The following is a 71,191-nucleotide window of genomic DNA, read 5'->3' as shown; positions in this document are numbered from 1 at the left end:
CAAGAAGAGCCAACGGTTGAATTGTTCTGAGACTTCTTTCATTTGAACTGGCGTATTGAATTCGTAGACGGTCCCAATACTGAACTTGGCAGCGTCTCCATTCAGAAAAGGAAAGAAGTTGAATTTCCTCATGCTAAGCTGCACAGTCACCCCAAAGAATGGAACCAAACTTGCTTCTATTGTAAAGACACCTCCCCTGAAGATGAGAACCCTCTGCCGGGCTACCGTGCTCACCAGCTCGCCAATACTCATCCACTGCCGCAACGTCTAAGTGCCCAGGAATAGGCCTCATATGCCCCTCAACTTGCCAAGCTCCGAGCCTTTATGGCCAACAGTTTATCAGGTGTAGACTTTGCCCGCTGCTGGATATCCTGGAGCATCCTGCCATTAAGTCGCCGAACCGGTTTAATGTGCGAATATACTAGCAACGTAGAAGACTCCCAACTCCATATCAACATTTAGCTAACAGACGAAGAAGTCATAGAGTTTGTCAAAAAGATATTAAATGAATCAGAAGCTGTCTGTCGCCAAACCGGATTAAACCCCTTTTATACGAAAAACAAACCGCCTGCTGTAAGTATTGTCTTCCGCTTTACACTTGATATCTTTGTATTGTACAAGCTTTGAATTTCCTCTGTCCCTCTTTAAACATGGTGATGATCCGTTCTGGAAAAGGAAGCCTCAGGAGAAAGCGGCAAAGCCTTCCCGTCCTAAAACAAAAGCCGTCAAGAAAACCACAAAGCGGAAGGCAGCTGAACGCATCAGTATGGAACTAGATAACGACCCGGATGAACCGGAAGTTGAGGTAGAACTTGATTCACTTGGTTCACACTTCATGTATCTCATTGACAATGATACTTATCAGGAGGACGTTGAGGGCAGCCAAGCGGACGATGCAGAGGTAATTATCCTTTCCTCCGGTTCAGACTCTTTGCCAACACAAAAAATCCATCAAGCGGTCCGCAAAGTAAACTTTTCTCATCCTCTTCCTCACTTGGATCTAACATTTATTTTGAAGAAGCAGGAGCACAAGGCTCGCCGCACAACCCGGCACAGCGGCCAAAAGGTCACTTCGACCGGTTTACCAGACACCCCGGTTCGAAAACGCCGATCTGAGGTTTCACCCACTTCTGACACTTCTTATCCTAAGGTAGGCTATTTCCGACAACCTCTTAATCCATCCAATTCGAATTATCAGGTGACACCCCCTTCATCTTCTGGCGAGTCAACCGCAACATAACTCCCTGCTCTCATAACCGTGGCTGGGTAAGTATTTCAATCCAATCCTTTGATGTTTCACACTCTTTATGCTAAATTAACCTTTGTACCTTGTTCTGTTTAGAGCCAAAGCTAGACCCAGTAAGAAGGTTCGGGTGAATAATCCGCCCGAAGACCAGGTGGTTATTGAACCGGAGCAAACTGCTGAATTGGAGGGTCCAAACCCTGAAGCTACCTTTGATGAACCACCCCCTCCAGATCACAATACTGATGACCAAGCAAAAGTTGATACTGCTATGCCTGATGATGAACCGGCAAATCTAATCCAGACTGGTGATAGATCCTCTAGTCCGATGAGAGCTACTGACACTCCATCAACTCCGGAAAAGGCTGCTGGAGACAAAGAAGACGAGGTTATCATTACTGGTACTGGTCACACCTCTCCTGGCCATCCTATAATTTTGGCCAAACGTAGTGCCAAGGAAGAGCGTGCTGCCATGGAAAAAGGCAAATGGAGCACCGATTTGTCAAGCTACGCCCATCTCAGCGCTCAAGAACTCCACTCTGATTTTCTAAACCGCATGCACTCAAACCGTGATTATGAAGCCGGTTTGGTGAACCTGGTGAAGGAGAGCTATGAGGTATTTTCATCACTTCCCCTTTCATAAATCCAATTTTAAATATCAACTCAAGTAGCCCCCAAGGGCCGGTTTATGATAAAAATCATAAATCGAGACTTTGTAATATCTTAATCCTTGCATGTTGGTCCTCCATATGTCAAGTGATCTTTGGAAACAAACCGGTACTTTATCATTGTATTCCTGTAGTTTTCGGCTGTGTAGTCCCCAAGGACCGGTTTATCTTTCCAAGGTGAACCGGGTCTTTCATCCATACATTCATTTGAACAGATGTACATTAGCCCCCAAGTGTCAAGGATAATGCTTGCATTGTACTTGAGACTTGAAAAATAAATTTTTGATGATAGAGCAAATAGGCATTAGCCCCCAAGTGCAAAGTGCAGAGCTTGTTATACGCTTGGTACTTCAAATATACATATCTCATTGTTGATATATCTTGCCTTTGCAGGCCGAGCTGATTAAAACGGATGCTCAAACCGCTGACCTTCAGGAGAACGTCAAATCTCAGCAAGCAGAGGCTTCCAAGGCCAAGGAAGAGTTGACAAATGCCTTAGCAGCCATGGAAAGGCTGAAAGAGACCTTTAACAAAGAGCGTGCAGACTGGGAGACAGAAAAGGCCGGTTTAACCAAGAAGGCCGAAGATGCAGAAGCAGCCCTAAAACCGGTGGTTGAAGAACTGACCGGGTTGAAACGACAGATTAACGCCATGACATCTGTTGTCTTTGGTAAGTATTTGCACATGAAGTTTGTCCAATCCATAACATCGTATCAAAAGCCGGTTTACGGATGCTTTACCATGACGGGGACCCGCATTACTCACCTGGGCTCCGATATGCGGATGAAGCTTAAAGCGACCTATACTTTGATTGAACAGTTGTATTCTGGATCCTAGCGAGCCATTTGCACGACAAATTATAACAAGCCTCCACCAACGCTGATCAAAGAGACCATCGAAAAGCTGGCTATGCTACCTGCCCGGTTGGACGAACTGAAGAGATCAGCCGCACGGTCAGATGCGCTGACCGCACTAATCCGGGCTAAAGCGTGGATTCCAGATCTTGAACCGTCAGACATCGGCCAAGGGTACCCCAGCATGAAGGAAGATGGCACCAACTTAAACAACGATGATCTTCGAAGGCTGACAAAGGAGATGTGGCCTATAGCGAGCAAATTGGCGGATGACACAGATCTATCTCATTTTCAACCGGTTTACGATGCTGAAGGGAAAAGACAACCTGCGTTGATTCATAATGTAGAAGATCTTGTGCCGCCAATCCGTAAGCATACTTATGCTCCTGACATTGACCCTTCCACCCTTATTCATGAAGAAGCCGTTTTTCAAGCCTTAACTAGAATCGATTGGTCAACGATTGATTTCCAGCAACTGGGTAGAGATGAAGAGAATGTGACCGCTCAGGATGACCCTCAATCGACAAGCCGCCCAGATGAAGAGTCATAAACCGGAGGCCGCTTTATCGGTTGCAGTCTGCCACTCTTGAAAACAATTCTTCAATTTGGGCTGTTTGAAGCGCCTTGTAATAGGATATCGTGAATAACTTATCGGCCATGCCATCGAGCATGTTTGTTTTGCTTGTTACTGTAAAACTTGTCATGCCCTTGGGGGTTATGATATGCATAGTCCATTATGGTTTTTGCTCCTCCATATAAAAACTTTGAAAGTGTCCGAGTGGTTTATCACTGGACGGGTCATAATGCCCAAAAATATATACATAACTTGGATGGATAACCAAAATTGTAATAACCAAATATAAAATAGATGATACCTGTGATATACCTCGTTGGCTGACCAAGTGTATGTATAGTAAGGGTGAAAAACACCAATCTGGAGTGTTGATGACTCCTTACCCTCTTGTCGGTTCAAAAACCATACTGGGCTATAATAGCCATCAATTTTTTCGTATAATGCTGGTGACATCTAGTCAAAACCAGATCGGAGCAACTTACTGCCGGTTTAAAACTGATCATGTACTGACAACTAAGCGTTGAAAGCCACGCCAGGTTGTAGAAAACACCGGTTTATCAAAAAATATTCATAAATCCCTTGTAAAAAGATTTAAAACAGCAAACACAAAAGAAATATGCAAGGCTTTTCATGGGCTGCCAGGCCCTAAATCGAGGCTTTTCATGGGCTGCCAGGCCGCTGAGTTAAACCATTTTGCAAAGCCTTTTTAAGATGGACCTCAATCTTTAACCAATCACCGTTTTAACTTTGACAAGTTCAGGGTCTATGAGATTGACTTGTCAAACGTTCGATGGGTCATACCAGGTTTACCTGGACAGAGTGGCTTACTTAAAAAAGGCAGGATAACCCGGGGTTTTAGGTGTATACACCTGGCTTCCAAGCCTAACTTGATAGCCTATCACAAGGGTACAAACTCGCTGTTCTTTGAGAAGCAAGGAGCCCCCAAGTAACATTTGAGCTATACTCAGTGGTTACCTATGTTTGAGTTGTGCTTGATGCAATAGACTCTCTTTGGTTCCACATAATTCCCTTTTGGCTTTAAGCCTATCAAGAGGTGTAGCTATGGCGTGAATACAACCAAGCCCCCTAGTGATTTCCCTTTTTGGTTTAAAACCGATCAAGTGGTGTAGCTATGGTTCGGATACGACCAAGCCCCCTAGTGATTTCCTTCATATCTGTGTGGCTTTATAGGCCGGGTTAATAGAACTCCGCTTTGTAAGTAGAAGCCCCCATGGAACCACACATGATGTAAAAAAGAACAGAGACCCTGCTTTAACCGAGGCTTCGGTTTATTATATAATATATACATTGTCATAAGTATGTACATAAGAAGAGCCTGTGGCTCAAGTGTAGTAAGGCCAGAGAAGAGCTATATTCCACGGCCGCTTGGTCTCCTCCTCCGATTTACGTGAGTCTTTGTGCTCTCGAACATTGATAAGGTAGTATGACCCGTTGTGTAGGTTTTTGCTGACCACAAAAGGTCCTTCTGAAGGTGGGGATAACTTGTGCATATTAGTTTGATCCTGGATGAGCCGGAGCACCAGGTCACCCTCTTGAAAAGTTCTGGTTTTAACCCGGCGGCTGTGATAAGGCCAGAGATCTTGTTGATAAATCGCCGAGCATGCCACTGCGAGATCACGCTCCTCATCTAACAGGTCTAGTGAGTCCTGATGTGTCTTCTCATTGTGAGCTTCAACGTAAGCCGCCACACAGGGCGAGTCATGACGGATGTCACTAGGGAGAACCGCCTCTGCTCCATAAACCATGAAAAAAGGTGTGTAACCCGTCAATCTGTTTGGTGTGGTGTTGATACTCCATAACACAGAAGGTAATTCCTCCACCCAACAACCCGGTGTCCGCTTTAAGGAACCATGAGCCGGGGTTTGATACCTCTCAAAATTTCTTGATTTGCCCTCTCTGCTTGACCATTAGACTAGGGGTGAGCCACTGATGCTATATCAAGCCGGATGTGCTCACGTTGACAAAATTCCTCCATCTCACCCTTAGATAGATTAGTACCATTATCAGTGATAATGCTGTGTGGAAAACCAAACCGGAAGATCACCTTCTTGATGAATTGAACCGTCGTGGCTGCATCACACTTACTGACTGGCTCTGCCTCTACCCACTTGGTAAACTTGTCAGTCGTCACCAAGAGGTGGGTCTTTTTGTCCTTGGATCTCTTAAAGGGTCCAACCATATCGAGCCCCCAAGTTGCAAATGGCCAAGTGATTGGAATCATTCTCAACTCCTGGGCCGGAACATGGGCACGGCGTGCAAACTTCTGACAACCGTCACACCTCTTTACTAAATCCTCTGCATCAACATGAGCCGTCAACCAATAGAAGCCGTGACGAAAAGCCTTAGCCACCAAGGATTTTGAACCGGCGCGGTGACCACAATCTCCTTCGTGAATTTCTCGCAAAATCTCACAACCCTCTTGAGGAGACACACAACGCTGAATTGCCCCTATGACGCTGTAACGATGTAACTCCCCACTGATAATGGTCATTGACTTGGATCGCCGGATTATCTGTCGGGCCAAGGTTTCATCCTCCGGTAACTCGCCCCGGTTCATGTAAGCCAAGTACGAGACTGTCCAATCCGGTATAACATGCAAAGCTGCCACCAATTGGGCCTCCGGGTCAGGAATAGCCAACTCCTCCTTTGTGGGTACCTTGACCGACGGATTATGCAGTACGTCGAGGAAGACATTAGGTGGCACTGATTAACACTGAGAGCCTAGACGACTTCCTATTTGGGATCCAGGTTAGCGCTGATGCTGAATTGCTTGTATGAATCGCCAGGAACAAAATCAACCATTTTAGTATCTATGGCCGATTTAAACTTCAACGCCAGATCGTGCTCCGTAGTTGGCTTTTTCAAAGAAGTCATGTCTGTTGGATCAACCTTGTCTTTATAAAACTTCAGCTCTTCTGTGGCACAAACCGACTCAGCGTAAGCCGCATCACCTTCCTCACATTCCAAAGCAATCTTCCTGCTCCCATGTACTATGATGGTCCCCTTATGACCTGGCATCTTAAGCTGCAGATAAATATAACATGGCCTCGCCATGAACTTGGCATAAGCCGGTCGTCCAAACAGGGCATGATACAGACTCTTGATTTTCACCACCTCAAAAGTCAACGTTTCTGACCTTGAGTCATGATCATCTCCAAAATCCACCTCTAGGGCTATCTTGCCCACTGAATACGTAGACTTACCAGGCACCACACCGTGAAAAAGGGTGTTCGATGGTTTAAGATTCTTATCTGTCAATCCCATACGGCAGAAGGTATCATAGTAAAGGATGTTGATACTACTTCCACCATCCATGAGTACCTTGGTGAATTTATACCCCCCCCCCAACTTGAGGTGCCACTACTAAGGCCAGATGACCCGGATTATCAACCCGGGGTGGGTGATCCTCTCGACTCCATAAAATTGGTTGCTCAGACCAGCGCAAATACTGAGGCACTGTCGGTTCAACAGAGTTCACGACCCTCTTGTGAAGCTTCTAGTCACGCTTGCACAAGCTAGTGGTGAAGACATGATACTGCCCACTATTCAACTGCTTCAGATTGCTCTGATAACCCGACTGCTGCTGCTGCTGTTGATTCCCCCGATGGTTATAACCTCCCTGATTGCCCTGGTTCCCTTGATTGCTATGTCCGCTTTGATTGCCTTGAAATCCTGAACCGGAGCTGCTGCCTTCATAACCCGGCCCATGAAAACCACCTCCTGAACCACCGGGCAGGCCATTGTCGTATTGAAACATATTGGAGTTCTTGAACTCTTGCATGATGTTACAATCCTTCTAGAGATGTGAAGCTGGCCTCTCCTTCGATCCATGCTTTGGACAAGGTTGATTTAACAGGCGCTCCATATTGGGGCCTAACCCTCCGCCCCTCTAGGGCTGTTTGCCCTTACGACGATGTCCGTTATCTTAAGCATTGGTGTTAGCCACAAAGTCTAAACTATTGTTTGCTTTGCGCTTACCATTGTTTCCATGACCTGCCGGGTTATGCTGCTGTCCCTTGGTGTTGCCGTTCTTCTTCCCTTTCCCCGGTTTGTCCTCCTTTGAGTCAGGGTCTTTGGTATTATCTGAATCGGCATATTTAACCAAAGCGGCCATAAGCGTTGACATGTCATTGCAGTGACGTTTGATCCTTCCTAACTTTAATTTTAACGGTAAAAACCGGCAATTTCCCTCCAACGTTAACACTGCTATATCCGCGTTGATGCGATTCGACGAATGCAGAATAGCTGAGACCCGCTTCACCCAATGGGTTGTAGACTCCCCCTCGTCTTGAACACAAGCGGCCAGGTCCGCTTTAGCCTGAGTTATCTGATCCTTCACCTTTGCAATCTCCGCATTGTGCTGATCTCGGGCTATGGCGTCCACTTCTATTGCCATCAATGTTGCGAAAGCGTCGAACAAATCAGACAAAACTTGAGCCGGAGGCGGCGTAGAGCCCCCTGCTCCTGCTGGCGTTGCTGTTGCTGAACCGGAGAGCATTGCGGCGGCGATAGAAGAGTGTTGCGCTGGTTGTGTACCGGCCATGAAGACAGCGACCCGGTTTGGCAGATCGAGGGGGTCCGAAATACTATTGCCATCGGAACCTCCGCTAATCCGGCCGTCTTGCAACTTATACAACGACTCGATCTCTCCGGTTGAAGACTCGTCATCAGAACAGACAACGGTTTCTCCATCAGATGCCGGTCCATCCTCATATTCCGCTCCATGGATGACACCTACGAAAACATGCCTTGCTGCGAGCTGAACCGGGGAAGGGCTTGCACGCTGAGCCGTCTCGATGATGTCGGTGCAGGTGTCCGGCTCAGGGCCCGGTTCACCGATCTTGCTGATGAAGACGTGAATCCCACCAAAGGGGACCCGGTACCCGTATCCGATTGAACCGGCCTCGGGACCCCATCCTGCGTCGTCGATGTAGAGCTTACCGCGACGACTTTTCGTCATCCGGCCCACATCGTATCCCTTGAGCCCTTCGAAGCTGCCCTTGAAGAACTCGAAACGATCGTGCGATAGCCCCACGGTGGGCACCAACTGTCGTGGGTTTGTCACGGCAGATGTCCTCGTGAAAGGACTTAGTCGTGGCGCCATCTCTACGGGTTATCTTAAAGGGGTTAAACCGGACAAGGGACACGAGGGTTTTTATACTAGTTCAGCCCCTTCGATGAAGGTAAAAGCCTACGTCTAGTTGTGTTTGGTATTGCTGGGGATTCGATGACCATGGAGCGAATCCGCTTTGCCTGGCTCTCGAGTTGTTATCTGTCCTCCTTAAACCGCTGCCGGGTCATCCCTTTATATACATAGGTTGACGCCCGCCGGTCTACAGAGTCCCGAGGCCGGATCATAAACGTGTCCTGCTCGGTCTCTATCCTTCCTATCTTACAATGCAAGTTACATATAAGGTCGGTTTACATCTACAAGCCTTAACTCGCCTTTGGGCATTGGGCCTTCATAAAGCGCCATCACTCTTACGTCTTCATGGGCTTCTAATCTTCATAAAGTTAATCCGGCTACTCCTGGCCGGTTTACGTCCAGTAATAATATCCCCAACAGTATCCATAAAAGATTTAACACAATCAAACTTAGGTGTCATACCTGACTCCTTAACTTCGTCGAGATCCCAATCTTCAGAGTTGCGTTTAATTCTTTTCAATAAATCCCATTTGAATTCAATAGTCTTCATCATAAAAGAGCCAACACAAGAAGTATCGAGCATGGTGCGATTGTTATCAGAAAGTCGAGCATAAATCTTTTGAATAATCATTTCTCTCGAGAGCTCATGATTGGGGCATGAATATAACATTGATTTAAGTCTCCCCCAAGCTTGAGTGATGCTTTCTCCTTTGCGAGGCCAAAAATTATATATATAATTACGATCACGATGAACAAGATGCATAGGATAAAACTTCTGATAAAATTCCAATTTCAATCATTTGTAGTTCCATGATCCCATATCATCACATAGCCTATACCATGTCAATGCATCTCCCTTAAAAGATAAAGGGAAGACCATCTTCTTGATAACATCATCAGGCATACCTGCAAGCTTAAATAATCCACAAACTTCATCCACATATATTAGGTGCTCATCAGGATGTAATGTTCCATCTCCTGCAAAAGGATTAGCTAGAAATTTTTCTATCATACCCGAAGGAATTTCAAAGTACACATTTTCATTTTCAGTAGGTTCAGTAGGTTGAGGAGCAACTCTTTGCTCTACTGGTCAAGGCAAAGATACCCCGAACAAGCCCCTCAAAGGATTACTTTCCATAGTAACAAGTGACAGTAAATTTCAGCACACTATATAAAATTTTCCTTACCAAATTCCACCTACCAAAGGCGCTTCACTCCCCGGCAACGGCGCCAGAAAAGAGACTTGATGACCCACAAGTATAGGGGATCTATCGTAGTCCTTTCGATAAGTAAGAGTGTCGAACCCAATGAGGAGCAAAAGGAAATGATAGGCGGTTTTCAGCAAGGTATTCTTTGCAAGCACTGAAATTATAGGTAATAGATAGTTTTGTGATAAGATAATTTGTAACGAGCAACAAGTAACAAAAGTAAATAAAGTGCAGCAAGGTGGCCCAATCCTTTTTATAGCAAAGGACAAGCCTGGACAAACTCTTATGTAGAGAAAAGCACTCCCGAGGACACATGGGAATTATCATCAAGCTAGTTTTCATCACGTTCATATGATTCGCGTTCGGTACTTTGATAATTTGGTATGTGGGTGGACCGGTGCTTGGGTACTGTCCTTACTTGGACAAGCATCCCACTTATGATTAACCTCTATTGCAAGCATCCGCAACTACAACAAAAGTATTAAGGTAAACCTAACCATAGCATGAAACATATGGATCCAAATCAGCCCCTTACGAAGCAACGCATAAACTAGGGTTTAAGCTTCTGTCACTCTAGCAAGCCATAATCTACTTATTACTTCCCAATGCCTTCCTCTAGGCCCAAATAATGGTGAAGTGTCATGTAGTCTACGTTCACATAAAACCACTAGAGGGGAGACAACATACATCTCATCAAAATATCGAACGAATACCAAATTCACATGACTACTAATAGCAAGACTTCTCCCATGTCCTCAGGAACAAACGTAACTACTCACAAAGCATATTCATGTTCATAATCAGAGGGGTATTAATATGCACATAGGATCCGAATATATGATCTTCCACCAAATAAACCAACTAGCATCAACTACTAGGAGTAATCAACACTACTAGAAACCCACAGGTACCAATCCCAGACTTAGAGACAAGAATTGTATACAAGATATGAACTAGGGTTTGAGAGGAGATGGTGCTGGTGAAGATGTTGATGGAGATTGTGAAGGAAATATGCCCTAGAGGCAATAATAAAGTTATTATTTATTTCCTTATATCATGATAAATGTTTATTATTCATGCTAGAATTGTATTAACCAAAAACATAATACATGTGTGAATACATAGACAAACAGAGTGTCACTAGTATGCCTCTACTTGACTAGCTCGTTGATCAAAGATGGTTAAGTTTCCTAACCATTGACATGGGTTGTCATTTGATTAATGGGATCACACCATTAGGAGAATGATGTGATTGACTTGACCCATTCTGTTAGCTTAGCACCCGATCGTTTAGTATGTTGCTATTACTTTCTTCTTGACTTATACATGTTCCTATGACTATGAGATTATGCAACTCCCGTTTACCGGAGGAACACCCTTTGTGCTACCAAACGTCACAACGTAACTGGGTGATTATAAAGGTGCTCTATAGGTGTCTCCGAAGGTACTTGTTGGGTTGACGTATTTCGAGATTAGGATTTGTCACTCCGATTGTCGGAGAGGTATCTTTGGGCCCTCTCGGTAATGCACATCACTTAAGCCTTGCAAGAATTGCAACTAATGAGTTAGTTACGGGATGATGTATTATGGAACGAGTAAAGAGACTTGCCGGTAAGGATATTGAACTAGGTATTGAGATACCGACGATCGAATCTCGGGCAAGTAACATACCGATGACAAAGGGAACAACGTATGTTGTTATGCGGTCTGACCGATAAAGATCTTCGTAGAATATGTGGGAGCCAATATGAACATCCAGGTTCCGCTATTGGTTATTGACTGGAGACGTGTCTCGGTCATGTCTACATAGTTCTCGAACCCGTAGGGTCCGCACGCTTAACGTTTCGATGACAGTTATATTATGAGTTTATATGTTTTGATGTACCGAAGGTTGTTTGGAGTCCCGGATGTGATCACGGACATGACGAGGAGTCTCGAAATGGTCGAGACATGAAGATTGATTTATTGGAAGCCTATGTTTGGATATCGGAAGTGTTCCGATTTTACCGGAGTACCGGGAGGTTACCGGAACCCCTCGGGGACTTAGTGGGCCTTAATGGGCCTTGGTGGAAAGAGAGGAGACGCGACCAGGGCATGGGCCGCGCCCCCTCGCCCTAGTCCGAATAGGACAAGGAGAAGGGGGTGGCGCGCCCCTCTCTAGGTCGGCCGCACCCCCCTTGCTCCTTTATATACAGGGGCAGGGGGCACCCCATAGACACAACAATTGATCGTTTGATCTTTTAGCCATGTGCGGTGCCCCCCTCCACCATAGTCCACCTCAATAATACTGTACCGATGCTTAGGCGAAGCCCTGCGTCGGTAGAACATCATCATCGTCACCACACCGTCGTGCTGACGAAACTCTCCCTCAACACTCGGCTGGATCGGAGTTCGAGGGACGTCATCGGGCTGAACGTGTGCTGAACTCGGAGGTGCCGTACGTTCGGTACTTGATCGGTCGGATCGGGAAGACATACGACTACATCAACTGCGTTGTGCTAATGCTTCCGCTTTTGGTCTACAAGGGTACATGGACAACACTCTCCCCTCTCGTTGCTATGCATCACCATGATCTTGTGTGTGCATCGGAATTTTTTTGAAATTACTACGTTGCCCAATAGTGGCATCCGAGCCAGGTTTTATGCGTAGATGTCATATGCACGAGTAGAACACAAGTGAGTTGTGGGCAATATAAGTCATACTACTTACCAGCATGTCATACTTTGGTTCGGCAGTATTGTTGGATGAAGCGGCCCGGACCGACATTACGTGTACGCTTACGCGAGACTGGTTCTACCGACGTGCTTTGCACACAGGTGGCTGGCGGGTGTCAGTTTCTCCAACTTTAGTTGAACCGAGTGTGGCTACGCCCGGTCCTTGTGTAGGTTAAAACAACACCAACTTGACAAACTATCGTTGTGGTTTTGATGCGTAGGTAAGAACGGTTCTTGCTAAGCCCATAGCAGCCACGTAAAATTTGCAACAACAAAGTAGAGGACGTCTAACTTGTTTTTGCAGGGCATGTTGTGATGTGATATGGTCAAGACATGATGCTAAATTTTATTGTATGAGATGATCATGTTTGTAACCGACTTATCGGCAACTGGCAGGATCCATATGGTTGTCGCTTTATTGTATGCAGTGCAATCGCCCTGTAATGCTTTACTTTATCACTAAGCGGTAGCGATAGTCGTGGAAGCATAAGATTGGCGAGACGACAACGATGCTACGATGGAGATCAAGGTGTCACGCCGGTGACGATGGTGATCATGACGGTGCTTCGGAGATGGAGATCACAAGCACAAGATGATGATGGCCATATCATATCACTTATATTGATTGCATGTGATGTTTATCTTTTATGCATCTTATCTTGCTTTGATTGACGGTAGCATTATAAGATGATCCCTCACTAAATTATCAAAGTATAAGTGTTCTCCCTGAGTATGCACCATTGCAAAAGTTCTTCGTGCCGAGACACCACGTGATGATCGGGTGTGATAGGCTATACGTTCAAATACAACCGGTGCAAAACAGTTGCACACGCGGAATACTCAGGTTAAACTTGACGAGCCTAGCATATAACAGATATGGCCTCGGAACACGGAGACCGAAAGGTCGAGCGTGAATCATATAGTAGATATGATCAACATAGTGATGTTCACCGTTGATACTACTCCATCTCACGTGATGATCGGACATGGTTTAGTTGATATGGATCACGTGATCACTTAGAGGATTAGAGGGATGTCTATCTAAGTGGGAGTTCTTAAATAATATGGTTAATTGAACTTAAATTTATCATGAACTTAGTACCTGATAGTATCTTGCTTGTTGATTGTAGATAGATGGCCCGTGCTGTTGTTCCGTTGAATTTTAATGCGTTCCTTGAGAAAGCAAAGTTGAAAGATGATGGTAGCAATTACACGGACTGGGTCCGTAACTTGAGGATTATCCTCATTGCTGCTCAGAAGAATTACGTCCTGGAAGCACCGCTAGGTGTACCACCTGCACCAGCAAGTGCAGACATTGTCAATGCCTGGCAAACACGTGTTGATGACTACTCGATAGTTCAGAGTGCCATGCTTTACAGCTTAGAACCGGGACTTCAACGACGTTTTAAACATCATGGAGCATATGAGATGTTCCAGGAGTTGAAGTTAATATTTCAAAAGAATGCCCGGATTGACAGATATGAAGTCTCCAATAAGTTCTACAGCTGCAAGATGGAGGAGAATAGTTCTGTCAGTGAGCATATACTCAAGATGTCTGGGTACTGCAATCACTTGATTCAACTGGGAATTAATCTTCCGGATGATAGCGTCATTGACAGAATTCTTCAATCACCGTCACCAAGCTACAAGAGCTTCGTGATGAACTATAATATGCAAGGGATGGATAAGTCAATTCCCGAGCTCTTCGCAATGCTAAAGGCAGCGGAGGTAGAAATCAAGAAGGAGCATCAAGTGTTGATGGTCAATAAGACCATCAGTTTCAAGAAAAAGGACAAAGGGAAGAAGAAGGGGAACTTCAAGAAGAACAACAAGCAAGTTGCTGCTCAGGAGAAGAAACCCAAGTCTGGACCTAAGCTTGAGACTGAGTGCTTCTACTGCAAGCAGATTGGTCACTGGAAGCGGAACTGCCCCAAGTATTTGGCGGATAAGAAGGATGGCAAGGTGGACAAAGGTATATGTGATATACATGTTATTGATGTGTACCTTACTAATGCTCGCAGTAACACCTGGGTATTTGATACTGGTTCTGTTGCTAATATTTGCAACTCGAAACAGGGGCTATGGATTAAGCGAAGATTGGCTAAGGATGAGGTGACGATGCACGTGGGAAATGGTTCCAAAGTCGATGTGATCGCGGTCGGCACGCTACCTCTACATCTACCTTCGGGATTAGTATTAGACCTAAATAATTGTTATTTGGTGCCAGCATTGAGCATGAACATTATATCTGGATCTTGTTTGATGCGAGACGGTTATTCATTTAAATCAGAGAATAATGGTTGTTCTATTTATATGAGTAATATCTCTTATGGTCATGCACCCTTGAAGAGTGGTCTATTTTTGCTAAATCTCGATAGTGGTGATACACATATTCATAATATTGAAACCAAAAGATGCAGAGTTAATAATGATAGTGCAACTTATTTGTGGCACTGCTGTTTAGGTCATATCGGAGTAAAGCGCATGAAGAAACTCCATACTGATGGACTTTTGGAACCACTTGATTATGAATCACTTGGTACTTGCGAACCGTGCCTCATGGGCAAGATGACTAAAACGCCGTTCTCCGGAACTATGAAGAGAGCAACAAATTTGTTGGATATCATACATACAGATGTATGTGGTCCGATGAATGTTGAGGCTCGTGGCGGATATCATTATTTTCTCACCTTCACATATGATTTAAGCAGATATGGGTATATCTACTTAATGAAACATAAGTCTGAAACATTTGAAAAGTTCAAAGAATTTCAGAGTGATGTTGAAAATCATCGTAACAAGAAAATAAAGTTTCTACGATCTGATCATGGAGGAGAATATTTTAGTTATGAGTTTGGTCTTCATTTGAAACAATACAGAATAGTTTCGCAACTCACGCCACCCAGAACACCACAGTATAATGGTGTATCCGAACGTCGTAATCGTACTTTACTAGATATGGTGCGATCTATGATGTCTCTTACTGATATACCGCTATCGTTTTGGAGTTATGCTTTAGAGACGACCGCATTCACCTTAAATAGGGCACCATCGAAATCCATTGAGACGAAGCCTTATGAACTGTGGTTTGGTAAGAAACCAAAGTTGTCGTTTTTGAAAGTTTGGGGCTGCGATGCTTATGTGAAAAAGCTTCAACCTGATAAGCTCGAACCCAAATCGGAGAAATGTGTCTTCATAGGATACCCAAAGGAGACTGTTGGGTACACCTTCTATCACAGATCCGAAGGCAAGACTTTTGTTGCTAAATTCGAAGTTTTTCTAGAGAAGGAGTTTCTCTCGAAAGAAGTGAGTGGGAGGAAAGTAGAACTTGATGAGGTAACTGTACCTGCTCCCTTATTGGAAAGTAGTTCATCACAGAAACCGGTTTCTGCGACACCTACACCAATTAGTGAGGAAGTTAATGATGATGATCATGAAACTTTAGATCAAGTTGTTACTGAACCTCGAAGGTCAACCAGAGTAAGATCCGCACCAGAGTGGTACGGTAATCCTGTTCTGGAAGTTATGTTACTAGACCATGACGAACCTACGAACTATGAAGAAGCGATGGTGAGCCCAGATTCCGCAAAATGGCTTGAAGCCATGAAATCTGAGATGGGATCCATGTATGAGAACAAAGTGTGGACTTTGGTTGACTTGCCCGTTGATCGGCAAGCAATTGAGAATAAATGGATCTTCAAGAAGAAGACTGACGCTGACGGTAATGTTACTGTCTATAAAGCTCGACTTGTTGCAAAAGGTTTTCGACAAGTTCAAGGGATTGACTATGATGAGACCTTCTCACCCGTAGCGATGCTTAAGTCTGTCCGAATCATGTTAGCAATTGGCGCATTTTATGATTATGAAATTTGGGAAATGGATGTAAAAACTGCATTCCTGAATGGATTTCTGGAAGAAGAGTTGTATATGATGCAACCAGAAGGTTTTGTCGATCCAAAGGGAGCTAACAAAGTGTGCAAGCTCCAGCGATCCATTTATGGACTGGTGCAAGCCTCTCGGAGTTGGAATAAACGCTTTGATAGTGTGATCAAAGCATTTGGTTTTATACAGACTTTTGGAGAAGCCTGTATTTACAAGAAAGTGAGTGGGAGCTCTGTAGCATTTCTAATATTATATGTGGATGACATATTGTTGATTGGAAATGATATAGAATTTCTGGATAGCATAAAGGGATACTTGAATAAGAGTTTTTCAATGAAAGACCACGGTGAAGCTGCTTACATATTGGGCATGAATATCTATAGAGATAGATCAAGACGCTTAATTGGACTTTCACAAAGCACATTCCTTGACAAAGTTTTGAAGAAGTTCAAAATGGATCAAGCAAAGAAAGGGTTCTTGCCTGTGTTACAAGGTGTGAAATTGAGTAAGACTCAATGCTCGACCACTACAGAAGATAGAGAGAAAATGAAAGACGTTCCCTATGCTTCAGCCATAGGCTCTATCATGTATGCAATGTTGTGTACCAGACCTGATGTGTGCCTTGCTATAAGTCTAGCAGGGAGGTACCAAAGTAATCGAGGAGTGGCTCACTGGATAGCGGTCAAGAACATCCTGAAATACCTGAAAAGGACTAAGGATATGTTTCTCATTTATGGAGGTGACAAAGAGCTCATCGTAAACGGTTACGTTGATGCAAGCTTTGACACTGATCCGGACGATTCTAAATCGCAAACTGGATACGTGTTTACATTGAACGGTGGAGCTGTCAGTTGGTGCAGTTCTAAACAAAGCGTTGTGGCGGGATCTACGTGTGAAACGGAGTACATAGCTGCTTCAGAAGCAGCAAATGAAGGAGTCTGGACGAAGGAGTTCATATCCGATCTAGGTGTAATACCTAGTGCATCGGGTCCAATGAAAATCTTTTGTGACAATACTGGTGCAATTGCCTTGGCGAAGGAATCCAGATTTCACAAGAGAACCAAGCACATCAAGAGACGCTTCAATTCCATCCGGGATTTAGTCCAGGTGGGAGACATAGAAATTTGCAAGATACATACGGATCTGAATGTTGCAGACCCGTTGACTAAGCCTCTTCCACGAGCAAAACATCATCAGCATCAAGATTCCATGGGTGTTAGAATCATTATTGTGTAATCTAGATTATTGACTCTAGTGCAAGTGGGAGAATGAAAGAAATATGCCCTAGAAGCAATAATAAAGTTATTATTTATTTCCTTATATCATGATAAATGTTTATTATTCATGCTAGAATTGTATTAACCGGAAACATAATACATGTGTGAATACATAGACAAACAGAGTGTCACTAGTATGCCTCTACTTGACTAGCTCGTTGATCAAAGATGGTTAAGTTTCCTAACCATTGACATGGGTTGTCATTTGATTAACGGGATCACACCATTAGGAGAATGATGTGATTGACTTGACCCATTCTGCTAGCTTAGCACCCGATCGTTTAGTATGTTGTTATTGCTTTCTTCATGACTTATACATGTTCCTATGACTATGAGATTATGCAACCTCCGTTTACCGGAGGAACACCTTGTGTGCTACCAAACGTCACAACGTAACTGGGTGATTATAAAGGTGCTCTACAGGTGTCTCCGAAGGTACTTGTTGGTTTGACGTATTTCGAGATTAGGATTTGCCACTCCGATTGTCGGAGAGGTATCTCTGGGCCCTCTCGTAATGCACATCACTTAAGCCTTGCAAGAATTGCAACTAATGAGTTAGTTGCGGGATGATGTATTATGGAACGAGTAAAGAGACTTGCCGGTAAGGAGATTGAACTAGGTATTGATATACCGACGATCGAATCTTGGGCAAGTAATATACCGATGACAAAGGGAACAACGTATGTTGTTATGCGGTCTGACCAATAAAGATCTTCATAGAATATGTGGGAGCCAATATGAACATCTAGGTTCCGCTATTGGTTATTGACCGGAGACGTGTCTCGGTCATGTCTACATAGTTCTCGAACCCGTAGGGTCCGCACGCTTAACGTTTCGATGACAGTTATATTATGAGTTTATATGTTTTGATGTACCGAAGGTTGTTCGGAGTCCCGGATGTGATCACGGACATGACGAGGAGTCTCAAAATGGTCGAGACATGAAGATTGATATATTGGAAGCCTATGTTTGGATATCGGAAGTGTTCCGGGTGAAATCGGGATTTTACCGGAGTACCGGGAGGTTACCAGAACCCCCCGTGGACTTAATGGGCCTTAGTGGGCCTTGGTGGAAAGAGAGGAGAGGCGACCAGGGCATGGGCCGCGCCCCCTCCCCCATAGTCCGAATAGGACAAGGAGAAGGGTGCATCGCCCCCCTTCCTTCTTCTCCTCCACCTCTTTCCCCTCTCTCTCCTAGTCCAACAAGGAAAAGGGGGGAGTCCTACTCCCGGTAGGAGTAGGACTCCTCCTGGCGCGCCCCTCTCTAGGCCGGCCGCACCCCCACTTGCTCCTTTATATACAGGGGAAGGGGGCACCCCATAGACACAACAATTGGTCGTTTGATCTTTTAGCCGTGTGCGGTGCCCCCCTCCACCATAGTCCACCTCGATAATACTGTAGCGGTGCTTAGGTGAAGCCCTGCATCGGTAGAACATCATCATCGTCACCATGCCGTCGTGCTGACAAAACTCTCCCTCAACACTCGGCTGGATCGGAGTTCGAGGGACGTCATCGGGCTGAACGTGTGCTGAACTTGGAGGTGTCGTACGTTCGGTACTTGATCGGTCGGATCGTGAAGATGTACGACTACATGAACCGCGTTGTGCTAACGCTTCCGCTTTCGGTCTACAAGGGTACGTGGACAACACTCTCCCCTCTCGTTGCTATGCATCACCATGATCTTGCGTGTGCATAGGATTTTTTTTGAAATTACTACATTCCCCAATAGATTGCCCCCCTCCCGATGAGAGGAGCGTTGGTGATGACGATGGTGATGATTTCCCCCTCTTAGAGGGAAGTTTCCCCGGCAGAACAGCTCCGCCGGAGGCCTAGATTGGTTCCGCCAAGGTTCTGCCTCGTGGCAGCGGAGTCTCGTCCCGAAAGCTTGCTTATGATTTTTTCCTCATCGAAATACTCCATATAGCAGAAGATGGGCATCGGAGGGCCACTAGGGGGCCCACGAGGCAGGGGGCGCGCCCAGGGGGGTAGGGCGCGCCCCCACCCTCGTGGCCAGGGTGTGGGCCTCCTCTGGAACTTCTTGCGCTCAGTATTTTTTATATATTCTAAAAATAGCTTCTGTGAAGTTTCAGGACTTTTGGAGCTGTGCAGAATAGGTCTCTAACATTTGCTCCTTTTCCAGTCCAGAATCCCAGCTGCCGGCATTCTCCCTCTTTATGTAAACCTTGTAAAATAAGAGAGAATAGGCATAAGTATTGTGACATAATGTGTAATAACATCCCATAATGCAATAAATATCGATATAAAAGCATGATGCAAAATGGACGTATCATAGAGCGACATGAAAGTAAAATATACACTAGGGCAATTCTTGAAGAGTTTGGTCGTCAACTAATTGAAGGGATGACGTACAATGTCACAGAAGTAGAGAAGATGAGGAAATATGCCATGGTTCACAACAATGCAGCAACGAGAGAGAAATGGAATAGGGTTCAGTACAAGGTGAACATAAGCGAAGACAAAACAGAGTTTACATGTGAGTGTGGCCACTTTGAACACTGGGATGTTATGCAGCCATATTTTGAGGGTAACTTCCGTTCACATTTATATTCCTAGTAATGCTTGGTGCCATTCACCATTATTGTGCAATCTAAAAGTTTTGAAGCTATCGGTACTTGCAATGGCGCCTTCGTCTGTTGAATCTGCAAGGAGTGGCATCACTAGGAAGTCTGAAGGCGGTGGCTCTGTCGAAGAACTGGAGATTAAGGTACGAACGTTTTGCGGTTTCTAGCTTCCACTTGCCATTTCATCCCATCGCAGAAATTCTATCTGGACGGCGTTTTGCAGTCATCTGCCTCTGATACGTCTCCAACGTATCTATAATTTTTGATTGTTCCATGCTATTATATATTTTGTTTTGGATGTTAATGGGCTTTATTTTACACTTTTATATTATTTTTGGGACTAACCTATTAACCCAAGGCCCAGTGCAAATTGTTGTTTTTTTGCCTATTTCAGTGTTTCGCAGAAAAGAAATATCAAACAGAGTCCAAATGGAATGAAACCTTCGGGAGCGTGATTTTTGGAACAAACATGATCCAGAGGACTTGGAGTGGACGTCAAGCAACCAACGAGGCGGCCACGAGGCAGGGGGCGCGCCTACCCCCTGGGCGCGCCCTCCCCTCTCGTTGCCCCTCGTGGCTCAACCAACCTACTTCTTCCTTCTATATATATTCATATACCCCGAAAACATCCAGGAGCACCACAAAACCCTATTTCCACCGACGCAACCTTTTGTACCCAAGAGATCCCATCTTGGGGCCTTTTCCGGAGCTCCGCCGGAGGGGCATCGATCACGGAGGGCCTCTACATCAACTCCATGGCCCCTCCGATGATGTGTGAGTAGTTTACTTCAGACCTTCGGGTCCATAGTTATTAGCTAGATGGCTTCTTCTCTCTCTTTGGATCTCAATGCAATGTTCTCCTCGATCTTCTTGGAGATCTATTCGATGTAACTCTTTTTGCGGCGTGTTTGTCGAGATCCGATGAATTGTGGGTTTATGATCAGGTCTATCTATGAACAATATTGGAATCTTCTCTGAATTCTTTTATGCATGATTGGTTATCTTTGCAAGTCTCTTTAAATTATCAGTTTGGTTTGGCCTACTAGATTGATCTTTCTTGCAATGGGAGAAGTGCTTAGCTTTGGGTTCAATCTTGCGGTGCTCAATCCCAGTGACAGAAAGGGTAACGACACGTATTGTATTGTTGCCACCAAGGATAAAAATGTGGGGTTTATATCATATTGCTTGAATTTATCCCTCTACATCATGTCATCTCACCTAATGCGTTACTCTGTTCTTATGAACTTAATACTCTAGATGCATGCTGGATAGCGGTCAATGTGTGGAGTAACAGTAGTAGATGAAGGCAGGAGTCGGTCTACTTGTCACGGACGTGATCCCTATATACATGATCATGCCTAGATATTCTCATAATTATTCGATTTTCTATCAATTGCTCAACAATAATTTGTTCACCCACCGTAATACTTATATTATCTTGAGAGAAGCCACTAGTGAAACCTATGCCCCCCGGTTCTATTCTCCATCATATTAATCTCCCGTTATCAAATTACTCCTTGCACCATTTATTTTGCAATCTTTACTTTTTATCTTTATTATAAAAATACCAAAAATATTATCTTATCATATCTAACAGATCTCACTCTCGTAAGTGTCCGTGAAGGGATTGACAACTCCTTTTTCGTGTTGGTTGTGAGGTCCTTATTTGTTTGTGTAGGTACGAGGGACTTGCGTGTGGCCTCCTACTGGATTGATATCTTGGTTCTAAAAAACTGAAGAAAATACTTACGCTGCTTTGTTGCATCACCTTTTCCTCTTCAAGGAAAACCAACACAGTGCTCAAGAGGTAGCAGCCTCTTCTGCAATGGAGTCGGCATCGAGCGCTTGGAGTACAACACATCTGTAGGCACAAGGAGGTGAAGGAGGGGGACCATACTTTCGTTTGTTGTGTGTTGGGGTACAACTTTCTTACTAACAGAATGACTGAAGGCATTTTTAGGGAGAGGTGATCCAACGGGCTGACTATCGGCTTAGTGTGTTCAAGGAGGAGCTGGACAAGAAAGTAGTCCAATATTCCGTCGAGGAAGGATTCGTCAATCAAAATCTTGATGCCAGCGCCAAGATCAACCAAGACGGCGGTGAGTCTGATGTGGAGAATGGATCTCATGTACTGAATGCGGGGGAGAAAACTGAATCCGCTAACAAGAGGAAGTGAGAAGCATGGCATCTAAACGACGGCGTACGCAGGCGTAGTTTGGCATCAAAATCGAATGTAAAGGATGCAATCTCGCTTTTGTTTTTTTGAATTTGCACGACATGAAAGGGATGAACTGCTCGTTCGTGCCTGTCAGTTGTTTGTCCTTTAGGATTAAGTATATGTAATTCCGTGGTTAAGAAAATTTGGACTGTGTGCATGCGACGGCCTTCTCTTTGCCTGGAGCAATTAGCTCAGGTGATGGGCCTGTTTGATTAAACAATGTAGTTGCAGGTATGGTAAAATCATGTTAAATGGGTGATTGGGCCGTGGCATAATAAATGGGTGACTTTGAACGGCTCAGGCAGGCTCAGAAATATGTTTGAGCCGTGTTCGGAGAACCTGATCCACAAGCACAACGTGACGGCCGTCGCATTCATTGCATCGGGGGACTGGCATATTTCTACAAATATACGGTAAGGGAATACATCTTGGAGCACAGATCCACATGCAAACTTATGGTGTGGATATCAGGATCAGCTGAGCTCGGCTCAGAAACTGATATCCGACACATGAAGTACTATGTAAGCTACACTCATGACTAGATTTTTTTTAGGGGTAAGGCCTAATTTTAGTCCTCATAATCTACAGAGAGCGGGATAATGTTTACATCATGTGGTTGGTCAAACCACACATAACGCCCAAAGGATAAATTAAGAGTAAATCTAGCTAAACTATGAGCTTCTATCTTACTATCCCGGCCTTCAAAAATAGAACTACAAGAAAAAGCAGTAGAGCGAGCTTTGATCTCGCTTATGATTGCTCCGTGTTTGCCATGAGAACCTTGAATAATATCCTGAACTATTTGTTTTGCATCTGACGCTACCACGAACTGATGTAGCAGGAGGTCTTCAGCTGCACAAAGTGCTTCCCTGCACGCCATCCCTTCAAGTATGACGCTCATGACTAGATTAAGCAGGGGTCCGCGTCATGATATATGCACGGTCGGGCCTAGGCCATGACAAAAGGTGTTGCGGCCTAGGGCCCATAAAAATAAGGGCCCAATATATCCGCATACTTAAATAACATGCAAAAAAAGGATTTGCAGAACAAGAAATCAACATGGTCAGGGTGCAGATGCCACCCTCCTTGGTGCACTTCACCACATTGTATTTATTCAGTAGTTATTTATAGTTGGGTGTATTATAAGCATTATTTGCATCGTATAATCACATATAGATGGTGTACTGAGCCCACTAGATTCAATATTCACAGGCTGAATGAACAAATGTTAAATAACATGATTTATTAAGCACTAGTAATTAACTCCATGATCGATGCACTGTTGGCCAATAAACCAACCTTTCTGCCTTCGTTGAGCTCGAGATCAAGGTAGTCCCGGAGCACCTCCTTGACTTGCTCGGCCAATGGACTCCATCTCTGCAGAGGACAGGGGATCATAGCAGTTGAGATCGATGAGAATCTCTTTCATTAACTTAGAACCTTCTTGTTCGACTTAGATCGTTGCTGCTTAATTTGATTGGTGAGCTCCCTCAGTGGCGAAGATAGGGGGACGGGAGCCATCTCCCCCCTAACACTATTGTGTTAAGCCTAATATGCATGTGGTGCATTCTAACTAGCTGGCCCTCCCTAACATGGATTCACTACACTCTGGCCGTCCTCAATCTATTTTTCCTGGCTCCGCCACTGAACTCTTTGATTGCCTTTTCATCTATGCATTGGAAGTGCATGGATAGGCAGAATGTGTTGTTCTCCACCCTGGCCCTGGGCGTGCTCTTGGTCTCATCCACCAGTCTCATAGACCTGGCACCGAAACCAAAAAGAAAACGAAAATAACGGAGAGATCAGTACATGCACCATTGGTAAGTTCCTCATGGCTCAATTAATAAAAAAAACCTGAGGCTGAGTGGCCGTATCTTTGATTAAGGAGCATGACATGGAGGCCACGTAGTTGTGGATCACTCGTGTTAGGGCGTTGGCGATTTCCATTTGCCGCACCCGCACGGATCACGCTTCGGTCTCCTAGACTTGGAAGTTGTTTTGGTTCTGCTTGCTCGTAGTCAGGGGCATGCGGGCCTCTTCGTTTGTTGCTACTGCGTCAGTGTGGTTTAAACTCTGTTATGATGTCAGTTTCGCCGAGTGGCCGGGATTTGACCTTGTGTTGTTGGTTTGAACTCTGGTTGGTGCCGTTTGGGCTTTATATCTATATAAATCTGGGCATATGCCTTTCATAAAAAAACGATATCTGTGATTGTGCACCTGTGGCTTCAATCAATGTCTACTTTTGTTGCCGTTCGTCGATCTCCTGATTATCACCTAAAGTAGGATGGCAATGCCCACTGATCATTTGTGATCCCGTAGCATAGCACAAGCATCGTAGAGCAACTTTAGCAGATCCCGCATCCTGCCTCGACTCGTAAAATAACCGTTAAAATGCAGATCGGGGCAAAAAAATCTGCCCGATCAGACCCCGCATCCCGCCCCGGCCCGTAAAATTTTTTGGGGGGCGCGGCAAAATCCCGACCCCAACTCGGGAAAACGCGGGTCTCTCCCTCGCAGCTGCGTTGCCCTGCATATAAGTGGAAGCGGTTGGTGGGGGGCATTTCACCTCACGCTTTCCCCACCAACCACCTCTCCTCTCCCCCCTCGCGCCACTACCGGCCGCCGCCCAAGATTTCGGCGAAAGCAGCCGGCAGGAGCACGCCGGAAGGCCGCCACGCGCACGAGGCCTCCCCTCCCTTCCCCCTTGCGCGGCCGGCCGCCGGATTTGCAGATATGCGGCACTTCATCGCAGATCGTCGGATTTGGCTTTTTCCGGCCGCCGATTGCTGCCCCAAGCGATGGAGTGGTCGGGAAGCCTCTCCTGCAGCCCAGGCAAGGGTGCATCGCCGCATGCAGGTACCGGTTCGTCCGCTCGCTGCCGTCGAAGGTTTGCGGGCAAGGATTCGTCTGACCGTCCACCGGGCTCGACGCTCGCGCAACATTTTTGTGGCTTGCCGATGCCGCTCATAGAGTGCGACGACTGCACGCGGAAAGTGTTGCGGCTCACTTCGGGCATGCCGAAGCACCTCGGATGGGTGTTCTTCAAATGCGAAAACGACGGGGTACGTGCACTTGCGGTAGCTCATTTCATAGCTCATTGTTTAGTTCAATTGCGATAGCTCACTTCGAGCTTGCTTATTCTTTTGTGTAGGACGATGGATGCTTATTTTGGTTTTGGGAAGGCCAATACATTGATTTGTTGATAGAAAGAAACTTAATAGATGTTAGTGCACTTCTTAGTACAATCGAAGGCAATGATGCGGTTGCATGTGCAACTAGAGGGGAAGCAACGTCTACTTCTTTCGAATCAAAGATGAAGAAAGAAGAATGCAAAATCAAGAATCCGCAGATCAACAATGAATGCATGAAGAAAATATTAGTCCAACTTGTGAGAGCAGTTATGGAAATTGGAAATCTTCTAAAATGCATACTTGTGGTTCTTGTTTTCTTTGGTTTTGCTATTCTAGCAAAGATTTGGTAATGTCTTTCCATTATGCAGGCTCTGCAACTGTGGCCCGTCCGCGCCGGCCCACAAAGGCGTTTTTGCGTGAACTGCAAACACGTTTTGCGGGCCGGGAGGATGCAGAGTCTGCTAGAGTTGCTCTTACGAGTATCATGAAGAAAATATTACGATGGAGGTGCCACCCAGTTGGATCATCTGGACAAAACTGATCCGAGCTATAGGAGTGATCAAGCACAACCAGGCCAATAACATCTTTTTTTTTTTGAACAAAAGCCATCAACATAAGGAGGCTGAAAACAACACGTGCAAAGACATCATTCATCAAGACGAGGGAATCAGGCGTTGCGGTTACATATAAGATCATCCAGCCTTGCTCACTGACGGTGATAAAATCAACACTCTAGTATGTCATCCGGAGAAGAAACGAGATCACAGCCGCTGCAGCGTGCCCGTCGCCGTTGCTGTCAGACCTAGAAGAGCACCAGCCATGCGCCGGCCCAGATCGCCAGCACGGCGGAGGAGCAGCCGCCCTTGAGGCTGAGAGTGGGCCCGTCCGCGCCGCTGGTCGGCTGGCTTTGGTTGCTCACCGCCACGTGCGAGCCTGCAAGCGCACGTCCGTTCACGCAAAAATGTTACTACACTGAATATTTCGTCGCGTGTTGCAGCGTTCCAATAGTCTCTCGATCTCGAAGGAAATGTTGAAATTTTGCTCCGGGGATTAGGTGTTGGTCTTACCTGCATTGGGTGAAACGCTTGTGATGTTGCCGCTGCCGATGGCACCGGTGGCAGCGCCGCCGTTGGTAGTGTCGTTGCCGCCTCCAGCCCCGCCGCTAGTTCCGCCGGCACCTCCGCCCGCGGCCCCGCCGATGGTGTTCGTAGTGCCACTGGCACCTCCACCGCTGGCACCGGACGCGCCACCGCCTCCGCCGGCGGCACCGCCCATGCTGTTAGGAATGCCACCGGCAGCCCCGCCTCCAACTCCCCCACTGGCACCGCCAGCGTTACCAGCCGGCCCGCCTCCCATTCCACCGCCGGCAGCACCACCGCCAGCGTTACCAGCCGGCCCGCCTCCCATTCCACCTCCGGGAGCACCGCCGGCTCCTCCTGGGCCGTTGACGTTGCCGCAGGACATCTGGAAGACGGCCTGGACGCCCTGCATGAGGCCGGGGTTGTAGCTGACGAAGTTGCCGAAGATGGCGTTGACGCAGCTCATCATCATGGTCACGTGCCCGAAGCACGGCGGGCTGCACATGATCGCCGTCGCCGCGCCGCCCGGAGCAGGCGGCGGCATGCTCGCGCCGGTGCCGCTGCTGGCGTTGATGCCCATCGCCTGCAGGCACCCGGTGAGCACCTGCCATGCACGCAACATTTGTTACCCATTAGCCGGCCGCTGATGCCCCTGACTACGAGTAAGTGCAGACGAGAGGCTATTATTACTGGTCTGTTGTCAAAGCAGAGAGCGGCTTGCGCCACGATCTGGACCGAGTCCTGCGTCCCTGGTACTACTGCGCCGATGCCCGACCCCCCTCCGCCTCCTGCTCCTGCTCCTGCTCCGGCACCGCCGCCACCTCCTCCCTGCCCTGCATTGTTGAAACCAGAGGAGAACCAGATTAGTAACGTGGTTCTGACAGTAAACCATGGTACGGGTCATGAACAGACAAAGTGAAGCAGCCAGAGTAGAGCTCAACTTTACTTACCTCTGCAACAGGAGAAGGCAACACAGAGCAGCACGGCTGTGAAGCACAAGTGTACCAGCTTGAAGGAAGCCATGGCAACAAGAGATCTTCTTAGCTCTCGCAGCCTGTTGCTTCTAGCCTGCACTTCCTATCTGTGCAGATTATTGGTTTAAGCTTATGAGATGCTTAAACAACTGTGGCCTGGGATGTTACTTGCTCTATTCCAGGGATCCATGATCGATGCTATATATGGGCCTGTGAGCTGCGACTGCATGGCCCAGTGCCATATAAAAATGATGGTCTGTGCCAGTCAGGTGCCGGTGTTTGGTATACAAGAACCAGCTACTCTTCACTTGTTCCATGGACTTGTGTTGCCTGAGGACGTCTGCATAAATCACACCTAAACTTCTCTCAAAAAAAAATCACACCTAAACTTCTCTCAGAAAAATAAGATCACACCTAAACTGGCATCGGGGTGTAGTTCCGACCTAGTTCTGTTGACTATGCCAGACCTAGTTCTGTACCTTGATGCCTCAGTTCAGGGCTTCCGATGGATGAGGAATGGTAAGCGTGTTTTTACTTCTTACCAAGATTCACAAGTTTTCACCAGTTCTGTTCGTGGTGTGGGCAGTGCAGATACGATACGCACACATGGCACCTGCATTGGTCTGAAAAATGGACGGGGCGGGAGTAATCTTTATGCATTGTTCACGTACGCGTCAGGTAGGCGCGGAGAGGAGAATGGCAATTGTCAAAATGCTTGATGCGCCAAGTAGGCAGCAATGGCAATGGTCAGTTTTCAAATGATTATGCGGAAACCCCACTGTGCCAGTCGCATGGAAACAATCTGAGACATTCAAGTGAACCACAAATTTTCGGAAAAAGAGGGGTAGCAGGAGCTCTACAGCATTTCATAATCCGAGAGATTCAGGCAGACCTAAAAAATAGAGCGTCTATTGCACGCGTTGTAATCTGGTCGTCCTGTACTTAGGTGTTCGGCCACGTAGTCATATGGTTATGTTGGCCTATCATTTCAGGGTCTGCTGTGTCAGAGGGCTATCTCATCACATTGTATCGTTCCGCTGTATAACTTGGAGTTGTTGCTTTAGAGCATCTCCAATAGGCGCCGGTTGCGCCGCGCGTAAAAAACACATATGCCGCGCGCGCATTGTCTGGTTTGACGCGGCGCGCAGCGCTGGCTCCAGCAGCCGCGCTAAAATGCAGCGCGCGGGCGCCGCTCCAACAACGCGCAAAAATGCAGCGTGCGCGACGCACACAAACAATATATGCATTCAAAAACAAAAGCAAAAAAATCAAAAACAAACAAAAATAAATAGTTCAATTTCGTTTATTACAACTCAAACAAACAGTTTATCGTTCAATACAACAAATAGTGCAATTAAACACAACAAATAGTTCAACAATACAATAACAAACGCACAAATCATTATGCTCTTTGTCGTCCATTCCATGTCCACCACTCCTCAATGAGATCCTTCTGAAGATCATTATGCGCTGCGGGACGTCGAATGGCATGATAGGAGGCAACAAAAAGGGCCACCCTTTCAGCCCTCCGTCGCACTCGCACCGGATGTCCCAAGAGCTCGTACTGAAAGTAGTCTACATCTTGGCCACGCTCCTTCTCGATGATCATGTTGTGCATGATCACACAAGCGTGCATTATGTATCAAAGCATCTTCTGATCCCAAAATCTAGCCGGTCCTCTCAAAATAGCAAATTGGGCTTGCAAAATCTCAAAAGCTCTCTCCACATCTTTTCTAGCCGCCGTCTGAGCATTGTGGAAATCAAGATTTTTCTTACCTTCTGGCTTTTTCAACGGCTTGACAAAGGTTTGCCATTTTGGATAGATGCCATCCGCTAGATAATAGCCATAGTTGTATGTACGGCCATTTGCTACAAACTGCACCGATGGCAACTCCCCATTTGCAATCTTACTCATCAGTGGTGACCGGTTGACAACATTGATGTCATTCAAAGATCCAGGCATTCCAAAGAATGCATGCCAAATCCAAGTCTCTTGATCGGCCACCGGTCCAAGGATTATAGTGGAACCCTTTTTTTTGGCCGTGAAATTGCCCATGCCATGCCTTTGGACAATTCTTCCAACTCCAATGCATGCAATCTATTGAGCCAAGCATGCCAGGAAAGCCGCGAGCTTTGTTCATCGCCAAAAGCCGTGCGACGTCTTCAGCGGTGGGAGATCTCATACTCCTCGCCAAACACTTGCACAATTCCGACTGCGAAGCGCTTGACACACATGATAGCTTGGCTCTCACCCATAGCCAAGTGATCATCAACTAGATCAGCCGGTATACCGTATGCCAACATACGCAAAAGCGGCTGTCACCTTCTGAAAGGTGCTATGCCCGAGCTCTCCGGTGGCATTCCTCCTTTACTGAAAAAAGCGGTCATGGCTCGCTAGTTTCTCTGCATTGCGCCTGAACAACTCGGTGCTCATCCTAAACCGGCGACGAAAATACGACTCAGGGTATGTGGGATTCTCCGCAAAATAATGCCTGATCAATCTGTTGTGGGCATCGATCCTATCCCTCCAAAAATTTTGCCGACCCATAACCGAACCACCGTGTTTCGGTTTTTTATTAATATGCATAGCTAGGATCATTGCAAGATCCTCCTCCTCTTCCATATCAAATTCTGCTTCGGAAGAATCATACGACGAACTCATCTACAATATTGAATACTATGCTATAAATAAAAAACTACAATCAACATGCACGAAATTCATGACTTTTGAGCGATACATATCTTCTAGGCGTTTTGTCGAATACCTAGCGGGCGCCGAGCGGCAGCGAGCGCGCGGGCGCTGTTCGTCGGCGTGCCAGCACGCGCTCGGGGCGGCGGGCCTAGAGGGGGGCCGGAGAAAGCGCGCGCGGGGCGGGGATAGGCCGGGGAAGCGCCGGAACGGTCGCCGGGTGGCGCGGTGGGCGGCGGCGGCGCGGCTGAAGGAGGGTGGGAGGTGCGAGCGAGTGCGCGAGAGTCCAGCGCGTGGGAGCGGGCGCAGCAAATAAGCGGCGCGCGATTGCGTTTCGGCCCGCGCGCTGGACTACGTATGCCGCGCGCCCGCTGGAGCAGCTCTTCCGGTTGCGCGCGCGCTAAAAGAGAGGATTTTGCGGCCCGGCGCTAGTTTGGCGTGCTTGTTGGAGATGCTCTTATATATGTAAAGCGGGGCGATAGCCTGTTTCGAACTGAATCTCGGTTAAATTTCACCGGACTTGGTAAAGTTCAGGGGACCAAAATAGTCGATTACTTGGCCTCGAGATCTTTTGACGACGCACAACAAAAACTGATTCATCCGTTCTATACTGCGCGCCAATTTAAAAGTCGCAGTCGCAGTCGAGTACAGCCTGCTCCTCTTTTGCGCGTGCATTGCATGCAGAACGCCAGAAGTCCAGAAGTGGCTATGCTACGTAGCTCGACCGCGTGTCGTTGAGCTCACTCTTGACCGGCTTGCAAACCGTGCGTGATCGAGGGAGGGAGGGAGGTTGGTACATGTCAAGTAGCCGACCTGCTTTAGTTTCTCGAAATTGCCTGCTTGCGTGCGATGAGCGCACATGCCGATCACCTAACAGTTAACCATTTGCAGATCCATCACATTTTTCTTAGTATCTGAGACCTATGCATGGCTAATGAGCCCTGGGTCGTACCTTCTTCTCCGGCCGCCGGTGATCCCGAATCCAAGCCGTGCTAGCTACCGGTCCGTACGAACGGCAGTTAACCCTAACCAGTACGCTTACTATTAGTAGTTTTTTCTCCTAAGCACGCCAAGTCGAGCTTACCTAAACTTATGACCAAGACGATCCAAAGGTTAGGGTGAGAGTGGTGTGGTGTGGTCTTCTGGAACACGCATGGCAGTGCACTTTTAGGTGCGAAATTGATTTGAACCTGGGGCCTTGGCTGGTTGCCTACCTACATGTTGAGCTCCACCTCCACATGTGCGTACCTGTTCTGTTCGTGGAGAAAAAACTCGATCGCGAGGTACTCTGGGCAACAGTGCCGGTGACGCTCGACGAAGTGTGGATGACCGGGCCATGGATCTGCATGCCTCGTGAGAGCAGCTACAGCCGGCCGTTTCAAACCCGTCTCAAACGTCCGGACGGACCGACCAGTCACAAAACTTTGATTCGGACGGGCGTCTCAAATGCCAAGGCTGATCCGGCACCCCTCATATCCAGCCTAAATATGGGACGGATATGAGGATGCCCAGACGCGTCCACCACATTAAACCCGACAGCCCGACCCCACCTGAAAATACACCAAATCCATCAACCTATCGGATCCATTTGTTCTCTCTTCTCTTCTTCTTCCTCCTCGACGTTTGTCTCGCTGCTTCGCCGCGCCGCGCACTCTGCAGCCGTTCCTGGCCTTTGCGCCGCCACCTCTGACAGAGCAGTCCTCTCTCCCGTCCTCGTCGTCGTGGACGTCGTTGCCAGCCCCCAGACGTCACGGTACGTCCCGCAACTCTCTGGCTCCGCCTTGTGCGCTATGTGTTCGACACATTGCCTGACCGGATTTTTTTTGTGATTTTCTATGGAAAGTGATGAATTTCGATGCTTCGTCGGACGAGGAGTATGGACCGACGGAGCTTGATAAAATTATTCAAGATGAGTTATTCGATTACTCGAATTCAGACGAAGAAGTGGACATGAGCATGCAAGAGGTAATGGACCCGCAAGGGGAGCATATTCTTAACTTCAAGGGCTCAATCAAAGGTAGAATAGTGATCAATAGGGATAGGGTGTTTGGAGCACGACTATTGCAAAAGGATTAGTTTGCTCTGAACCCAACTTTTTCAGATGATTCATGGTTTCGTCGCCGTTTTCGCATGCGGAGAGCATTGTTCTTGCGCATTATGGAGGGAATGAAGGCATACGATGACTACTTCAAGCTCAAAAGGGATTGCTACGGCTGATTTTCTTTCTCTTCTACGCAGACGTGCACGACGGCTCTGAGGATGCTTGCACTTGATACTGCCGCAGACGCCGTTGGTGAGATGGTCAGGATGGGGGAGAGCACATGCCTGAAGACTACTATCAAGTTTTCCTTCGTCGTCGTGCGGGTGTTTGGAGCAGAGTATCCGAAAGAACCAAATGCGCAGTACACAAGGTTGTTGGCTATTGAAGAAGCCAGATGATTCACGTTAGTGTAGTAAGCGTGCTTGTCAATTTTCATGCGAAATGGGATAGCAGTGCTTCACGATAAAAAAACAAAATTAAGTGTATCATCTGAAGGTAACATTTGTCATTTAACATATCTTTTTTTTCATAGGTCAACATGCTTAAGCTTTCGCCCTGAAAAATTGTAGGTAGCAGTTGGGTGTGATAATGAACACATATATATTTTTTCAATTTTTTTGACCTTATCAAGATACATTTTTAGTGCGCGGGGGCATATACTCCCTAGAGCCAAAAGCAATATCCGATCAACTCCAAGCTTTATAAGTAGAAATAGAAAATATTGGTCAAATGTAACAACGACGATAATGTCGTGTTGTTTCCTTCAGGAAGGTTTTGCTTGGAGAATCATTCTCATGATCCTACTGTTGTTACGGGTGATTGTGGTGTTCGACGTCGATCGTCATTGCTCATATTTTTCTTCCATTTTTCAATAATTTAGTTGTATTATCCTTGATGTTTTGAATTGCTTTTGATGTCTGTTATCGTGGAAGCGGGTATAATAAATATCATATTTATATTAATATATTCTCTTTTTGAGAAAAACAGAGAGATAGGTGCCTAATTTTTTTGAGGGATTTTTTTGAGATTTTTTTAGGGATAGATGCCTAATTTACTCACTCTATGAGCGTCCCTGCCAAAACAAAGCCCCATTTTACCAAGAAAGAAGTATCGTTTTCCCCCTGAAATCTTTTCTGATGGATCAATTTCCTCCTTAACTTTAATATCGGATCAATCAGCCCGTCAAATCTTTAAAACCGGATCAAATTCCTCCCAAGGTGGTTTTGGACTTGATTTTGAGTGGTTTAGACCCATACCGTGCTCTTCTCGCTGACTGACTAGGCTGACCGTGCTCCAAGGCGCCGGCATGGCGGACGCCTACTCCTGGTCCTCCAAGCGGAGTTACAAGACCGACTACGTCTGGCACGACCTCACCACCGACGACCCCGTGCACCCCGCCAACGGCGTCGAGTACGTGCTCATGGGCCCCAAGCTGCTCCACCTCCTCCCTGTACTTGATTTTGCGCGACATCTCCGCCGACGCATCCTCGTCCTCCTTCACCTCCAGCTGCCAGGCCGGGAACGAGAAGAAGATGCCTACAGCGGCCATTAGCAGGGCCCACGACCGGCGCAACAAATGGAGCTCCTTCGACCTCGGCCAGTACGTGGTGGCAGCCGCGCGCATCGGCACCGGGCCGGACACGGCCATGCAGACCGGCGAGAAACAAGGCCGGCACCGGGACCTCGAGCCATCTCCGCCGCAACACACTACGACGAGCTCGGAGCCGACGAGATCTCGCCGCCGTCGTCATCCAGCAGGCCCGACACGCTGGAGACGCTCATCGAGAATGACGCTCGTGTGGCCGCCGCCTCGAACACCGTCGCCACTTGGCGGGATGAAGAGGATGCGGGCTTGGCGCAACAGGGCGTGATCGCGGGCGGCCAGATGCGCGCGTCGGCGGTGCTGATGCGGCTCATCTCCTGCAGCAGCCAGGCGGGACGCCGGTCCGGGCGGTGCGAGGCGCACAAAGCGTTTCCCGCGCGAGCGGTCAGACCTGAGCAGCAGCACGCGAACGGCTTCACGGGAAGCATCGGGAGTCGTCGTATGCATCGAGCGGGAGTACTTCAGCTGCAGCCCGATGGAGACCAAGAAGACGACGAGCTGGGCGCGTGCACTGAAACGGTCATCTCCATCCAACTGTTGCGACGCGAAGTGCACGGTCAACCCAAGAAAAATGCACGGTATGGGTCAAAACCACTCAAAATCAAGTATGAAACCACTTTAGGGGGTGACTGATCTGGTTTTAGATATTTGAGGGGGTGATTGATCCGGTATTAGAGTTGAGGGGGAAATTGGTCCATTAGAAAGGATTTCAGGGGGAAAAACGACACTTCTTTCTTTTACCAACGGTTGCACAGGCCATCCTGAGAAGTTAGCCCACATTTAGCAGTGTTACGGCTGGATAGCCCATGCAAAGAAGTTGGGCCACATTGACTGGTAGGATGGGCCTTTAATGGAATCTTCAATCCGTAAGCGGCCCGTGGGTCTGGAATGGGCGGGGTTCCAGCCCATCCATAAGCGGGCTAGGGCAAACCAGCCCTTCGTCTATATAAAACCAGGCATCGAGGTCACGCCATCTCCCGAAACCCTAGCCCTTCTTCCGCCGCCGCCGAACCCCAGCGCACCGGTGAGAAACTCTCATCCCCTCCCTTCTTCTCCGTCTCGTCGCTTCACGTCTCATCCGAGCGCATCATCTGAATTGATAGCCGTTTCTCGTTCCTCTTGTGGTTGGCAGGAGCCGCAGCAGAAGGGATCGGAGATGGCCAAGTCGAAGAACCACACGGCGCACAACCAGTCGTACAAGGCGCACAGGAACGGCATCAAGAAGCCCAAGCGCCAGCGCCAGGCCTCCACCAAGGGGGTACGTTCATCCTGCTTAGCAAGCAGCCCCTAGATCCCGAGCTTGTCTCTGTTCTGTTTTCCCCTACTTTCTGGTTCAGATTTGCTGTTCATGTCGTGGATAAGTGTTTGCAGTGCATCCTTCAATCTGGGTTAGTTAGTTTCTTTCCTGCAATTATCTGTAATCATGCTAGAAACGTGAACCTGTCGTGGACAAATTGGAGTACGACCCTGAAATATGAGGTAGCATTGTTCGATTCTAGTGCACGGGACAGATAGGTTGTTCAAATCTGTTGTTACATTAGATAATTGTTGTGGTCAATAGTTGGCGCTATGTCAAAATGGGTCATTTATTTCTGGATGAAACTGTATTATGTGCAAGAATCTAGGCCCTTTGTTCTAGTTTTCTCCTGTAGATTAGTTATTATTCCGTAGGTATGATGTGAACTATAACTGCAGTGCCCTATCATGCTGCAATTGAGAGTGTACTCTAGGATTTGGTTTTTGAATTGGTATGTTAAGTGATGACATTGGTGTCTGAAAATACTCAGCTTGTGATAGAGCAGTTCTTGATGTCTCGTGTATGTCTGTTACCCGCATCTTATTTCTATTGGACTTTCTATTCCTAACCCTGTGTGGTAGGGATCTAATGCAAGGCTTGGGAGTTTAGCCTGTGAAATATTTGTGATTTCTGTTTGTCTACGCCTACTGATATATGCCTCTTTATTGTTTCCTTTTAGATGGACCCGAAGTTCCTGAGGAACCTGAGGTACTCAAGGAAGCACAACGTCAAGGCTGGTGAGGGAGAGGTTGAGAAGTAAGATGGACGAGTTTCTGGTGGTCGATATGTCTCATGTATCGCTAGGATCTACTGTTTTGAACTTAATCCAGTGTTCTGTATGACCAAAGAATATCTATGTCGTTACCTAAGTTTTGTCATGCTGCTGGATTGGAAATGATATTTGCAGCTTTATGAGAATTTCTTTATCTATAAAATGTGTCTTTGCATGCATTGTTCTTCATTGAACAGTCTATTTGGTGTGGTTTGTTCATCAGTGATCTATACTTGATTGGAATCTAACATGTATTGTGGTACACTGGCATATTCCTGTGAGCTCCCGTTATGCTGACCGATGAGGTTCAAAACATGATAACAACAGTGGCCCAGATGATCAAATCCACGGCAAGCAAGTGGTTGATTATCATTTGACTAATAGTAGTAGATCACACCTATTTAGCACTGTAAGATTTAAGATTCACATTTCAACCAAATGCACATGGCTCATCAAGTTTCCAGTTCATGTTGAAGTTCACCAGGGGTGCGCCAATTTTAGTGCTGAGTTGCTCTTGTTGTCGTACCGACCCTACTCTCTATTTTCACTTAAGATGAACCATTACAAGAACACATGTGCGTGCAAACCACACCACAATCATGCATGCTTAGCACCAGTTGATCGCTTGCGCCGGTCGGTCTCAATATTACCACAAGCGCACCGATCGCTTGCATCTTAGCAGTTGCACTTGCAGCTGGCACAGCGGCTGCAGGCATGGCCAGCCACACCGCACTTGGCGGCCTCCTTGAGACGGCCACGGTGGCGCTGCTCTACTCTGGAAGTCAGGGTGCATCTTGCTGCAACAAAAAAAAATCAGCATGGGGAACTCTCCTGAAACAACTATTAGTAATTTGCAAGACAGAACAGAGATATCCAAGCATATTTGCACAAGGAACTCCAATGTAAATTTCCGATGATTAAATAAAGTTTTGCGATTTCGAAATTTTATCCTTGCAAGTATTGAAGTTCCGAAATGAACTTCCGTTTTCAAAGAAGAAAAATATGCTTAATAAATCACCAATAATGGTGAGTGTTCTTGACGTGGGTCCTTATGATTTCTGTATAAACTAATGTATGTTTGGGGCGTTTACGATGTCATTGGTGCTTTCTTCTAAAACAACGATGCGTGGTACGCATTATCTTAACGCTCCCCTTCGTTATAAGAAATAACGAGTAATTAGATGCGTGTTCAACTCGCAAAAAGAAAGACATGTGCTCAAAGAAACTAATGCAAGCAAGACCTAATACGAAAACAACATTTAATTTATTTTATGTCGGTTGACTTCAACAACAGCTAGCCTGCCGGCCAGAAATGTGCCTTCTTTGCTTTTTTACCCTTGCCATGGCTTTCTTTCGCTTAAGGCCTTATTACCATCACTGCTTATTCTCAATGAAACTACACTCTATCTTCCTAAATGTATGATGTTTTGACAGTTCAATTTTGAACTTACATTTAGAAACAAAGGTAGTAGTTTTCAGAAAAGGAAGCATTTTATTGCGTATTACACAAATGGGGAAATAATAACTTATTGGGTCTCAAAGTAGCTTTCAGATGCAGAGGCATTTTACGCAGTATCCCGCCTTACTCTTGCTTCTTGTCATTATTACTCTTGCTTCTTGTCATTATTTCAGCAACTCTCTCAATTGAACAGACCGAACTGCAACCCGCAAAAAAAAAAAAAAACCCAGACCTAACTGCATGTGTCTATTCTATCTACAACTCCTACCTCTCTACATGTTTCCTTCTTAACTAAGAATTGTTTTTCCATCTACTAGTGTTAAGATATTGTATTGACCAGGACCATGCATTAGAGATACCTAGCTCCATGTTTAGTCATATGTTCGTTTTCCAACAGAACCATCCATGAGAAATACACCGCTCCATGTTCAGAAATTGCATTGACCAGTACTTGTCTACTTGGTATCTGATTATGTCCTTTTGGATCGTTGGTTTGTTAGGACTTGAATATGTGCTGCGAGAGTCTTAATGATTCAAAGATTTTTTATGGAAACTTTTGAGGATTGGAATTCTTAGTAACATTGCTAAGTACTCCCTCCGTCCGAAAATACTTGTCATCAAAATGGATAAAAAAAGATTTATCTAGAACTAATATACATCTAGATACATCCTCTTTTATTCATTTTGATGAGAAGTATTTCCGGACGGAGGAAGTATGTTGTTTGGTTTGTAGAAATATATTCCTTTGCACTGTATTTTTACAGAAATATATCACCAGTTCATCACATACAATGGGAGTAGAGGAGGGGGTACAACATTGAAATATGTTCCTAGCGGGTTTGACCGAGGGATGCTTTAAGCACCGTTTCTAGCTAACAATGCACACTTTGCACGAACCTGTTTTGTATATTCACTTCAGTTCAGATGGACTATTACAAACTACAAAGACCCACACATATAGGCTCGCGCACACAAACACAAAGCAGTAGCAATAGTTTCACAAGTTACATGAGCACAGGGGCGCCAAGAGCAAACCACACCACAACATTAACCAGGCGGTCGGCGCCGGTTTCATTATTCACACACCCGATGATACACGACACAATCACCACATACAAATCGACTGCTTGCATCTTAGCAGTTGCAAGGGTTGCACTTGCAGCTGGCACCGCAGCTGCAGCCGTGGCCGGTCTCACCGGACTCGGCGGCCTCCTCGAACTGCACCTTCACGGGCCCGACGCCGAGGACGACGACGGTGGCCTGCATAGTGGTGGTGCTCTTCCCCTCCAAATCAGGGTACATCTTGCTGCAACATTCAAATCAAAAAAATCAGCGCAAGAAATACTGAGTTAGCAACCCACTCTAGTTTGGAAGAGAGAAGTATGCATACCCGCAGTTGCAGTTTGAACCACAGCCGCAGCTTGATCCACAGCTGCAAGACATCCTTAGTTTTGCTGTAAGTTTTGTCGAAGATGGAAGAGGAATATGTGATTTGAGATGGTGAGCAATGAGCAATGCATAGGCTCTCCCCGTGCACCAGTATTTATAGGCCAACTAGTGTGATTGAAAGGACGTTTGTTGCATGTCAAGGTGCTATACAACGGCTTCCTAGAATGAGTCTTTAGGAACTTTGGTCCATCTAATATAAATTTCTAACGATTGAATAAAACTTCGCAATTTGATAATTTTATCCTTGCAAGTATTCAAATTACTGAATGAACTTCTATTTTCAAAGAACAAAACATGCTGAATAAATCACCAATAATTGTGAGTGTTCTTGACGTGGGTCCTGACGATTCCCGAATAATTTTCTGTACATTTGGGTGCGTTTATGGTGTTATAGTTGCTTTCTTCTAAAGCGGCGATGCGTGGTATGGGTCATCCTAACGCTCTCCTTCTTTATAAGAAATAACGAGTATTTAGATGCGTGTCCAAAGAAGCTATGTACGTTAGCTGCTAAATTAATGCAAGCGATACTTAATAAGAAAATACTAACATTTTAATTCATTTTATATTGATTGACTTCAACAACAGCTAGGCTGCCGGCCAGAAATGTGCCTTCTTTGTTTTTTACCGTTACCATCACTTTTTTATAACCCTTACGGCCTTGTTACCATCACTGCTTATTCTCAGTGGAACTAGTTTGTAGAAAAAGAAACATTTTGTTGCGTATCAATTTGCGCAAATGGGAAAATAGCAACTTATTTGTCTGAAAGTAGCTTTCAGATAAAGAAGCATTTTACTCGCTATCCTGCCTTATTCTTTCTTCTTGTCATTCTTTTAGTAACTCTAGGTTGAACAGATTGAACTCCAGTGTCTATCCTATTTACATTTCCTACCTCTCTACATGTTTCCCTCTTAACTAAGAAGTGTTTTCCATCTATTAGTGTTCTTTTTAGAAAGAAAACACTAATAGATGGAAGAAGTGTTTATTACATCTATTACTATCAAGAAATTGTATTGACTAGGAGCATGCATTAGAGATACCTAGCTCCATGTTTAGTCATATGTTTGTTTTCTCGCAGAACCGTCCATGAGAAATACATCACACAACCATGTTTAGAAATTGTATTAGTGGCGACTTCAAAATAAATAAAAAATTGGCCGGTACTTGTATACTTGGTATCTGATTTGGTTCGTTAGGACTTGACTGTGCTGCCAAGAGGGTCTTAATGATGCAAATGATTTTCGTCGATATTTTAGAGGATTGGAATTCTTAGTACATGATTCCTATCTCTACCTGTTGGGATAGTCATCAACATTCCTTTTACTGAATAATGAACTAATGCTCAAGATGCATGGCTAAAGGTGAATCATAGTTAGCCAACATTCTCAAATCATACTCCAATGCGGCATAGCCTCCAAAGTGGACAAGCTGTTTTTCATCGTGACACTGCTAAATAAGCATGCTCGTCATGGAAGAAGGCCAAAACTGATCACAAGCATACATATCCAACACTTCTAAGAAAACATATTGCTGCTAGTAATTTCATTAGTATAACAATTACTCCTATAATGTAAGAACCCATCCAGGCGAGACGTTCCTAGCGGGCTTGACCGAGGGAAGCTTAAGCACCGCCTGAGGGATGATTAGGCAACCAAACATCGGGAGTTTGCATCTAGCAGGGCTGGTTATGGTCAATCCATGTAACCAAATACGCTATAAGTAAATGAACTATGAGCTGCTTGTCTAGCTAATAAGCTACTCCCTCTTTATTTCAATCCCTCTGCAGATGGAAGTTTCCAGTTTTTTTAGCGTTTTCCTTTATGTTCATTGTAGAGAAATATAGTGACACCTGCATTAGGAAAGAATATGTTTATCTCTATCTTTACTATCTTACAAATAAGAGTCGGTATATGGTTTTAAATTTCAGTTTCAGAAAATTTTCAGCACATACCAAAATTCAAAAATTATGTGAAAAAATTCGAAAATATTTGAATTCCTTTGTCTGAAATATTTTGATCGAAAGGTAAGTATTTCGGTGTCTACTAAAATTATTGAAATTTAGTGGAATTCACCGAAATCTCAATGGAAGTGAAAATCATCGGTAAGACGTGGTTAACTCACACTTTGCGCGAACCTGTTTTGTATATTCACCCCAGTTCAGATGGACCATTACAAAGACACACGCACATAGGCTCGCGCACACAAACACAAAGCGGTAGCAATAGTTTCACAATTCACACCACAACACTAACAAGACGGCCAGCGCCGGTTTCATTATTCACATACCCGATGACACACGGCACAATCACCACAGACGCATCGACCGCTTGCATCTTAGCAGTTGCAAGGGTTGCACTTGCAGCTGGCGCCGCAGCTGCAGCCGTGGGCGGCCTCACCGGACTCGGCGGCCTCCTCGAACTGCACCTTCGCGGGCCCGATGCCGAGGACGACGGCGGTGGCCTGCACGATGGCACCGCTCTTCTCCTCTAAGTCAGGGTACATCTTGCTGCAACCGGCGAATCAAAATAATCAGCACAAGAAATTACTCAGTAGCAACCCACTCTAGTTTGCAAGAGAGAGAAGTATGCATGCATACCCACAATTGCAGTTTGAGCCGCAGCCGCAGCTTGATCCACAGCTGCAAGACATCCTTAGTTCTGTTGTAAGTTTTGTTGAAGATGGAAGAGGAATAAGTGATTTGAGATGGTGAGCAATGAGCAATGCATAGGCTCTCTCTATGCACCAGTATTTATAGGCGAACTAGTGTGATTGAAAGGACGTTTGTTGCGTGTCACGGTGCTATACAAAGGCTTCCTAGAACGAGTCTTTAGGAGATTTGGTCAATCTAATATGAATTTCTAACGATTGAATAAAACGTTGCGATTTGATAATTTTATCCTTGCAAGTATTCAATTTGACGTACAGAAAAATATTCAATTTGATGAATGAAAACTTCTATTTTCAAAGAACAAAACATGTTGAATAAATTGCCAACAATTGTGAGTGTTCCTGACATGGGTCCTAATGATTCCTGAATAATTTTCTATACGTTTGGGGGCATTTATGGTGTTATTGTTGCTTTTCTTCTAAAGCGATGACACGTGGTATGTATCATCCTAACGCTCTCCTTCTTTATAAGAAATAACAAGTATTTAGATGCGTGTTCAAAGAAGCTATGTGTTGTTAACTGCTAAATTAATGCAAGCAAGACCTAATAAGAAAATACTAACATTTTAATTCATTTTGTATCGATTGACTTCAACAACAGCTAGGCTGCCGGCCAGAAATGTGCCTTCTTTGTTTTTTACCCTTATCATTACTTTTTTATATAACCCTTACAACCTTATTACCATCACTGTTTATTCTCAGTGGAACAAGTTTTTAGAAAATAAAGTATTTTATTATCTCAAAGTAGCCTTCAGATAAGAAGCATTTTGCTGACTCACTCTTGCTTCTTGTCATTATTTCAGTAACTCTTTTTCTGAACGCATTTTGCTGACTCACTCTTACTTCTTGTCATTATTTCAGTAACTCTTTTTCTGAACACAGAACGCATATGCTTATACTGTGCACATACACTCATCCTTATATATGAACACACATGCATACCCTACCCCGATGAGCACCTCTAAGAGACTGAGCCAGCACATCATCTTGGGATTGACGAAGTCATCGCATACGTCTTTATAGTCGACGGGAACGTCTCCTCCCACTGAATGCACGTCGTAGAAAGGCCTGAAACAAATCCAGAAAAATGCGAGCACCGGTGTCAAGTCTAGTGGTCTACCCCGCCACCCCGTTGGTCATACCGCCAACCATCCTCCACAACGTCAACAAGCTTGAAAGAGCCTTCCTATGGTCCGGCTCGGAAAAGACATCGGGGGCCAAATGCAAAGTGAACTGGGAGAAAGTTTGCCGGCCTCTTTCGTACGGAGGCCTTGGGGTCCTGAACACCTCCAAGTTTACGAGGGCTCTCCGGTTACGATGGCCGTGGTATGAATGGAAAGAGCCCAACAAGATGTGGGTGGGGATGGGAAACCCATGTGATGCGGAGGACCTCAATTTTTTCTATGCCTCAACCACCATCACCGTTTGTAACGGCGCGAGGACACCCTTTTGGGACTCTCCTTGGCTCCTTGGGCGTTCGCCAAAAGACATTGCCCCTCTCATCTTCGAAGCCTCCAACAGAAAATGTTGGAAGGTCAGGGAGGCCCTCAAGCACAACGCATGGATCCTCAAGATCAAAACCCCCACCAACGTAACCGCCGAGCACATCACACAGTTCTTCACTCTTTGGATGCTTCTTAATGAGGTCCACCTTGACGAGCTCACCGAGGATGAAATCATTTGGAAGCATACGAGCAATGGGCAGTACTCGGCGACTTCCGCATACAGAGCACAATTCCTAGGGATGGTCCTGTCGCCCATGGACAGGATGGTTTGGAAGGTTTGGGCACCTCCAAAAGTAATTTTTTTTGCTTGGCTAGCTCTTCAAGATAGAATCTGGACGGCGGATAGATTGGCAAAGCGAGGATGGCCAAATTGTGATGTTTGCCCTCTCTGCAAGAGAGTGCAAGAGTGCGGGCCCCATCTCTTCTTCAAGTGCCGCTACACCCGGCGCCTTTGGTCTCTGGTCATTGGGAAATTCCCCATGCTCGGGCTCGAAACTTCCGCTTGGCCTTTGTTTGAAACGGTTGAAGACTGGTGGGCAAGCACTTGCGTCGAAGGAATACCAGATCGTCAAGCCAAGGCCTCCATCACCATGCTAGTCTCTTGGACAATTTGGAACGAGCGGAACGCAAGGGTTTTTAAGCATAAGAGTGCCCCACCGCCAATCTTGCTTTCGTCCATCTCTACCGAGGCAAACCTTTGGGTCATCGCCGGAGCTAAGAAATTAGGGTCTTTTATTGCACGCGAGTAATCTGCATGTGGTGTATTTCGGTGGCTTGTAACAAACTCTATTCTCTCTTATTTAATGGATGAGGCAAAGCTTTTGCCTCCGTTTCAAAAAAAAAAGACTTAAACCCTAGTGGGCTGGTGATACCACTGTGCTTCTAAACATCCAACCATAGGTTGGTTCGCGTTTCAATAACTCTTGGTTGAACACGCACAAGTGCGTGTGTCTATCCAATTTACAATTCCTACCTCCCTACATGTTTCCTTCTTAAGAAGTGTTTTTCCATCTATTAGTGTTAAGAAATTGATGAGGACATCTCTTCTATTGTTACACCCACCGCGACTCCTACATCAGTTATTCCACCTGGTCCTATTACTAGAGCGCGAGCGAGACAAATAAATGGCCAGGTACTATCGCTCCTTTGTACATATGATTTAGCTAACGAGAATATGATATTACACTCATGTTCTGATTTAATTATACTCAGAAACCAAGGGATCAAACAATCAATTGAAGAGGAGCCTTTAAACCAAATGGAACAACACTCTTTGCGTGCATGCTCTCAACCGTCCTTGCATGCATGCACACACCGCACCATCCATCCCATCCATCGTGCATGCCATGGTACAGGAAGCAGACGCCACAAGACCCAAGCCAATTGATTTTTGTTGCATGGACCAAGAGACACCACGTTTTGGGCCATGGTGGGCCAACACGATTTGACTACTTCCTACGTGCAGCACTCGGTCGCCGTACGGACCGGTGTCCGATCAGCCCCAGGCGGCATCTGCTTTAATAAATAGCTAGGTTAAGTTAGGGTTTAGACTCGGGTTTTATTGTATTGTCTAGCCATCGCTACAATTCGCATCTACGAGACGTGTAGGACTACCGCCTTGTCAGATCCACAGTGGAACCCCAACTTTTCATCTAGTTCGTGTGCTCAGTTTATTATCCGCAATTTCAGTTGCAATTCACCTTTGTTCTTGCCGGTTCTTCGGTTGCTTGCAGGAACTTGAACCTCGTTGTTCAGGTTGATCGTGCCTACGGCAAGGTCAATAACCATTGGAGATTGGTTTAGCGATTGTCGAGGCGTATCATCGGGTACGGTATAGCCGGATCGTCAAGGTCAAAATCCACCAAATCGATAATTATCCCCACTCTCATCGAAAGATCGGGCCGCCGTCACATCAAGTGGTATCAGTTTTCAGGTTGATCGGTGAGAGATTTACAACTTTATTAGATTAGTTATTTTCTGTCCTATAAACCCACAAAAAAAAGACAAAAAAAATAGATTAGTTCATCCTTTACACCTACCTTTTTCGCCTTTAGCAATTTTTGTATCTAGTATTTGTGTAGTTGAATTGTTGGTTGCATTCATCCTAGAATTAGTGCTGGTTTAGATTAGTCGGAGAGCAAATCATCTACTAGATCAATCTGTTTTTGTCCACCCACATAATCCGTGCCGCAACGCTACTTTCCAATCTGAAGAAAATTCCAAAAAAAAAAATAGGCAGGTGTTGATTACGATCGCTCTCCACATTACCGCACTCAGCGTTACGCGAACGACCAGACGCACAGTTATCTCTGTCTGACGCTGTGCGTGCTTGCCATCTACCAGGTTTTGCGTTACGCGAGGCACCAGACATCTCACATGTTTTGTCTGTCACCACGCGCCACCCGAAAAATCTCCGCCGGCTGACTAGTACTGGCTAATCTCAACTCCAAATCACATCTAGCTAGCTTTTATAGTCTTCTTTCCTTGCTATAGCACTCGGCCAAGGCACTTTTGTTTCTTCTTTTGGCCAATTTGTGTACGTGCCATCTTGGGTATACTCGCTAGTAACTGGCTTGAAAAAAAAAGAAAAAAAGTGGAAAAAAGAGAAAAATAAGAAAAAGAAAAAGTTGCAAAACATCAGGCCGGCTAGCATCTTTTGGGCATTATTTTCCTTCTGTCCAGGACTTATTCTTTATCATCCCAGTGACACTGTTTGGACATTTGTCTTTTCTTTGTTGCTGTACACTTACTTGTACTTCACTTATATCTAGCTAATTAGAGTTGTCTCAAATTTTTCATCGGTTCCCACTCACGTGACTCAGTATCTAGGCTTAGATTGTTTTCTCTCTTACTAGTCGACCGCCAACACTAGTTAGGAGTTTGAGCAATTATTCAGCTTGCATTACTTTTTGCTTAATTGTGCCACATATTGTGAGTTGAGGAAACCTTCACCAAGCTCCACTTCCTATATCGTATCTTGTTCGGTCCCTTGGTAATCGCTATATCAATCTTTTGATCACTTTTGACATCGCCAACGGCCGACAACCACTGCAGCACGGTAAGAACTGGTAAGAGCTTGGTAATTGCTCGAGAGTTGAGAGACATTTTCCACCGCCTCACTATAGTTACTGTAGGAGCAATATACTTGTGATTTTGTTCTTGTTCCGTCCTAACCATGGCAGGTGACGAAGACAACATGAAAGCCACGATGGCACGCCTTGAGGAGGATGTGCATGCATACACTGAGCGGTTCACATCGTTCAAGGGCGCACTTGATAAGCGTCTCAAGTCGATCGAGGATAGCAATGATACGTTCACCCAAACACTTGCATCTATTATGAAACGTCTTGATGCCCAGGATGCCCCTCTAGGTGCCGCCTCCACTTCCGCTCCGCATCTTCCAGCCACCAACACAGGTCTGCAACGAGCTCGTCGGGTACTCCCAGGAGACCCGGGGCACCCTCTTTCATACACCGATGCCGTCGACCAGCCCCGTCCTTGCAACGCCAACTCGATAGCCGACGACATCCAAGATGACAACTATGATGGTGATTCTGAGGATCCTGATGCAGTTAATGATAACAATGATCGTGATCATCGTCGACTATGCAATAATCTATAAGGTATGGGACGACACCAGCGTCCTCAGGTACGTGGCCATGACGATTCTTTGGGTAGAATTAAATTTGTCATGCCTCCTTTTGATGGGAAATATGATCCAGATGTTTATCTTGACTGGGAATTACTAGTTGATCAAAAATTTGCTTGCCATGATTTTCCTGATGATAAAAGAGTTAGGGCTGCAACCAGTGAGTTTAGTGATTTTGCTTCTGTTTGGTGGAGAGCACATTGTCGTAACATCCTAATAATATTCCTGCCACTTGGGAAGCTTTGAAATTAGTAATGCGTCACCGTTTTGTTCCTGGATATTATGAACGTGACTTTCTAAATAAACTACAACGCTTGAACCAAGGATCTAAATATGTGGAAGACTATTATCAAGAATTGCAAATGGGCATGTTACGTTGTGGTTTAGTTGAGACTGAGGAAGCCTCTATGGCTAGGTTCTTGGGTGGATTGAATAGAGAAATTTATGACATACTTGCTTATAAAGATTATCATTCAATGACCCGTTTATTCCATCTTGCTATACATGCTGAACATGAAGTGCAGGGTCGTTCCAGACTGCGTCCTAATTTTTCTGCAGGTCGTACTTCCACATGGGCATCGCGCACTCCTGCTGCCCCGTCCACTCGCACCTCTACAACAGCACCTGCAACCTCTCGACTGGGGCCTTCTTCATCAACTTCAGCATCACACACTTCGGCACCACTGAAAAGTACTACACAAATTCCAACAAAAAGTTCATCGTCATCGTCCGCTTCCTCCAAAAGAACAAAGGATATCCAATGCCACACTTGTAAGGGATTTGGCCATGTCATGAAGGAGTGTCCTAATAAGCGTGTATTGATCATTCGTGAAGATGGCGAGTACGACTCTGCTAGTGATTTTGATAAAGACACATATGCCTTGCTTGCTACACATGAAGACGATGACACAAGACCGGAGCAAGAGGAAGAACATGTGACCGCTGATGACGCCAATAAGTACATGAGCCTTATATCACATCGTGTACTTAGTGCTCAGATTGTCAAAGCAAAGAAGGATCAACGTCACAACCTCTTCCACATCAAAGGAGTCGTCAAGGAGCGTTCCGTTCGCATAATCATTGATGGAGGGAGTTGTAACAATTTAGCAAGCATTGACATGGTGGAGAAGCTCTCCCTACCTTCGCGACAACATCCACAACCATACTACATTCAATGGTTTAATGATGGTGGAAAGGTAAAGGTAACACGCATGGTGAGAGTTCCTTTTTCTTTAGGTTCATACCATGACACTATTGATTGTGATATTGTGCCTATGCAAGCTTGTTCTATGTTACTAGGAAGGCCATGGCAATATGATAAACAATGTTTACATGATGGTAGAACTAATCAGTACACTCTCACACATAAAGGAAAGAAAATCATTCTACACCCTATGTCTCCTGAGCAAATTTTAAAAGATGATCTTGCTAGGGCTAGTAGAAACACAAATATTGAGCGTACTCAATCTGAAAATCAGAAAGTTGTTGATGAGTTAGAACAATTTAATAAGCTGCACAAATCTGATCCTAGCACATCTAAAGAAATTAAATTGAAAGGTGTATCTTTCTTAGCTACACGTGCTGAAATTTTTGAGTTAGATGCTCATACTGATGAATGTTATGCTCTTATTTGCAAAGAAGTTTTGTTTTCATTTGAGGATATGCCTTCTTCTTTGCCTCCTGTTGTCGCTGACCTTTTGCAGGAGTATCATGATGTTTTTCCAAAGGAAGTACCACCGGGGCTGGCACCTATGAGAGGAATTGAACATCAAATTGACTTGATCCCTGGCGCCTCATTACCCAACCGTGCGCCGTACCGGACTAATCCAGAGGAGACTAAGGAGATTCAGCGACAAGTTCACGAACTACTTGAAAAAGGTTACATTCGTGAATCCCTTAGTCCATGTGCCGTACCAATTTTACTTGTTCCTAAAAAAGACGGTACTTCGCGTATGTGTGTTGATTGTAGAGCCATCAATAATATTACAATTCGATATCGTCATCCTATTCCTAGATTAGATGACATGCTTGATGAACTCAGTGGCTCAGTTGTGTTTTCTAAAGTGGACTTGCGTAGTGGCTACCATCAAATTCGTATGAAACTAGGTGATGAATGGAAAACTGCTTTCAAAACTAAATTTGGTTTATATGAGTGGTTAGTTATGCCTTTTGGATTGACTAATGCACCTAGTACTTTCATGAGACTAATGAATGAAGTTTTGCGAGCTTTTATTGGACGATTTGTGGTAGTATATTTCGATGATATTTTAATTTATAGCAAGTCACTAGAGGAACACTTAGACCATTTGCATGCTGTTTTTTCTGCTCTGCGTGATGCACGTTTATTTGGTAATATCAAGAAGTGCACTTTTTGCACGGCTCGAGTCGCTTTTCTTGGCTATGTTGTGACAACACAGGGAATTGAAGTTGATAAAGCCAAGGTTGAAGCGATCCAGAGTTGGCCGACCCCTAACTCGGTCACACAGGTACGAAGTTTTCTCGGACTTGCTGGGTTCTACCGGCGGTTCGTGAAAGATTTTAGTACCATCGCAGCGCCGCTCAACGAGCTCCCAAAGAAAAATGTGCCATTTGTTTGGAGTGACGCACAAGAGGAAGCCTTCACTATTCTTAAAGATAAGCTTATACACGCCCCTTTGCTGCAATTACCTGATTTTAATAAGATGTTTGAATTAGAATGTGATGCTAGCGGCATTGGTTTAGGTGGTGTTTTATTGCAAGAAGGAAAACCAGTAGCATACTTTAGTGAAAAGCTCAGTGGGCCTAGTCTGAATTATTCAACATATGATAAAGAACTTTATGCACTAGTTCGGACTTTGGAGACATGGCAACATTATTTATGGCCTAAGGAGTTTGTCATACATTCTGATCATGAATCCCTCAAGCATATTAGAAGTCAAAGCAAACTGAATCGTAGACACGCAAAATGGGTTGAATTTATTGAATCCTTTCCTTATGTTATTAAACACAAGAAAGGGAAGGAGAATGTTATTGCCGATGCCTTGTCTAGACGCTATACTATGTTATCACAACTTGACTTCAAAAATTTTGGACTTGAAACTATAAAAGAGCAATACGCTAATGATGTTGACTTTAAAGATATATTGCTCAATTGCAGAGAGGGTAGAACTTGGAACAAGTTCGTCATTAATGACGGATTTGTTTTTCGCGCTAACAAGCTATGCATCCCAGATAGCTCTATTCGTCTTTTGTTGTTACAGGAGTCGCATGGAGGAGGACTTATGGGACATTTTGGCGTCAAGAAGACAGAAGACATCCTTGCTAGTCATTTCTTTTGGCCAAAAATGAGAAGGGATGTGGAGAGATATGTTGCACGCTACATGACATGCCAAAAAGCTAAGTCACACTTGAACCCACATGGTTTATATATGTCTCTTCCTGTTCCTAGCACTCCTTGGGAAGATATATCTATGAACTTTGTATTAGGACTGCCTAGAACACGACGGGGGAGGGATAGTATATTTGTTGTTGTCGATAGATTCTCTAAGATGGCACATTTTATACCTCGTCATAAAAGTGACGATGCTACTTACATTGCTGATTTGTTCTTCAGAGAAGTAGTTCGTTTACATGGTGTGCCAAATACAATTGTTTCTGATCGTGACACAAAATTTCTTAGCCACTTTTGGAGGGTGTTGTGGACAAAATTGGGGACTAAGCTTTTATTTAGTACTACATGTCATCCTCAAACAGATGGTCAAACTGAAGTGGTTAATCGAACATTGTCTACTATGCTTAGGGCTGTTTTGGAAAAGAACTTAAAAATGTGGGAAGATTGCCTGCCTCATGTAGAGTTTGCTTATAATCGTTCCGTTCATTCCACCACAAAATTATGCCCTTTCGAGATTGTTTATGGATTTATACCTCGTGTGCCAATTGATTTATTACCTATTCCATCTTCGGAGAAGGTAAACCTTGATGCTAAAGAACGTGCTGAGTTAGTATTGAAAATGCATGAGATGACTAAGAAAAATATTGAACGCATGAATGCCAAGTATAAACTTGCTGGTAGTCAGGGTAGGAAAAGTATTGTGTTTGAACCAGGTGATTTAGTATGGTTACATTTGCGAAAAGACCGCTTCCCTGATTTACGGAAGTCAAAATTAATGCCTCGTGCGGATGGACCTTTTAAAGTGCTTGAAAAAATTAACGAGAATGCATATAAGCTTGATTTGCCTGCAGAATTTCGGGTTAGTCCCACATTTAACGTTGTAGATTTAAAGCCTTATTTGGGTGATGACGATGAGATGCCGTCGAGGACGACTTTGATTCAAGAAGGGGGGGATGATGAGGACATCTCTTCTATTGTTACACCCGCCGCGACTCCTACATCAGTTATTCCACCTGGTCCTATTACTAGAGCGCGAGCGAGACAAATAAATGGCTAGGTACTATCGCTCCTTTGTACATATGATTTAGCTAACGAGAATATGATATTACACTCATGTTCTGATTTAATTGTACTCAGAAACCAAGGAATCAAACAATCAATTGAAGAGGAGCCTTTAAACCAAATGGAACAACACTCTTTGCGTGCATGCTCTCAACCGTCCTTGCATGCATGCACACACCGCACCATCCATCCCATCCATCGTGCATGCCATGGTACAGGAAGCAGATGCCACAAGACCCAAGCCAATTGATTTTTGTTGCATGGACCAAGAGACACCACGTTTTGGGCCATGGTGGGCCAACACGATTTGACTACTTCCTACGTGCAGCACTCGGTCGCCGTACGGACCGGTGTCCGATCAGCCCCAGGCGGCATCTGCTTTAATAAATAGCTAGGTTAAGTTAGGGTTTAGACTCGGGTTTTATTGTATTGTCTAGCCATCGCTACAATTCGCATCTACGAGACGTGTAGGACTACCGCCTTGTCAGATCCACAGTGGAACCCCAACTTTTCATCTAGTTCGTGTGCTCAGTTTATTATCCGCAATTTCAGTTGCAATTCACCTTTGTTCTTGCCGGTTCTTCAGTTGCTTGCAGGAACTTGAACCTCGTTGTTCAGGTTGATCGTGCCTACGGCAAGGTCAATAACCATAGGAGATTGGTTTAGCGATTGTCGAGGCGTATCGTCGGGTACGGTATAGCCGGATCGTCAAGGTCAAAATCCACCAAATCGATAATTATCCCCACTCTCATCGAAAGATCGGGCCGCCGTCACATCAGAAATTGTATTGACCAGGACCATGCATTAGAGATACCTAGCTCTATGTTTAGTCATATGTTCGTTTTCTCGGAGAACCATTCATGTATGAGAAATACATCATTCGATGTTTAGAAATTGTATGACCAACACTTGTCTACTTGGTATCTGATTATGTCCTTGGATCATTAGTTTGTTAGGACTTGACTATGTGCCTCGAGAGAGTCTTAATGACTCAAAGGATTTTTAGAAATTTTAGAGGGTTGGAATTCTTAGTAACATTTTCAAGTACGTTGTTTGGTTTGTAGAACTATACTCCTTGTTCCTTTGCACTGCATTTCAAAGCAAAATTCCATTTACTTAAACTATTAGAAGAGTGTTTTTTTCACGACGAAATCTTGGTGGGAATTCAATCTCGTGGGATTCAAGTGGACATGACAATGAAGCCCTACATTTATCTTATTGATTTGTCTTTGGGATCACACGAATCAAATATACCCTTATCTAATGTCTCCCAACACCTGAATTATGATAGTAATTAAGTATGTCAACAAACCGTACAACTAACATGCATGCTTAGAGCATCTCCACCCATGCCCCCAACAAGCCTTCCCCACGCGATTTTTCAGCGTCGGTGCCCAAAAATCGGCCCAGTCACATCCTAGAAGGCCGTTTTTCGTCGATTTGGGCTGAAACTGGCACCGGCTGACCCAGTTCGAACCCGGCGTGCTGGGGGGCGCCAGGGCGAGCGTTTTGGCGCGAAAGAGCCGCGGGCCAGCCGAGTCAGCGACACGCGCCTCGTCGTCCTCAGAACGCCTCGGTTTCCCGCATGGAATCAATGGGGTCAGCCTTGCCATTGATTCCTCATGGACGGCGCGGCGATGCCTCCCCTCCCGCCATGCGTACACACAGCGCGGGGCTATAAAACCAGCCCACAGCCGCCGCCGAGCTCTGCCTCTCTCCCCGTGCGCAGCCGCCCGCCAACGTTCCTCCCCTCCCCTCTCTCCCCAACCCCATCCCGATGGCCGAGCGCTTCCCCGGCGACACGGCGGCGGCCAACGTCTTCGGCTGAATGCTCGCTCCACGAGTGGGAGGCCTACCACTTCTTCGAGGTGAACATCCCGGTGCCACCGGACATGCGCGTCGGGCCGACGAGGTGTGCTACGTCTTGAGCTTGCGTTGGTTTTCCCCGAAGAGGAAGGGATGATGCAGCAGAGCAGCGTAAGTATTTCCCTCAGTTTTTGAGAACCAAGGTATCAATCCAGTAGGAGCCCACGCTCAAGTCCCTCGTACCTGTACAAAGCGATAGCTACTCGCAACCAACGCGATTAGGGTTTGTCAAGCCCTTTACGGTCACTTACGAGAGTGAGATCTGATAGATAGAATATTTTTGGTATTTTTGATATAAAGATGCAAAGTAAAAAGTAAAGGCAAAGTAAATATCAAAACAATATAAAAGTGATGGAGATTGATATGATGAGAATAGACCCGGGGGCCATAGGTTTCACTAGTGGCTTCTCTCAAGAGCATAAGTATTCTACGGTGGGTGAACAAATTACTGTTGAGCAATTGATAGAATTGTGCATAATTATGAGAATATCTAGGCATGATCAGGTATATAGGCATCACGTCAGTGACAAGTAGATCGAAACGATTTTGCATCTACTACTATTACTCCACTTATCGACCGCTATCCAGCATGCATCTAGAGTATTAAGTTAAAAACAGAGTAACGCCTTAAGCAAGATGACATGATGTAGAGAGATAAATTCATGCAATATGAAATAAACCCCATCTTGTTATCCTCGATGGCAACGATACAATACGTGCCTTGCTGCCCCTTCTGTCACTGGGTAAGGACACCGCAAGATCGAACCCAAAGCTAAGCACTTCTCCCATGGCAAGAACTACCAATCTAGTTGGCCAAACCAAACGGATAATTCGAAGAGACTTGCAAAGATAACCAATCATACATAAAAGAATTCAGAGAAGATTCAAATATTATTCATAGATAGACTTGATCATAAACCCACAATTCATCGGTCTCAACAAACACACCACAAAAAGAAGATTACATCGAATAGATCTCCACAAGAGAGGGGGAGAACTTTGTATTGAGATTCAAAGAGAGAGAAGAAGCCATCTAGCTACTAACTATGGACCCGAAGGTCTGAGGTAAACTACTCACACTTCATCGGAGGGGGCTATGATGATGTAGAAGCCCTCCGCGATGACGGCCCTCTTCCGGCGGAGCTCCGGAATAGGCCCCAAGATGGGATCTCGTGGATACAGAAAGTTGCGGTGGTGGAATTAGGTTTTTGGCTCCTGTTCTGATCGTTTGGGGGTACGTGTGTACATATAGGAGGAAGGAGTACATCGGTGGAGCACCGAGGGGCCCACGAGGCAGGGGAGCGCGCCCTAGGGGGGGCGCCCCCACCCTCGTGACCACCTCTTTGATCCCTTGCAGTAGGGTCCAAGTCTCCTGGATCACGTTCGGTGAGAAAATCACGTTCCCGAAGATTTTATTCCGTTTGGACTCCGTTTGATATTCTTTTTATCCGAAACACTGAAATAGGCAAAAAACAGCAATTCTAGGCTGGGCCTCCGGTTAATAGGTTAGTCCCAAAAATAATATAAAAGTGGAAAATAAAGCCCAATATAGTACAAAACAGTAGATAATATAGCATGGAGCAATCGAAAATTATAGATACGTTGGATACGTATCAGGCATCCCCAAGCTTAATTCCCGCTCGTCCTCGAGTAGGTAAATGATAAAAAGAGAATTTTTGATGCGGAGTGCTACTTGGCATAATTTCAATGCAAATCTTCTTAATTGTGGTATGAATATTTAGATTAGAAAGATTCAAGACAAAAGTTTATATTGACATAGAAAATAATAATACTTCAAGCATACTAACAAAGCAATTATGTCTTCTCAAAATATCATGGCCAAAGAAAGTTATCCCTACAAAATCATATAGTCTGGCTATGCTCCATCTTTCCCACACAAAGTATTTAAATCATGCACAACCCCGATGACAAGCCAAGCAATTGTTTCATACTCTAACTTTTTCAAAACTTTTTCAATCTTCACACAATACATGAGCTTGAGCCATGGATATAACACTATAGGTGGAATAGAATGATGGTTGTGGAGAAGACAAAAAGGAGAAGATAGTCTCACATCAACTAGGCGTATCAACGGGCTATGGAGATGCCATCAATAGATATCAATGTGAGTGAGTAGGAATTGCCATGCAACGGATGCACTAGAGCTATAAATGTATGAATGCTCAACAAAAGAAACTAGTGGGTGTGCATCCAACTTGCTTGCTCACGAAGACCTAGGGCAATTTGAGGAATCCCATCATTGGAATATACAAGCCAAGTTCTATAACGTAAAATTCCCACTAGTATATGAAAGTGACAATATATGAGACTCTCTATATGAAGAACATGGTGCTACTTTGAAGCACAATATATGAGACTTGCTATATCATGGTGCTACTTTGAAGCACAAGTGTGGAAAAAAGGATAGTAGCATTGCCCCTTTTTTATTTATTTATATTTTTTGGGCCTTCTTTTTTTTCTCTTTGGCCTTTTTTGGGACAATGCTCTATTGAATGATGATCATCACACCTCTATTTATTTACAACTCAATGACTACAACTCGATACTAAAACAAAGTATGACTCTATATGAATGCCTCCTGGCGGTGTACCAGGATATGCAATGAATCAAGAGTGACAAGTATGAAAGAATTATGAACGGTGGCTTTGCCACAAATACTATGTCAACTACATGATCATGCTAAGCAATATGACAATGATGGATGTGTCATGATGAACTAGATGGTGGAAAGTTGCATGGCAATATATCTCGGAATGGCTATGGAAATGCCATAATAGGTAGGTATGGTGGCTGTTTTGAGGAAGGTATATGGTAGGTGTATGATACCGGCGAAAGGTGCGTGGTATTAAAGAGGCTAGCAAAGGTGGAAGGATGAGAGTGCGTATAATCCATGGACTCAACATTAGTCATAAAGAACTCATATACTTATTGCAAAAATTTAGAAGTTATCAAAGCAAAGTATTACGCGCATGCTCCTAGGGGGATAGATTGGTAGGAAAAGACCATCGCTCGTCCCCGACCGCCACTCATAAGGAAGACAATCAATAAATAAATCATGTTCCGACTTCATCACATAACGGTTCACCATACGTGCATGCTACAGGAATCACAAACTTCAACACAAGTATTCTTTAAATTCACAACTACTCAACTAGCATGACTTTAATATTACCACCTTCATATCTCAAAACAATTATCATGCTTCAATCTTTTCTTAGTATTCAACACACTCAAAAGAAAGTTTCACAAATCTTGAATACCAAGCATATTATTATTAGGCAAATTACCATGCTATTAAGAGACTCTCAAATTAATTTAAGTGAAGCATGAGAGATCAATAGTTTCTTTAAAACGAATCCACCACCGTTCTCTAAAAGGTCTAAGTGAAGCACATAGAGCAAAATTATCTAGCTTAAAAGATATAAGTGAAGCACATAGAGCAAAACTATCTAGCTCAAAGGATATAAGTGAAGCACATAGAGCAAAATTATCTAGCTCAAAGGATATAAGTGAAGCACATAGAGTATTCTATCAAATTTTAATTCATGTATGGCTCTCTCAAAAGGTGTGTACAGCAAGGATGATTGTGGCATACTAACAAACAAAGACACAAATAATACAAGATGCTCCAAGCAAAACACATATCATGTTGGTGAATAAAAATATAGCTCCAAGTAAATTATCGATGGAAGTGGACGAAAGAGGGGATGCCTTCCGGGGCATCCCCAAGCTTTGACTTTTTGGTGTCCTTGGATTATATTGGTGGTGCCATGGGCATCCCCAAGCTTAGGCTCTTGCCACTCCTTGTTCCATGATCCATCAAAAGAATTCACCCAAAACTTGAAAACTTCACAACACAAAACTCAAAATAGAAAACTCGTGAGCTCCGTTAGCGAAAGAAAACAAAAGACCACTTCAAGGTACTGTAATAAACTCATTCTTTATTTATATTAGTGTTAAACCTACTGTATTCCAACTTCTCTATGGATTATAAACTATTTTACTAGCCATAGATTCATCAAAATAAGCAAACAACACATGAAAAACAGAATCTGTCAAAAACAGAATAGTCTGTAGTAATCTGTAGCTAGCACAAAATCTGGAACCCCAAAAATTCTAAAATAAATTGCTTGACATGAGGAATTTATCTATTAATCACCTTCAAAAATAATTAATTAAATAGCACTCTTAAAATAAAAATGACAGCAGTTCTCGTGAGCACTAAAGTTTTTGTTTTTTACAGCAAGTTCAACAAAACTTTCCCCAAGTCTTCTCAACGGTTCTACTTGGCACAAACACTAATTAAACACAAAAAACACAACCAAAACAGAGGCTAAATAATTTATTTATTACTAAATAGGAGCAAAAGCAAGAAACAAAAATAAAATTGGGTTGCCTCCCTACAAGCGCCATCGTTTAACGCCCCTAGCTAGGCATAACGAGCAAGAATAGATCTAGGTATTGCCATATTTGGTAGGCAATTCTTCAATTAGGCATCTACCATCTTTAGTAATTTCTTTCTTTTTATTAATTATCAAACTTTTAGGCACAAGATCGAAAAATTCATTTGTAATAAATGGTTCTTTAATGATAGCAAAAAGATTGGGATGAATACTTATAGATTTAAGATCAACAGTTTCCTTACTAGAAGATTCACCCTTATTTTTAGGAACATACATAAGCTTGGAAATTTTAGTAGGAGGGCTAGGAGTATTCTTTACGGAAGAAAACACGGTTCCCAAATTTGTAATGATACTCTCAAGTTTATCAATTATAGTAGAATCCAAGTTCATCTTCTCATTAACTATGGGTTCCTTTTCCTTAATATTTTTTAAGGTCATTCCTACCTTAGATCCATATTGAGTAATTTGATTGTGGATCTTTTTATCTAGATTTTCAATTAATTCAATAGTAGAAACTTTATGTTCAATAATTTCAAGTCTTTGCATAACATTCTCCAAAGTTAACATGGTTCCATTAACCAAAAGAGGTGGTGAGCCAAATAAATCTATCATAGCATTATAAGAATCAAAAGTATGGCTACCCAAGAAGTTCCCTCCGGTAATGGTATCGAGAATATTCTATACCAAGGATTAACACCTACATAAAAATTGCGAAGAAGAACTAAGGTAGATTGTTTCCTGGTAGATCTATTTTGAGCATTGCAAATTCTATACCAAGCATCTTTTAGATTTTCTCCCTCCCTTTGTTTAAAATTTAAAACTTCACTCTCGGGAGACAACGGAGAAGATATGAGACTAGTCATGACGACAAGCAAACAAACTAGCACACGAGCAAACAAAAAGGCAAACAGAAAGGGAGGATAGAGAGAGAGGGCAAATAAAACGGCAAGGGTGAATTGGGGGGAGAGGAAAACGAGAGGCAAATGGCAAATAATGTAATGCGAGAGATAGGGATTGTGATGGGTACTTGGTATGCTGACTTTTGCGTAGACTCCCCGGCAACGGTGCTAGAAATCCTTCTTGCTACGTCTTGAGCTTGCGTTGCTTTTCCCCGAAGAGGAAGGGATGATGAAGCATAGTAGCGTAAGTATTTCTCTCAGTTTTTGAGAACCAAGGTATCAATCCAGTAGGAGCCCACGCTCAAGTCCCTCGTACCTGCACAAAGTGATAGCTACTCGCAACCAACACGATTAGGGGTTGTCAGGCCCTTCATGGCCACTTACGAGAGTGAGATCTGATAGATAGAATATTTTTTTGGTATTTTTGATATAAATATGCAAAGTAAAAAGTAAAGGCAAAGTAAATAGCAAAACAATATAAAAGTGATGGAGATTGATATGATGAGAATATATCCGGGGGCCATAGGTTTCACTAGTGGCTTCTCTCAAGAGCATAAGTATTCTACGGTGGGTGAACAAATTACTGTTGAGCAATTGATAGAATTGTGCATAATTATGAGAATATCTAGGCATGATCATGTATATAGGCATCACGTCCGTGACAAGTAGATCGAAACGATTCTGCATCTACTACTATTACTCCACTCATCGACCGCTATCCAGCATGCATCTAGAGTATTAAGTTAAAAACAGAGTAACGCCTTAAGCAAGATGACATGATGTAGAGAGATAAATTCATGCAATATGAAATAAACCCCATCTTGTTATCCTCGATGGCAACGATACAATACGTGCCTTGCTGCCCCTTCTGTCACTGGGTAAGGACACTGCAAGATCGAACCCAAAGCTAAGCACTTCTCCCATGGCAAGAACTACCAATCTAGTTGGCCAAACCAAACGGATAATTCAAAGAGACTTGCAAAGATAATCAATCATACATAAAAGAATTCAGAGAAGATTCAAATATTATTCATAGATAGACTTGATCATAAAACCACAATTCATTGGTCTCAACAAACACACTGCAAAAAGAAGATTACATCGAATAGATCTCCACAAGAGAGGGGGAGAACTTTGTATTGAGATTCAAAGAGAGAGAAGAAGCCATCTAGCTACTAACTATGAACCCGAAGGTCTGAGGTAAACTACTCACACTTCATCGGAGGGGGCTATGATGATGTAGAAGCCCTCCGTGATGACGGCCCTCTTCCGGCGGAGCTCCGGAACAGGCCCCAAGATGGGATCTCGTGGATACAGAAAGTTGCGGCGGTGGAATTAGGTTTTTGGCTTTTGTTCTGATCGTTTGGGGGTACGTGTGTATATATAGGAGGAATGAGTACGTCGGTGGAGCACCAAGGGGCCACGAGGCAAGGGGGCGCGCCCTAGGGGGGGGCGCCCCCACCCTCGTGACCACCTCTTTGATCCCTTGCAGTAGGGTCCAAGTCTTCTGGATCACGTTCGGTGAGAAAATCACGTTCCCGAAGATTTTATTCTGTTTGGACTCCGTTTGATATTCCGTTTATCCGAAACACTGAAATAGGCAAAAAACAGCAATGCTGGGCTGGGCCTCCGGTTAATAGGTTATTCCCAAAAATAATATAAAAGTGGAAAATAAAGCCCAATATAGTCCAAAACAGTAGATAATATAGCATGGAGCAATCAAAAATTATAGATACATTGGAGACGTATCAAGGTGGAGGCTCAGCAACGGGGGCGTCCCCATTCCCCCGGTGCCCGACGTCGATGCGCGCCCGCCATCTTCGCCGTCGAGGTCGACCGCGTGCGGGCGTCCCCCACGAAGGAGCAACGCGCCCTCCCCCAGTACGCCGCTGACAACCACGCGTCGTGGGCGGCGTACTTCCAGCACCGGCAGGCGCAGCGGCTGGCATCCACCAACGGGGCGCCGGTGGTGGGGGGCGTCAAGAACAGCGAGGGACGCCGCGTATGATGGGGCGCCCCCGGCGGCATGCTCCACGAGGTGCTCCACCACCTCGAGGGCGGCAATGACCCGCCGCTGGCATACCATGTCGCGGCGGCCGCCCCGGTCCTCCGCCGGAGCGTCGGGTAATGGATGCCCAGGAGGTTCGGCTCCTCCTCGTCTTCCTCCTCTCACTCCTCCTCCCGCTCCTCTTCCCATTCCTCCGGCTCGCCGGCGGTGTTCAGCGTCAAGGCCGAGCCTGCAACAGAGACGCCGCTCGGCCGGCGCACCTGCAGCGCCGGCATCGTCATCAACGAGGGTGGTCGGCGCGCCTCCTCCTTGGCTCCTTCGCGCTACGTCAAACCGAAGACGAAGCCGGGGATCGCTGCCGTGAAGACGGAGCCGGGGTGCGCCATCGTGAAGAAGGAGCCGGGGCTCGCCGGCGGCGTCAAGGAGGTGCAGCGCCAGCGCTTCGCCTACGAGTGGTTCGAAGCTCGGCGCCGTGGCCGGGACAAGGGAGGCGTCGTCGTCCTCGACGACAGTGACGACGACGCGCCGCAGCCACCGGTCCGCCAGGGCGACGCCGGGCAGGGGTCCAGCAGGGGCGTCCGCGTCAAGGAGGAGAAGGCCGCCGCCGACGACGGCGACGTCGGCGACTTCGCCGCGCTCAGCGACTTCTTCACCCCTTAGTTATAGTTGCGGCCTTTTTTTAAATAACTTTGCTATGTAATGTTGAATATGTTGAATATATGTCTAGTTTTCCAAACTTTAGCCAAATACTTCGTCAAATTTGCTGAACTTTGTCGAATACCTTTTCTTTAAAAAAATACGGCGTCTGGGGGCGGCCCTGGAGCCGGCGGCTGGGAACCCGCTCGCCCCCACGCCGATTTTAGCGCCGGCTCGCCCCTCAGGCGGCGATTTTACGCGCCCCCTGGGGGGCCAACGGCTGGAGATGCTCTTAGGGATACATTTGGTTGCATGGAGTTCCCACACAAACCACTGAGGACAAGCCGAAACAAGTCAAACCCTTTTGTTTGGTTGCGTGCATAAGGCCCGTTGTGCTCACCTTGCAACACAAGTGGTGAAATTACCCACTCGGCAATCATTCAAAAATGGTACCCCCTCCTCTACTCTCATTGCATGTGATGAACCGATGATATATGATATTTAGAAATAAAGTACTATGATAATTATTTCAAATTGCATGGTAATAACACAATCCTTAAGCCTACTTAATGCATAACTTGTTTTTATCTTTCTCTCTCCCATCACCAGGCTTGTCTCTACTTCCAAACCTTTGTAGTAACTTATTTTTAAGAAATATATGTTCATGTAGAGAAATATACTGGCACCCGTTTGTGAAAGAATTATGTTTATCTTTCATCTTTCTATGTTACGAAATAAGATAGAAATATGTAAGACGCCCCTAATAATTCACACTTTGCGCGAACCTGTTTTGTATATATTCACTTCAGTTCAGATGGACCATTTCAAAGACACACATAGACTCCGCGCACACAAACACAAAATTTCACAAGTCACAAAGACACCAATAGCAAACCAAACCACAGCACCAACCAGACGGCCGGCGCCGGTTTCATTATTCGCACTCGATCACACACGGCACAATCACCAGAAGCGCATCAACCGCTTGCACCTTAGCAGTTGCAAGGGTCGCACTTGCAGCTGGCGCCACAGCTACAGCCGTGGGCGGCTTCACCGGACTCGGCGGCCTCCTCGAACTGCACCTTCGCAGGCCCAACGCCGAGGACGACGGCGGTGGCCTGCACGGTGGCGCCGCTCTTCTCCAAGTCAGGGTACATCTTGCTGCATCAGGCGAATCAAAATAATCAGCTCAACTACTCAGTGGCAACTCACCCTAGTTTACAAGAGAGAGAGAAAGCATGCATACCCGCAGTTGCAGTTTGAGCCGCAGCCGCAGCTTGATCCACAGCTGCAAGACATCCTTCGTGATGCTGTAAGCTCGGCCGTCGAAGATGAAAGACTTGATTGGGATGGTGAGCAGTGGGCGATGCATATGCTCGGCTTGTGCACCTCTATTTATAGGCGTGCTAGTGTGTTGGAAAAGGCGTTGTTGCGTGTATGTACACGATGCATATGTTGGAATAGGTCGTCACAAGTTATTTTTCATCCAATGGCGCTTTCTAAATTCAGTGTGTTAATTTCAAACTATATTGTGCTGGAATATGGTTGCTTTTTTTTCTTGAGAGAAATTTCCAATCTATTCATCAGTCATGGCAGTACAGAAAACACCTAGCGACAACTATAAGCACTGGAGCGAGCCGAAGACGTGCCGCTGTCATCGCCCCTCCCTCACCGAAGCCGGACAAACCTTGTTGTAGTAGATAGTCGGGCAGTTGTCGTGCTAAGGCCCCAAATGACTAGCATATCAGAGTAGCAACCATCGCTGATGAAGAGCGTTGTAGATCGGAATCATCAAACCTGTAACCACACGAACGAAAGACAAACAAAAACCGGATCCAAATAGATCCACCGAAGACCAGCACCGACCGAATTTCGTGAGATCCGACGGAGACACATCTCCACACATTCTCCGACGACACTATTCGCACCATTAGGGCAGGGATATGACGTGGGAGACATTATTCCTATCGAGTGATATCACCACCACCACACAGCCCCAACTAAAACATTAAACCTAACAAAAACAAAAACAAGGTCTTAGCTTTCTGCTAAAGCAACAATGCGTAGTTGACTTTCCTTCCCTTTTGATTATATAGCACCAACACTAACGTTAGTCGATTAATTAGTGAACGTACATATCAAGAGCTAATAAGATTGTGACACTATTTTAAGTCATTTTACAATTACTAACATTGCGGTCGTTGTACGCCTGCAAAAATGAGCCTTCTTTGTGTTGTGATCTCTTATGCTTACCATCATTTACTTTGATTGTTTTTTGCCTCAAAAGGAACCATTTTTTCTTTAAAAAGAGGGAATATCCCTCGGCATGTGCATCGAGTCATACACACAACCTTTCTCAAAAGGAACCAATAACGTTCAGATGAAGAAATATTTATTGGACTCATCATTCTTTTATAAGAAAAGTCCTTCCATCTACTAATAATATATAACAATAGCACAAAGATTTTTAAGAGTAACTAAAATTACAACTAGGTCGACGGACCACCTGGCGAAGACTACAAACACAGAGACAAGCCGAAGGTATGCCACTGTCACCGCCCCTCCCTCACCAGAGACGGGAAAATTCTTGTCGTAATTGACAATTAGGAGTCATCGTGCTAAGAGGTCCAACATGCCAATACATCAGTGCAGCAACCGTCAGCGATGAAAAAAGGGCATAACAAAAGGACTGCACATACAAATACACCAACGACCACAAGCGCCGGCCGAATTCAAACGGACCTGCTGTAACGTCCCGGATGTAACATTCCATAATTGTAACTCCAACTCTTGCCATTTCCGGCAATGTTATATGTTATATCCTCCGTGGTTGGGTTTTGTCTTCGTTTTGCATTTTGTTTATATCATGCATTTCATCTCATGTCATCATGTGCATCTCTTTTGCATTCGTGTTCGTCTCATGCATTCAGTCATTTTCCCCGTTGTTCGTTTCAGAATCCCACACTCACACATGCACCCGTTGCACCTCTAAAATCCCGTTTCGTGAGCGGGAGAAAAACATTCTCGGAATGGGCCGAGATTTATCGAGTGGCCTTGGTACATCACCGGTAGGCCGCCTGTCAAATTTCATTCCATTTGGAGGTCGTTTGATACCCCAACAGTTAACCGTGTAACGGCCGAAACCCCTCTTTCTTTGCAGCCCAACACCCCTCCAAAACAACCCACTAGCCCAACTAAACCACTTTCATGCTCTCCATCGCTGGATCACGATCGTGTGGGGAAAACCGCACCTGATTTGGACTCTCCTAACTCCCTCTACTTATAAAAAGCCCCCCCTCTGAAATCACGGGCAAACCATAGCCATTCCGCTCCCCTCCGCCGCCGGACACGTCCGCCCGGACCGGACGCGTCTGCGCCGCCACGCCCGGACCAATCGGGGGTTGCCACGTGGCCTCCCTGCTCCTTCCACCGCCACCGGCCCGCTGAGCTCGCGCGGGGCCCTCCCGGCCCGCGCGCCGCTCCCCGCTCCCCGCCGTCGCGCCGCCGCCTCCCGGCCCGCGCCACCGCATCCCGCAGCCGCTCCGCCGCCTTCACCGCCGCACCTCGTCGCTGGTCGCCGCCGTCACCTTTGCCCCCGCTCGCCGGAGCTCCCCGAGCCCTGCACCTCGCCACCGGCCGCCGTCGTCGCCGGATCCCGCCTCGCCGCACCTTGTCACCGGTCTCCCTCGTCGCCGGATCCGACCTCGCCGCCCGCCTCGGTTCGGGCGCCCAGTCAAACCCTAGATCCAGAGGTCGTTTTTTCTCTAATTCCCCAAAATATTTCATCTCATGTGCACATGTTCGACCGTCCATAAGTTCGTGCTCGTAGCTCCATTTTGCGTGCATGATATACCGAAATGTTCATCTAGTGATGCTCTACATGCTAGTGTCATTTGCATGCATGTTACTGTCCATATTTATGCCCTAATCTTCGTTGCAAAAGTGCTAAATGATGTTGTTTGCTGGAATCCATCATAACTTGTAGTTTTGTCTTTTTCATAGCATTTTGTGTGTTTGTCCTTTGAGCATCATGTCTACATGTTTTAGGAGCATCTTCATGCCATCTTTACAGTGGTGCAATCTTTGTTTTTATGTGCCCTGTGGTGACTAGAATAGGCATGCAAGTAGGCCACTTGATGTTGCTGATTTCATCCACTTAGTTTTTTTGCTAAGTCTTTTCCTGTTACATTAGATTGTCATGTTGACGTGTTGCCTCTAGTGAATCCATACATATTTTGATGAAGTTCAGTAAGGATATTTTGAAGATATGGTTATTATCTATTCATTCATGCCTTTGTTGGTAATTATGGGGTACTGTATATTGTCATTACCGTGCTCTCCTTTTGCTAAATATTATTACTGTCAGTCTGTTAACAGGAGCATTTTTGCCATGTGTTTTGCTAGTGATCCATGCACCCTATGACTATGCTCTTGCCATGTTTAGCTTCATAAATGTGTCTTGTTACTGTTAGTTGCTTCCTTATGCCATGAAATGCCTTGTGGTGAGTGGCACAAGCTTGCAAAGTTGCTATCATGAATCTGTTTCTGCCATGCCATGTTTTCTTCTATCTGAATCTGTTCATATCACTTGCCATGTTTGCATTGATGCTACCATCTTTTCTGTGCATCTTTGGCTTAGTTCAGTAAGGGAGTTTTGTTCATTGCTTTTAGTACTAGCATGCCATCCTCAAGTTTGCCATGATAGGTTTCTGTAGCATGTAGTTTACTAGCTCTAAACATTGCTACCTGATGTTGTCTATGCCATGTTCAATATTTTCACCAAGTCTGTGAAGCTGTTGTCATTTGCATTTTGGCCATGCTGTTTTAGACTTGTTCTAGTAAGTTCTAGCAGCAGCTCAGTGTTCATGATTTATAGAGCTTCACCTGTACTTCACTGCCATGTGTTTTGTTGTTATATTGGAGTGTTGTAGCATAGTTTCATGATGTATCTTAAGTGCTATGTTGCTGTTAAGTGCAATTTTGCATCGTTCTTGTTTTGCTCGTCATTTGCAAACCGTGCATCCATTTCCGGTGATCTTCATATCGATTTCAACTGAAATCTCTCAACCTATCCAGTGGCATGCTTGGTTTGCCAAGTTGACGCCGTTATCATCTTTTCCCTTCTGGAGTACCCATATGCATTACACATCATACCTTGCATTCCATGCCATGTCTTGCATCATGTTGCTTGTGCATTGCACCGTGATTGATTGTTGTTCCGTTGCTTGTGTTCTTGCTTTGGGTAGATCCGGGAGACGAGTTTGTGAACGAGGATCCTGTCGAGTATGTTTACGAGGAGCAAGCTTTCAACAACCCTGAGAACTTTGCAGACAAGATGATCATTACCCCCGATATCACTTCTATCTTGGCTTGCTAGTTGTTCGCTCTATTGCTATGTCGTGCTACCTACCACTTGTTTATCAAGCCTCCCATATTGCCATGTCAAACCTCTAACTCACCTTCCTAGCAAACCGTTGTTTGGCTATGTTACTGCTTTTGCTCAGCCCCTCTTATAGCGTTGCTAATTGTAGGTGCAGTGCGGATTGTTCCATGTTGGAACATGGACATGTTGGGATATCACAATATCTCTTATTTAATTAACACATCTATATACTTGGCAAACGGTGGAAGGCTTGGCCTTTTGCTCGGTGTTTTGTTCCACTCTTGCCGCCCTAGTTTCCGTCACACCGGTGTTATGTTCCTTGACTTTGCGTTCCTTACGCGGTTGGGGTTATGGGCCCCCCTTGATAGTTCACTTTGAATAAAAATCCTCCAGCAAGGCCCAACCTTGGTTTTACCATTTGCCTAATAACAACTAAAGTTTGCCTAGGGAGTAATTAACCCGAGGATTCTTAATCAACCCCCCGGGCCAGTGCTCCTCTGAGTGTTGGTCCGAACCAGGCAGCCTACGGGGCCACCTCAGGGAAACTTGAGGGTTGGTTTTACTCGTAGCTTAGCTTGTCCCATCCGGTGTGCCCTGAGAACGAGCTACGCGCAGCTCCTATCGGAATTTGTCGGCACATTCGAGCGGCCTTGCTGGACTTGTTTTACCATTGTCGAAATGTCTTATAACCGGGATTCCGAGTCTGATCGGGTTATTCCGGGAGAAGGAATATCCTTCGTTGATCGTGAGAGTTTGTGATGGTCTAAGTTGGGACACCCCTGCAGGGTTTAAACTTTCGAGAGCCATGCCCGCGGTTATGTGGCTGATGGAATTTGTTAATATCCGATTGTAGAGAACTTGACAGTTGACTTAATTAAAATGGTTCGGGAAGTGAACACGGTTGGGTTATGTATGAACGTAAGTAGTTCAGGATCACTTCTAGCTCCGCGTCCGTTGCGTAGTTTCTCATCTTACTCTTCTACTCATATGTTAGCCACCATATTTGCTTAGTGCCTTTTGCAACTCCTCCTTATAACCACATCCTACCTTTAAGCTTAAATAGTCTCGATCTCGCAGGTTTTGATATTGTTGAGTCCTCGCGACTCACAGATACTACCAAAACAGTTGCAGGTGCCGATGATACCAGTGCATGCGATGTCACCGAGCTCAAGTGGGAGTTCGACAAAGACCTTGCCCGTTACTATGTTTCCTTTCCGGATGATCAGTAGTGGTGCCCAATTGGGACGACCGGGATTTAGTATTTGGGGTTGTCTTCTTTTCTTTTGGATCCATCCGTAGTAGGACCTTGTGTGTACTCTGAATGATGTACGAATAATTTGATCATTGTGTGACGTGGCGATTGTAAGCCAACTGTTTACTTCCTTGTTCATTTACATGGGATTGTGTGAAGATGATCCTTCTTGCGACCATACCAAAATGCGGTTATGCCTCTAAGTCATGCCTCGACACGTGGGAGATATAGCCGCATCCTGGGCGTTACACCCGCGAGAGACAAAGCTCACCAGATCCAAGCAGATCTGCTAGAGGCCAACGCTGACCAGACCCAATCATATCATCCGGAAACACACATCCACATGTCCTCCGTCGGTGCTAGGCACACGAGGACTGATGATTTCAATGAGTTTATTTGAAGACCTTAGACCAATTTTCATATTCTCTATGGCTAAATGAGAAATGATTTATGACCCCCAAAACAAACTTTTCTAGTTGGTGTCCTCATCAAGCTCATATTTTTTTTACTTTCTAGGTATTTTGGTGAATCCAAGAATCACATTTAGTACAAGACAATCATACTATGAATAGGGGCGCAAGAAAATACTTTGGTTTGAATTCCAATAACATATCCTAATACAAAGTTATCCAAAATCCACTTCCAAGCCATCGTTGTATGGATTTCTCTAAGCCTCGGTACCTCCACAGATTTTCTTGAGGTACTCTTAAGAGATTACCCAGACTCAATTGTTCAGAACTATCGTTCTTTTTGTTTCGGAGCTGTCAATCCCTATATTCCACTTTGACAAAACGTCTTGTTTTGTTCGACATTCGAAGCATCACATTTCATCAACTGGTCATATATACATTTGATAAATGTGCTTATTCGTCTTGAACTTTCGAGTAGTGACTTAGCTCTTCTCTGGAAATTTATGAAGTCTTGCGATGACTCTTTTTTGCAGGATACTGCTTCTCTCTGCTGATATCCTTACTCTTATGAACGTGGATGGTTGGACCATGAAGGGTTTGCAGTAAGAGGCAAAATTTCCCTAAGTTGAAAACCATCAATTCGTGGAGTCTTGGTTTGCAGCCAATGACCCGTACCTACACACTAAGACATTTCACTTGGTCCCAAAACTCCTAGTAAGGGTGTCAACCTTGCTAGTCTTGCTAGTTACAAATATTAATGTATTTTATGGTTGTAAGTGATGATTACAAGTAAGTAATAAAACATTTTAGATTGTAAACAATAAGAAAACAAATGATCAAGGTTGAATTTATGAGGAATAATGGACTGAGTTAGATAATCTCACTAGTGACATCTCTTATAAATCATAACATAGGTGTGGTGAATACTTACTGTTGCATATCGATTAAATTGGAGTTTTTATGATTGATCATATCATTCATGATTTCACATAGACATTGCGACTTTATATCCACATATAGTTATCCATATGCAACTATGGCTAATACTCCACTAGAAACAACTATCCAACATGCATATCAAAGTATTAAATAAAAATAGAGCATTGCATTAAGTAAGGTGGCATAATGTTAATAGTATATTATGTTTACTTCCAGATCATCACCGAGACAACTATCGAACTATCTTTTTATCCATAGTGGTGATAACACAATACAAGCTTTTTTTTCTCTTTCTGTCACTAAGGAATTTTTGTCTATAAATCACTATCCAACATGCATATCTAACTTGCAAGGTTAAACCAAACTAACTTACACAGCTCCCTCTCAGTGATCATTCATCTAAACATGGCCAGTGCAAAGACTAATTGATCGGGAAGCATATTTGTCTATAAGTCATGCAATAAAGAACTCACATGAATCCAAAATAAATCATACATGAACCTGATCATAAGATGAAAATTCATCACACCGCAAAAAATACACCATTAATCACATCAGATGATCACAATCATGTTAGGAAGCTCATGTGATCATTGTATTGATAACAAGGGATAGATGACGCCATCTAGCTAATATTATGGACCCATAGTCCATGGAAGACTACTCACACATGGACATGGTGGCAACAAGGGTGATGAAGATGATTCCAACGATGAATTCCTCCCCCAGGGGACTACCAAAAGGGCCTCCAGATTGGATCAACGCGGAACAGGAGGTAGCGGCGGCGTAAAAAATCCTTGATAACTATTTTGTAGGGTTTCAGAAGAATATAAAGGCATGGGGGACCGAGAGACAGAAAGGAAGGTGCCCTAGGGGCCTTACGTGGCCCCACCTCATGCTCCACAAGCAGTTCGCATGGGGGAGACCTTGGGCGCCTCCTTGCCCCCTCTAGTGCCCCTGGCTTCGTCTTGGTGTAAAACCTCCAAAAAAATATTTTTCTATTTTTTCCTCTCGTGAAGCGGTGATTTTAAAAAAAGTCTAAAAAACATGAAAAACAACAACGTGCATTGAGCACTCGATTAATAGGTTAGTCCAATAAGAAGATATAAAATAGTGCTAAAACTATGCCAACATGATATAAGAGTAGCATGAACATATCAAAAATTATAGATGCATTTGAGACGTATCATGTTCTACTGAGATATATGTATCATTGGTAATTCTGAGCCATTATGTCTTAGTAGAAAAGGTGCTACCTTTTTGTGTTTGGAACCACTGCGCATTCTCCATCGGCACTTTCGAGCTATGTATTTCTTCATGCTTGTGAACAATGCTTTGTCCGTTCAAATATATTAGATGCGGTTCCTTGGTTCCGCTAGAATCCTATAGTGCTTCCAAGCCTATGTTACATTTGAGTAATGATCAGGTTTTGGATCTCCTCTGTATATTCCCTACCATACACATTCGAGTTGGAAACCATCCACATCCACCATAACCACTTCATTCAGTTCACTCTACTCATTCCACTCCCTGCCAACCACTCTAAGCCACCACATCGAATTCAACTCCAGTCAATCCATCGACTACATAGAGAAAGAGAGATCCAAGACATGAGAAGAAGAAGGAATTGTTGCATGATTCCATGACTCACTTCTTGATTCTTTGACAGTCAAGAACTCCTCTCTTGAATACTTATACCTCGAGATCATCTCTTTCAACACATTCCTATTCATGTGAGAGACTGTTTCTTAGGAGTTTAGAGAGAAGCTTTGTTTGGGAATATTTCAAGGTGTTCTTACCAAGTGACTTTGCTTTGTTTATTACGCTTGGATGGTGAGTGCATCGAGATGGTCAGAAGATAGTTGTGATTCTATCAAGTTCAATCTGTGAAGGACTCAAGAGTTTGTATGTGCCCGGAGATTGCCCACTTTGTGGAGATGTACCCTTAGTGGGGCTTCTAAGTACAAGCCATTATGGAATATGCTGGTTCTGCTTCATGTGCCGCTTGGTCGGCGACGCAGCCGGGATCTTTGGATCCTAGAACATCTTGGTTTGAAACCTCCATCAACGTGAACGCAAGATAGAGACAACTATCCAGAGCATGGAAAATTTGTCGCTTCACGAGTGTTTTCATGTCTAAACCCTACCTCCTACTTGCAAGATTCTTACAATTCCCCTCCTTATTACTCTTGATCTCTTGCATGTTAAGTGCTTGTGGTTGTCTATTCCTTGTTGCCTTAAGT

At 45.0% G+C, this 71,191-nt stretch overlaps 5 protein-coding genes and 1 pseudogene across 5 annotated transcripts; 2 read left to right on the top strand and 4 right to left on the bottom strand.

Annotated features, from left to right (window-relative positions):
* Positions 1–26,002: 26,002 nt before the first annotated feature.
* On the bottom strand, positions 26,003–27,791 carry LOC123138040 (glycine-rich cell wall structural protein 1). Its single transcript, XM_044557955.1, has 4 exons — positions 27,547–27,791; positions 27,287–27,429; positions 26,585–27,200; positions 26,003–26,450 (listed from the first exon to the last, which is right to left on the bottom strand). Exons 1-4 carry the CDS (start codon positions 27,617–27,619, stop codon positions 26,320–26,322), a joined length of 963 nt encoding a protein of 320 aa, XP_044413890.1. The 5' UTR covers positions 27,620–27,791; the 3' UTR covers positions 26,003–26,319.
* Positions 27,792–32,104: 4,313 nt separating this feature from the next.
* LOC123186804 (protein SOSEKI 5-like) lies at positions 32,105–34,525 on the top strand (annotated as a pseudogene).
* Positions 34,526–34,802: 277 nt separating this feature from the next.
* LOC123052873 (60S ribosomal protein L29-1) lies at positions 34,803–36,161 on the top strand. Its single transcript, XM_044476232.1, has 3 exons — positions 34,803–34,927; positions 35,036–35,161; positions 35,880–36,161. Exons 2-3 carry the CDS (start codon positions 35,060–35,062, stop codon positions 35,958–35,960), a joined length of 183 nt encoding a protein of 60 aa, XP_044332167.1. The 5' UTR covers positions 34,803–34,927; positions 35,036–35,059; the 3' UTR covers positions 35,961–36,161.
* Positions 36,162–38,320: 2,159 nt separating this feature from the next.
* Positions 38,321–38,922, bottom strand: LOC123137969 (metallothionein-like protein 1). The gene is made up of 2 exons (XM_044557885.1): positions 38,822–38,922; positions 38,321–38,737 (listed from the first exon to the last, which is right to left on the bottom strand). The coding sequence occupies exons 1-2, from the start codon at positions 38,872–38,874 to the stop codon at positions 38,566–38,568; spliced, it is 225 nt and encodes a 74-aa protein (XP_044413820.1). The 5' UTR covers positions 38,875–38,922; the 3' UTR covers positions 38,321–38,565.
* Positions 38,923–40,987: 2,065 nt separating this feature from the next.
* On the bottom strand, positions 40,988–41,583 carry LOC123137902 (metallothionein-like protein 1). The gene is made up of 2 exons (XM_044557826.1): positions 41,475–41,583; positions 40,988–41,384 (listed from the first exon to the last, which is right to left on the bottom strand). Exons 1-2 carry the CDS (start codon positions 41,525–41,527, stop codon positions 41,213–41,215), a joined length of 225 nt encoding a protein of 74 aa, XP_044413761.1. The 5' UTR covers positions 41,528–41,583; the 3' UTR covers positions 40,988–41,212.
* A 20,148-nt stretch (positions 41,584–61,731) lies between these two features.
* On the bottom strand, positions 61,732–62,318 carry LOC123137836 (metallothionein-like protein 1). Its single transcript, XM_044557716.1, has 2 exons — positions 62,211–62,318; positions 61,732–62,125 (listed from the first exon to the last, which is right to left on the bottom strand). The coding sequence occupies exons 1-2, from the start codon at positions 62,261–62,263 to the stop codon at positions 61,957–61,959; spliced, it is 222 nt and encodes a 73-aa protein (XP_044413651.1). The 5' UTR covers positions 62,264–62,318; the 3' UTR covers positions 61,732–61,956.
* Between the last annotated feature and the right edge of the window lie 8,873 nt (positions 62,319–71,191).

This window comes from Triticum aestivum, chromosome 1A (genome assembly GCF_018294505.1).
Source record: "Triticum aestivum cultivar Chinese Spring chromosome 1A, IWGSC CS RefSeq v2.1, whole genome shotgun sequence".
Lineage (NCBI taxonomy): Eukaryota > Viridiplantae > Streptophyta > Magnoliopsida > Poales > Poaceae > Triticum > Triticum aestivum.
Note: the sequence above shows the minus strand (reverse complement) of the source record. Positions and strands in the feature narration are given on the sequence as shown.

What these genes read in the sequence shown, in the direction of transcription:
- LOC123137836 (XM_044557716.1), bottom strand. Translation starts at nt 62,263, where the DNA reads ATGTCTTGCAGCTGTGGATCAAGCTGCGGCTGCGGCTCAAACTGCAAC. An exon ending in GGCTCAAACTGCAACTGCGG is followed by an intron (nt 62,126 to 62,210) that starts GTATGCATGCTT and finishes CGCCTGATGCAG; the next exon opens with CAAGATGTACCCTGACTTGG.
- LOC123137969 (XM_044557885.1), bottom strand. Translation starts at nt 38,874, where the DNA reads ATGTCTTGCAGCTGTGGATCAAGCTGCGGCTGTGGTTCAAACTGCAAC. An exon ending in GGTTCAAACTGCAACTGCGG is followed by an intron (nt 38,738 to 38,821) that starts GTATGCATACTT and finishes TGAATGTTGCAG; the next exon opens with CAAGATGTACCCTGATTTGG.
- LOC123137902 (XM_044557826.1), bottom strand. Translation starts at nt 41,527, where the DNA reads ATGTCTTGCAGCTGTGGATCAAGCTGCGGCTGCGGCTCAAACTGCAAT. An exon ending in GGCTCAAACTGCAATTGTGG is followed by an intron (nt 41,385 to 41,474) that starts GTATGCATGCAT and finishes CGCCGGTTGCAG; the next exon opens with CAAGATGTACCCTGACTTAG.
- LOC123052873 (XM_044476232.1), top strand. Translation starts at nt 35,060, where the DNA reads ATGGCCAAGTCGAAGAACCACACGGCGCACAACCAGTCGTACAAGGCG. An exon ending in GCCAGGCCTCCACCAAGGGG is followed by an intron (nt 35,162 to 35,879) that starts GTACGTTCATCC and finishes GTTTCCTTTTAG; the next exon opens with ATGGACCCGAAGTTCCTGAG.
- LOC123138040 (XM_044557955.1), bottom strand. Translation starts at nt 27,619, where the DNA reads ATGGCTTCCTTCAAGCTGGTACACTTGTGCTTCACAGCCGTGCTGCTC. An exon ending in TGCCTTCTCCTGTTGCAGAG is followed by an intron (nt 27,430 to 27,546) that starts GTAAGTAAAGTT and finishes TCAACAATGCAG; the next exon opens with GGCAGGGAGGAGGTGGCGGC. An exon ending in AAGCGTTTCACCCAATGCAG is followed by an intron (nt 26,451 to 26,584) that starts GTAAGACCAACA and finishes GTGCGCTTGCAG; the next exon opens with GCTCGCACGTGGCGGTGAGC.